General features: G+C 35.9%; 12 protein-coding genes and 1 pseudogene across 19 annotated transcripts in view; 9 read left to right on the top strand and 4 right to left on the bottom strand.

Moving 5' to 3' along the window:
• LOC111198755 (probable serine/threonine protein kinase IREH1) overlaps positions 1–3,730 on the bottom strand; it is a 6,498-nt gene extending 2,768 nt beyond the window's left edge. For both annotated transcript variants that reach the window (XM_048773853.1, XM_022687942.2), the window contains exons 1-6: positions 2,804–3,730; positions 2,456–2,499; positions 2,178–2,360; positions 747–2,099; positions 496–668; positions 108–351 (exon numbers count right to left, since the gene is read on the bottom strand). In XM_048773853.1, coding sequence (XP_048629810.1) covers positions 108–351; positions 496–668; positions 747–2,099; positions 2,178–2,360; positions 2,456–2,499; positions 2,804–3,509 — 2,703 coding nt within the window. In that variant the 5' untranslated portion in view covers positions 3,510–3,730. The remainder of the gene's footprint in view (positions 1–107; positions 352–495; positions 669–746; positions 2,100–2,177; positions 2,361–2,455; positions 2,500–2,803) is intronic.
• A 2,526-nt stretch (positions 3,731–6,256) lies between these two features.
• On the top strand, positions 6,257–7,375 carry LOC111199052. Its single transcript, XM_022688503.1, has one exon. The coding sequence runs from the start codon at positions 6,257–6,259 to the stop codon at positions 7,373–7,375; it is 1,119 nt and encodes a 372-aa protein (XP_022544224.1).
• A 9,332-nt stretch (positions 7,376–16,707) lies between these two features.
• LOC111215687 (protein TIFY 6B-like) lies at positions 16,708–19,777 on the top strand. Its single transcript, XM_022719625.2, has 7 exons — positions 16,708–16,975; positions 18,006–18,208; positions 18,412–18,623; positions 18,709–18,799; positions 18,885–19,140; positions 19,221–19,281; positions 19,361–19,777. Exons 1-7 carry the CDS (start codon positions 16,891–16,893, stop codon positions 19,461–19,463), a joined length of 1,011 nt encoding a protein of 336 aa, XP_022575346.1. The 5' UTR covers positions 16,708–16,890; the 3' UTR covers positions 19,464–19,777.
• Positions 19,778–20,333: 556 nt separating this feature from the next.
• On the top strand, positions 20,334–23,200 carry LOC111215685 (TPR repeat-containing thioredoxin TDX-like). The gene is made up of 10 exons (XM_022719623.2): positions 20,334–20,574; positions 20,668–20,701; positions 20,787–20,921; positions 21,000–21,087; positions 21,156–21,236; positions 21,316–21,380; positions 21,519–21,659; positions 21,779–21,892; positions 22,084–22,114; positions 22,652–23,200. The coding sequence occupies exons 1-10, from the start codon at positions 20,462–20,464 to the stop codon at positions 22,984–22,986; spliced, it is 1,137 nt and encodes a 378-aa protein (XP_022575344.1). The 5' UTR covers positions 20,334–20,461; the 3' UTR covers positions 22,987–23,200.
• A 194-nt stretch (positions 23,201–23,394) lies between these two features.
• LOC106394692 lies at positions 23,395–28,756 on the top strand. 2 transcript variants are annotated; one of them, XM_048773847.1, is made up of 2 exons: positions 23,395–23,798; positions 23,887–28,756. In XM_048773847.1, exon 2 carries the CDS (start codon positions 27,303–27,305, stop codon positions 28,581–28,583), a length of 1,281 nt encoding a protein of 426 aa, XP_048629804.1. In that variant the 5' UTR covers positions 23,395–23,798; positions 23,887–27,302; the 3' UTR covers positions 28,584–28,756. The 2 variants fall into 2 exon arrangements, with proteins under 2 accessions (XP_048629804.1, XP_048629805.1); XM_048773848.1 differs by having other exon boundaries at positions 23,887–24,138.
• An 8,016-nt stretch (positions 28,757–36,772) lies between these two features.
• Positions 36,773–39,399, top strand: LOC106390574 (surfeit locus protein 1). The gene is given in 7 exon segments (XM_048773851.1): positions 36,773–37,112; positions 37,177–37,277; positions 37,795–38,033; positions 38,428–38,572; positions 38,574–38,603; positions 38,754–39,037; positions 39,142–39,399. Coding segments are annotated over 7 exon segments (1,050 nt in total). The 5' UTR covers positions 36,773–36,931; the 3' UTR covers positions 39,212–39,399.
• A 2,378-nt stretch (positions 39,400–41,777) lies between these two features.
• LOC111197757 lies at positions 41,778–47,441 on the top strand. Of its 4 annotated transcripts, none has more exons than XM_022687939.2 (11): positions 41,778–42,487; positions 42,785–43,042; positions 43,253–43,495; positions 43,604–43,753; positions 44,075–45,297; positions 45,582–45,655; positions 45,757–45,838; positions 45,916–46,038; positions 46,130–46,236; positions 46,779–46,936; positions 47,024–47,441. In XM_022687939.2, exons 1-11 carry the CDS (start codon positions 42,047–42,049, stop codon positions 47,231–47,233), a joined length of 3,069 nt encoding a protein of 1,022 aa, XP_022543660.1. In that variant the 5' UTR covers positions 41,778–42,046; the 3' UTR covers positions 47,234–47,441. The 4 variants fall into 4 exon arrangements, with proteins under 4 accessions (XP_022543660.1, XP_022543662.1, XP_022543661.2 ...); XM_022687941.2 differs by having other exon boundaries at positions 42,249–42,487; positions 42,768–43,042; XM_022687940.2 differs by lacking the exon at positions 41,778–42,487 and adding an exon at positions 42,671–42,688.
• Positions 47,408–48,631, bottom strand: LOC111215683. Of its 2 annotated transcripts, none has more exons than XM_022719620.2 (5): positions 48,424–48,631; positions 48,181–48,323; positions 47,994–48,083; positions 47,748–47,906; positions 47,408–47,661 (listed from the first exon to the last, which is right to left on the bottom strand). In XM_022719620.2, the coding sequence occupies exons 1-5, from the start codon at positions 48,518–48,520 to the stop codon at positions 47,584–47,586; spliced, it is 567 nt and encodes a 188-aa protein (XP_022575341.1). In that variant the 5' UTR covers positions 48,521–48,631; the 3' UTR covers positions 47,408–47,583. The 2 variants fall into 2 exon arrangements, with proteins under 2 accessions (XP_022575341.1, XP_022575340.1); XM_022719619.2 differs by having other exon boundaries at positions 48,181–48,332; positions 48,424–48,591.
• A 390-nt stretch (positions 48,632–49,021) lies between these two features.
• On the bottom strand, positions 49,022–51,136 carry LOC111215682 (B3 domain-containing protein At5g25470-like). Of its 2 annotated transcripts, none has more exons than XM_022719617.2 (6): positions 50,821–51,136; positions 50,416–50,722; positions 50,188–50,300; positions 49,821–50,079; positions 49,603–49,733; positions 49,022–49,485 (listed from the first exon to the last, which is right to left on the bottom strand). In XM_022719617.2, exons 1-6 carry the CDS (start codon positions 50,929–50,931, stop codon positions 49,234–49,236), a joined length of 1,173 nt encoding a protein of 390 aa, XP_022575338.1. In that variant the 5' UTR covers positions 50,932–51,136; the 3' UTR covers positions 49,022–49,233. The 2 variants fall into 2 exon arrangements, with proteins under 2 accessions (XP_022575338.1, XP_022575339.1); XM_022719618.2 differs by having other exon boundaries at positions 49,603–49,727; positions 50,821–51,064.
• A 1,188-nt stretch (positions 51,137–52,324) lies between these two features.
• LOC111215681 (galactose mutarotase-like) lies at positions 52,325–54,368 on the bottom strand. The gene is made up of 5 exons (XM_022719616.2): positions 54,123–54,368; positions 53,964–54,013; positions 53,437–53,563; positions 53,227–53,334; positions 52,325–53,147 (listed from the first exon to the last, which is right to left on the bottom strand). The coding sequence occupies exons 1-5, from the start codon at positions 54,244–54,246 to the stop codon at positions 52,525–52,527; spliced, it is 1,032 nt and encodes a 343-aa protein (XP_022575337.1). The 5' UTR covers positions 54,247–54,368; the 3' UTR covers positions 52,325–52,524.
• An 89-nt stretch (positions 54,369–54,457) lies between these two features.
• Positions 54,458–58,685, top strand: LOC106390141 (outer envelope protein 64, chloroplastic-like). Its single transcript, XM_048773845.1, has 13 exons — positions 54,458–54,761; positions 55,290–55,442; positions 55,607–55,731; positions 56,287–56,412; positions 56,595–56,777; positions 56,859–57,003; positions 57,087–57,255; positions 57,352–57,486; positions 57,600–57,800; positions 57,890–58,017; positions 58,105–58,156; positions 58,243–58,312; positions 58,395–58,685. The coding sequence occupies exons 1-13, from the start codon at positions 54,559–54,561 to the stop codon at positions 58,475–58,477; spliced, it is 1,773 nt and encodes a 590-aa protein (XP_048629802.1). The 5' UTR covers positions 54,458–54,558; the 3' UTR covers positions 58,478–58,685.
• Positions 58,686–58,779: 94 nt separating this feature from the next.
• Positions 58,780–59,655, top strand: LOC106390140 (protein C2-DOMAIN ABA-RELATED 4-like). The gene is made up of 3 exons (XM_048773846.1): positions 58,780–59,091; positions 59,167–59,262; positions 59,338–59,655. The coding sequence occupies exons 1-3, from the start codon at positions 58,960–58,962 to the stop codon at positions 59,626–59,628; spliced, it is 519 nt and encodes a 172-aa protein (XP_048629803.1). The 5' UTR covers positions 58,780–58,959; the 3' UTR covers positions 59,629–59,655.
• Positions 59,656–61,927: 2,272 nt separating this feature from the next.
• Positions 61,928–65,310, top strand: LOC106390139 (annotated as a pseudogene).
• Positions 65,311–67,561: the final 2,251 nt, after the last annotated feature.

The following is a 67,561-nucleotide window of genomic DNA, read 5'->3' as shown; positions in this document are numbered from 1 at the left end:
TAGAGAAAATCCAACTAGAGATTTTGTCATCCACGTCATCCTAACTACAATATTTTTTCACAAAAGAAAAGAGAACTAAGAGAGAGCAAACGCAAAATATATTTTACCTTGATTGCAAATAGATCTCCCGTTGTTCTCTTTTTAGCCAAAAAAACTCTCCCAAAAGCTCCCCGACTTATTGGTTTTATGATCTCAAAATCATCTATGGATGTGCGGTCGCGCGGGTGTACTGGACTGGTCCTCAAGCCTCGAACAACATCATCTTCTAAAGGAGCATCTTCATCAATTACAGTGCTTGATAAGTCAACCTTTTCATCATCCAGAAGCTCACAGATCTGCAGATATTTCTCCCTACATAATGAAGAAATCTATACTTTCAACACCTAATATTTCTGGAAATCACAAAACATCTACAAATTACACATGAACGCAAAAAGAAGAGAGAGGGAGGGACTTAAAAGATATCTCATGCCAAAAATAACACAAGAAACTCACCGGATTAACTTTTCTATGCGAGTCCCAAAAGTTTCTACTGTAAGTGCATCAAACTTACTGCGGTCTATGACAACCCTCAGATCTCCAAGACAAGAAAGTAAAAATGGAATTGATTGTTCATCACCCGGGATGGCATCTGCTGCACATTTTGCAATGTCAGCAAGTTCGCTCATCTGCATCAAGAGTTTCTATCAGAGAAATATTTAATAAGGAAAGACAATTTATGAAGATGGAGCATAACCATCACAAACCTGTGGATATTCATCATGATCATGGAAAGTACCCTTGCCTCCTAGAATCATTTCAATTGGATCAGGTCTAGGGGTTGGAATTGGGGATCTAGGAGTCATGCTACTGGCAGATGAGGTTGTCATGCCTTGATCAGACTTGGAACCAAAACGGGTTTTACATGACATTAAGGGTAAACCTCTCAGATCATCCATAAAAACTGAATTATCAGTCTCTGGGAGACAGTCAAGCATGTCTTCTGACCCTCTCCGCGACCAATCACTCAACCTTGGCGAGAGAACATCACACTCTTGAGTCAAATTTGAATTGGATACTTTCATACCATCTGGGCTTTCTCCAGCTGCTAAGCTATCCTTATGCCTGAAGGTCTCTGCTATCTTGTCTAGAGTTCCAGCAACTGCCATAAGCCGCTCATCAACACTCAGTCCTTTCTGGTCATATTTATCAGCTAATGTACAAATTCTAGAGTGATCTTCGACATGGGTAGTGGGAACCTCCTCCTCACAGATACGGCACATTATTGAACTTTCTTCCGAAACAAGTGGCTGTTCCCCCCAGTAACCCCAAGATACATTGTGCCGATGCTTGGGGGAATGTTCATGAGAATCTTTTGCGGGAGGGCCGCTGAGAGTAGAGATAGCCGCATGTCGATTTCTAACCAGATTTGGAGGTTCAACTTTGTTATGATTCTGCTCTTCTAATGCTGGCGCTTCTTTCACAGTTTTCAGTACTGGAGTTGGAAGTTTCTTCCACGAAGACATTCTATCAATGTTTGCAGGAGATTCAGATTCTTTAAGAACATCATTTTCAGGAGGAGAGAGGGGAGGAACTGAGCGTACAACAACGTCCTCCTTCCACTGCAAACCACGCTGTTCCTGACTATAAGCTTTCTTGGTGGATGGTGGCATCTTCAAGACCTTTGCAGCACTTGAACTCCTTCCCGCTCCGCTGGGAGGTATTTTTTCTATAGAATGCAAAACTCTTGACTGACGTAGTTGTACAACTTGTTCCTCTTCTCCCCAACTTTCCTTATGAAACTGTAGCAATCTCGTACATCTGGTAAGTATAAAAAGCATCCGAGTATGAAGCTGTTTGAGAACGCCCTGAGGAAGCTCTTGACGTCTATCATCTAAATCTTGAACTATGCCTTCACACTGAAGCCAGAAATCTCCAGGAGTAGTCATAGCACAACTGCGAGCCAAAATCAGCAAGTCTTCAAATGTTTCCTCCCACTCAGGATGGCTTTCTGCATTTTTCTCAAGAATTCCCACCAGGTCCGCAGCAAATACCTTAAGGTCAGAGTTTACTTCTTCCTTTGCTTTATCAAATTTGGCCCGAATGAGAACCAATATTTCCTGGAAAAGACAGACTATTAGATTCTGCATACGGAGAAAACTCACACGGATTAATAGAGATCGGAGACTCTAGAATACCTCCACATTGTTCGACCTACGAGGCTTCCACAATGGGAAGGGACGTACACCCTTAGAGTTCAGCTCATGAGAAAAGCTTTTGATGTCACCAGGAAACCTTTTCCGAGGAGCACTGGTCATACGAAGTAAGGCTTGATAACGTGGTGATTCTGACTCTTTTGGATTTTCCCATTCATACGTATTCTAAAAAAAAATAAACATCAAGGCAAAAAGATCACTTAAGCGTAATACACAGCACAAACTACACTAAAATATCCATATGATGGAGAATGGGGTACCTCTGGGGTGCAGAAGTCTGAACTTTTAATAGGGCCAGAGCGGCCTGCGAAATACAACCATAAGAAAACTTAGTATAAGAACTGAAGAACCAACAGAAGACATACAATATCGAGATACTATTCAGAGCAAGATGTGCCAGAGGTGGTGACTGGTGATAAGCTCCAGTTATTAACACACACGGATGCTCATCCTTAAAACTAACATTCTCATAGCATAAGACTCTATCACATTACCATACCATCATACAGAAAATTCTCAAGACGTTTCTATGTTTTTAATCGAATTTAAATTGAACACCGTTTCTCCCACCAACAATTTCAAGATGTTATATGCATCAAAGGACATACCAGCTCCCGATGAGGATGCTGCATTCTGCAAACGAGATCCTGAAGGCGGCAACGTAGGGCTGAGGCTCTTCGGTGGTCCTCCAGTATCAGGAGACATACTACTATCACGATCACTCGCTTGAGCGCGACTCATGTTCTCTTCAAACCTCAGCATTACACTCCCAGCTTCCTTCTTCTTATCCCCACTACCAAATCCAGACGAACCCGAACCTAAACCCGAACCTGAACCAGAGCCAGTATCAGTAGCCATCTTCGAGAGCTTACTCGTACACAGCAGAGGCGGAGTCTTCTCATCACTCCGAAAATTGAAAACACTCTCCCGTGGCAAAGGCCCCGATCTCGTCTTGATCCGGTTCAACCCCAGAGACGACGCCATGATCGGAGAAACAAACGCCGGTCCTCCTCCGTTCTTCTTCGCCTCGGAGCTAGGAGATAAGTTCGATTTCCCGATAGAGTGAGGAGACGGAACTTCTTTTCCCTTATTCTTCTTCAAACCGTCTTTAATCGACGACGCCTGCTTACAACCGAAGCCGCCGAGGGAGCTCGGGCTATGGATCGGGGATTCATCCTTGGAAGCGGATTTGGACTTCTTCTTGTCCGATGGATTAGGAGAGTTGGAGCCGACGGATCTGGGGCTGTTGGAGCTATCCGGGCTCGAGGATCCGGATTTTTTTGAGGAGAAGAAGAGTTTGTTCTTGAACACCATTCTCGATTCAAAATACCTAATCAGGATACTAGGATCCAAGTCAAAAGTTAGTGGTCATTTACACACTCGTGACTTCGAAAGAGAACTGTCTCTGTATATTATGATTCGATTCTGTGGAGATCTCAGAGGTTCAGAGGTGCGGAAGCGACGAGGAAGAAGAAGCAGAAGAAGGAAGGCGTGACTGTAGTGGTAACCGTAGATTTAGAGTCCCCCCTAAATGTTTTTTTTTGTATAATGACTAACACAGAAAAATAGGTCAACAAATGTCAAATTCTGACTTATCATTTGACTTTTGATTAAGATTTTAAACTGATAAAACTAAATTTTCATCTGAAAAATCATTTTCCAACAGCACAAACCACCTTTTTCATTTTTTTCAAATTCGAAAAATGAAAGACAAAAGAACAAATTCGAAAAATGAAAGACAAAGGAACTAAGTAAATAAAAAGTAAAACAAATCATCATGTTAATGTGATAGAATAAATTCCTCATGAAGAAAAGATTGATGACAACTCATTCCGGAAAAGTGTTGTTAAAGGATGAGGTCATGGGTTCAAGACTCACCAAAAACCTAATTATGAAGTCAGAGAGAACTCATAATGAAACTGAAGCAACCTCGTACATTTAGTAAGTATGAAAAGCATCCGAGTGTGAAGCTGTTTGAGAATGCCAAGAGGAAGCTCTTGACGTCTATCATCCAAATCTCGAACTATCCCTTCACAACGAAGCCAAAAATCTCCAGGAGTAGTCATAGCACAATTTCGAGCCAAAATTAACAAGTCTTCAAGTGATTCCTCCCACTCAAAATGGCTTTCTGCATTTTTCTCAAGAACTTCCACCAAGTCCGCAGCAAATACCTTAAGGTCAGAGTTTACATCTTCCTTTGCTTTATCAAATTTTGCACGAATCAGAACCAATATTTCCTAGAAACGACAGACTATTAGATCCTGCATACAGCAAAACTCACAGAAGATTAATAAAAATAAGATATTCTAGAATACCTCCACATTGTTCGAAATATGAGGCTTCCATAATGGAAAGGGCTGTACACCTTTTGAGTTCAGCTCATGAGAAAAACTTTTTATGTCACTAGGAAACCCCTTCCGAGGGCCAAATCGTCCGGAGCGGCCTGCGAAGTAAAATTTGAGAAATATGAAGTGAAGAATCAACATGCGACAAACATACCGTTTAATTCATAACAAGATGGTAAAAGGTGGTGATAATGCTCATCCTTAAAACAAGCATTTATATTATATCCTACAAGCGAACATGCTCATAACAGGAACGAGACGAGCATAAGTCTCCATCACAATATTACATAAAAGCTCTCAAAGAAAAAAAAAGCTCTCAAAGCGTTTTTATGTCTTAGATGAATTAAATATAACGGATTGAGAATTTGAGACAATAACATCGTATCTGACACTAACCAAATCAATATATTATTTGTTTCTGATGAGAACATACCGACAAAACCACCAGCGGGGATCGGGTCAGGGACAAGGGTTTCATCCTTGGGAGCAGCTTCAGGCATATTTGTGTCTGATTGTATCGGAGATTTGGAGCCAACAGAAATGGGACTATTGAAACTATTGTGGCTCGAAGATCCGGATGAGAAGAAGAGTTTGTTCTTGATTACCATTTTACAATTCTGCTAGTTCAGACCAATTTACGACACTACATTCTAACTGAAAATATATTATTAATGCCTAAAACAGAAAAAAATCAACCAAATATAGTTAAGACAGAATTTGGTTGTTTGACAAAAAAAAAGACGCAGATTTCGGATTTGGCACAAGTTTTTTAATATTTTAATATAATTAATGAAAAATTCTCCTAGATGATGATGGGTTTAGATTTTGACTTTGATTAATTAATACTAGTATAAAACTTTTTTTTTAACAATCTAACTATATTAAAAGGACAATAAGGAGCCTCCTTAGGTGTGCCACGTAGTATCGGAAATTCAGACCAATCGGAAGACTTCTTTTTGCCATGTCATTCAGACCAGTTATTAATATGGGCTTGTGTATTTTTGTTAACGTCTAGAAATTTGTTATCCAGGGAGGCCCACTAAGTTGATATGTTATTGATATAGATGGTTTACTGCACTGTTTCTTAAGTTGGTAAATAAACCAAATTATTGTCCCATCGAAATCCAAGTCAAATTAAGGTTAACGAGATTTTGTTGAGAAAACGTATCACCACCTTCCTTTGCGACTGCGACCATAGGTTTTCCTCCTTGGTCTTCATTTGTTTGCCGGCTTACTGGTAACGCTTGAGCTTATTAGAGAACCCGGTTAACTTAGATTAGATTCTGGTTAAGTTTAATCATCGGTTTAGCTTCCCTTTACTAAACCGTATACAATGTATGTATAAATACAGCTCATGTACGTACATTGATAGATTGAGAAAGTATTTTTTACACTAATAACGACTTTCTTGTTATGGTATCAGAGCACATACTGAGCTTCCGCCATTGATTCTCGACCTTCGTCTTCTTCAAATCGATTCAAGGATGAGCGTTTCTGTTCGTGAGCTCACGATCGATCTCTGCCTTCGTCTCCTTCTCGATTTGATAGAACTGGTATCGCGAATCGCCTTCGTCTTCTTGATTTTGTTGCTCGATTGAATCGTTCTGTGCTGGTGATTGATATCTTGAGCTGTTACTTGCTGATTCTTTGCCGTTTTGCGTTCTCATTGATCTTGATTGATTGTTTTGCCGTTTGCTTTCAACATCACTTGATTCAATGAGTTCCACGGGTCAGCAACAGTCCGTTCCAGATCCAGCTCGTTCGATTACTGATTTGTACGAGAATCCGTACTATCTCCACTCATCGGATCATGCTGGTTTGATACTTGTTTCCGATCGTTTGTCTTGCGGTTCGGAATTTCACTCGTGGCGTCGTTCGATGAGGATGGCTTTGAATGTTCGCAATAAGCTTGGGTTTATTGATGGTACGATTCCGAAACCCTCTCCCAATCATCGTGATTCTGGATCTTGGTCAAGATGCAATGATATGGTGGCGACTTGGCTTATGAATTCTGTTTCCAAGAAGATTGGTCAAAGCTTATTGTTCATGTCTACTGCTGAATCCATATGGAAGAACTTGTTGACTCGCTTTAAGCAGGATGATGCTCCTCGATTATATGAGATAGAACAGCGTCTGAGCACTATTCAACAAGGTTCGATGGATATCAGTACGTATTATACAGAACTTGTTACTCTGTGGGAAGAATATAAGAACTATGTGGAGATTCCGGTTTGTACTTGCGGCCGTTGTGAGTGTAATGCTGCTTTGCTATGGGAGAAGATGCAACAGAAGAGTCGTGTTATGAAATTTATGATGGGTTTGAATGAAGCGTATGAGTCTACACGTCATCATATTCTCATGTTGAGGCCCATTCCAGATATTGAGGATGTGTTTAACATGGTGGCACAGGATGAACGACAGAAGTCAATTAAACCATCTACACGAGTAGATAATGTTGCTTTTCAGAACACTGGTCCAATTGAGTCTGCAGTCAACGTTCAGGATCCTAGCTACTACACTGGTCCATTTGATAATGCAGCTTATGCTGCAGCATATCAAGGCAATCGCTTTTCTCAGAAGCCTGTCTGTACCCATTGCAAACGTCACGGCCACACTGTTCAGAAGTGTTATAAACTTCATGGTTATCCTCCCGGGCATAAACTACATCAGATGACTTCGTCGTCTTCACGTGGTCCACAACAACAGTCTACTCCTAAGCCTCAGTTTCCTCCACAGAGCCAGTTCCAACAGAATCAATCGACTAATGTGGCTAATGCTGTTGCTGCTCCTAATCCTTCTTTGGATCTAAATCAGTTTACTACGGATCAGGTTTAGAGCTTGCTAGCACAACTGATGGCTCAAATAAGAGTTGGTGATAAGCAGTCTTCTCAACAACCAACTGGTACTATTACTGAACACGGTTTCATGGCGTCTACCTCTACTGCTGGTAAGGTTTCGATTGTGTTTCCTTCAACCAACCTTCGTTTTGAGAATCACATTTTAACATTCCAACATCATTGCCTTTCGACTTTATATTCCATTTTACCATATGGTTGTTGGATTGTCGACAGTGGTGCCACTAGTCATGTATGTTCTGACTTGAGTTTGTTTAGTGAAGTGTGTCCTGTTTCAGGTGTAACAGTCTCTTTACCTAACGGCACTAGTGTTCCAATCAGTCACACGGGGACAGTGCATATTTCGGATACACTTACACTTCATAATGTTTTGCATGTTCAGAGTTTTAAGTTCAATTTGATGAGTGTCAGCTCTTTGCTTCAAAACCGTGATTTGTCTACTCATGTTTACTATGACTCTTGTTTCATACAGGACCATATTCGGGACTTGACGATTGGTAAAGGGTCACTTTTGCATGGTCTTTACATTTTGGAGCCTCAGTTACATGCTAAAACAAATTCTTTCTGTGGATCTTTGGTTGATGGAACTCTGTGGCATCAACGTCTAGGACACCCTTCATTAACAAAACTGCATCACATTCCTGGTATCCCTTTATCGTCTAAAGTCAACACAACACCTTGTACTATCTGTCCTTTAGCTAAACAACGTAGTTTACCGTTTGTATCTGGTCCAAAGTTGTCTGTAAACCCATTTGATCTTATACATATAGACATATGGGGTCCTTTTTCGGTTGAATCTATAGAAGGTTTCAAATATTTTCTTACAATAGTTGATGATTGTACTCGTGTTACTTGGTTGTATATGTTGAGGAATAAAAGTGATGTTAAAACAGTTTTCCCAACTTTTTTAACTCATGTAGAGACTCAATTCAAGACTATTGTTAAGAAAGTTAGAAGTGATAACGCACCTGAGTTGGCTTTCAAAGACCTCTTTCTTTCTAAGGGTATTATTCATCAATTCTCATGTGCTTATACACCACAACAGAACTCTATCGTTGAACGAAAACATCAACATTTGTTAAATGTTGCTCGTGCATTACTCTTTCAGTCTAACGTTCCTCTTGCATATTGGTCTGAATGTGTTCTTACTGCTGTCTTTTTGATCAATAGAACACCATCCTTGTTGCTTGATAAACTGTCTCCTTACGAAATACTTTTTAAGAAAGCTCCGGATTTTACTTTTTTACGATCGTTTGGTTGTCTTTGCTATGTTTCGACTTATCTTAAAGATCGTAACAAGTTTACTCCCCGTGCAAATCCATGTGTGTTCATTGGTTATGCAACTGGTTATAAAGGGTATAAGGTTCTTGATTTGCAAACCAATATTGTGAGTGTTTCTAGAAATGTCGTTTTCCATGAAACAACTTTTCCTTTTACAAATGTGAAATCATCTGAATTGCCTCTTGATTTGTTTGGTCCTACTATCTTACCTATGCCTATACCTGTTGCATTGGATGTTAGTTCTTCATCTGACTTTGTGCTGCATGACACACTGTCCTCGCATAATACATCGTCTTCTAGTGCCCCTTTAGCACAAGAGACTGTTGCAGCTGATGCAGTGCCGACTTCATTGATCAATACTCGGCCAAGACGTCATACTAAAACACCAGGTTGGCTTTCTGAATATCATTGCAACCTTCTTTTTAATCCTACTCCACTTAATCCTCATATTTCAGAAACCTTTGATACTGCCATTCCCTTTCCTTTGTCCTCTGTTCTCACTTATTCCAAACTTAATCCTCAATATAAAAATTTTACCCTTTCCTGCACAATCGAGACTGAGCCTCATACATTTAAAGAGGCTGTGCGACATGTGGTTTGGAATAATGCCATGGGTGTTGAGATTACTGCTTTGGAAACTAAGGAGACATGGATCATCGTGACGTTACCACCAGGGAAGCATGTCATTGGCTGTAAGTGGGTATTCACCATCAAATATAATCCTGATGGCACCATCTTGAAGTATAAAGCTCGCTTGGTTGTCAAAGGTTATACGCAGCAAGAGAGAATTGACTACATTGATACATTCTCTCCGGTGGCTAAACTTGCAAGTGTTAAGTTGATTTTGAGTTTGGTAGCTTGCTTTGGTTGGAAGTTAACGCAAATGGATGTTACCAACGCGTTCTTACATGGTGATCTTGACGAGGAGATCTACATGAGTTTACCACTTGGCTATACACCTTCAAATGGAGTTCCTCTACCTCCAAACCCGGTATGCAAATTGCGTAAGTCTTTGTATGGCCTAAAACAGGCATCGAGACAGTGGTATCATTGTTTTTCGAAGGTGGTTTTAGCTGCTGGATTTACTCAGTCTCCAGTGGATAACACTCTTTTTGTTCGGAAGACTTCGACCTCGTTCACAGCATTGTTGGTATATGTTGATGATATATTGATTGCATCCAACAATGATGAGGCTCTGAATGAACTGAAGACAGCGTTACATTTGGCTTTTGAGATCAAGGATATGGGCGCTCCTCGATTCTTTTTGGGTTTGGAGATTGCACGCAATTCATCTGGTATCTCTCTGTGTCAGAGGAAGTATGCATTGGACATTCTTTCTTCTACTGGAATGCTAGCGTGTAAGCCCGTCTCTGTTCCAATGGATCCTTCCGTGCATCTTCGTAAGGATACTGGTACTCTTCTTCCTTCTGCAAAGCCGTATCGTGAGTTGATTGGACGACTTTTATATCTCACAATCACAAGACCTGATATCACCTTTGCTGTGAACTATTTGAGTCAGTTCCTCTCTTGTCCCACAGACGTTCACTTACAGGCTGCACATCGGGTCTTGCGATATCTAAAGTCCAATCCAGGCCAGGGTTTATTTTACTCTGTTGATTCTGATATCTGCTTAAATGCTTTTGCGAATGCTGACTGGGCTACTTGTCCAGACTCACGACGATCAATATCTGGTTTCTGTGTGTATCTTGGCAAATCATTGATCAACTGGAAGTCCAAGAAACAACAAACCGTGAGTAGAAGCAGCACTGAAGCAGAGTACAGGAGCATGGCACTTGCCACTTGTGAGTTGATATGGCTTCATCAGCTCCTGAAAGATTTAAAGATCACGGTCACTACCTCTGCGAAGTTGTTCTGCGATAACAAGTCCGCTATTCACATTGCTCACAATCCGGTGTTTCACGAACGCACGAAACATGTCGAGATAGATTGTCATACTATCCGTGATCAGATCAAGAATGGCTTCATGCGGCTCTTTCATGTCTCCACCAACAATCAGCATGCTGATATCTTGACAAAGGCGCTACACCCGGGTCCATTTCATTCACTACTTCGACGTTTCTCCATTTCAAACCTCTTCTCTCCTTCTTCGCCTTCGGTTTGAGGGGGGTGTATTAGAGAACCCGGTTAACTTAGATTAGATTCTGGTTAAGTTTAATCATCGGTTTAGCTTCCCTTTACTAAACCGTATACAATGTATGTATAAATACAGCTCATGTACGTACATTGATAGATTGAGAAAGTATTTTTTACACTAATAACGACTTTCTTGTTAGAGCTTTTATCCGATTGATTCTGTAACTCATGATAGTTATTGCATTTAAACACATCTACCCACTACTTTGTCTTCAATTCTTCATCTTCTTAATCAACTGATCTTAGTCCTATATAAATAGAGTCATCACGAGTTTCTCTCACAACCTCCTCTTCCTGTTCTAATTGTAACTTTTCATCTCACAAAAATACAAGGTTCTAAAAATGGTGTCGCCAGACTGTTGTCACTCTTGCTCTGTATTTCTGGAAGGCAATAAATATCAAAAAAGAAGGGAAACTTATGGGTATCGACATGGTCTTGGTGGATGAAAAGGTACTTGATAATCCATTAATTTTGTAGAAGCTTATAGGTTGTGAAAAAAATAGTTTTCTTATGTTTTTCCAAAACTGAAAAATGTTTTAATGTTTACATTATGCTGGACCGCAGGCAACTCTGATTCAGGCTTCAATCAGAATTGAGTGCACCGACTCGACACGTTCCGGCACCACAATTTACTAGGCTCTTTATGAGCTACATGGATTCGATGTTACTAGGAGTAACCACAATTTCAAGCTTGCAGAGACACCTGTTTCCATCCGATTCAACGACAAAACCAAATCACTGAGATTGCAGCAACACTCAACCCTTTCCCTTACGAGATCATCCGGTTGACCAGCTGCTCTCGCTTGCCATCACCAACACCGAGTTACCAGGTTTGTCTCCTACCCATTTTCCAACGCTGTCCTCTTGGTATTGCTGTAAAAATCTTTGTTCCCCCTGTCCTATGCAGATGTGGTTGGTGAAGTCAGGAGAAACAGCAGTAGAAAACAAAGAGACTAAGAAGAGGCAGAAAAGATGGAGAAGAAACTCTGCAGCAAGGAGGGAGAAGATGGGGATGACTGAGGAATTGATAGTAACCGCTTCTATATTATTAACACAAACACAAAATTTTGTAAGCTCGATTTGCCACTCACTTTACTATGAAGGCTTTCTGATTCTCTCCAATTAAACTAATTGATGATCGCTAGCACGCTATGATGGATCATCCCATGATTCTCTGGTTTCTTCTTTCACCGCTTTGGCTGCATGCTTTAACAAAATCTGTTTTAACTTTCGTTAATCTTTTTTGTAATGCACGACTGTAATGATTATTAATTGGGCTTCTCTGGATTTAACTAAGAAAACACTGACATGAGCTGGACTGTACTGCTTTTTTTTAATAGAATGACATATTTTTTAAAAAAAAACACAAACATTTTCTATTTAAACCATTGACGAGCATGATATTTTGCTTTATTAATAAGCGAAGTGAGGAAGTGAGGGTAGCTCTTGGAGAAAATGTTTGTATTTTTGTTTTTCTTGAGTAAGAATTTGTGTAATAGTCTGATATGACATATTTAAAAAAAAAACACAAACACAAAGACCCACGTTTTTTTTATCAACGTTAGAACAATTAAGTTATAAGACTTACAAATAGAAAACAACTTTGGATACTTAACACTGGTGTCCTGCAGAATTAATATTGTTATCGTTTTGAACAGCAACGAGAAGTGGAATTGAAAAATAAAGTTTAACACCAAATTTTGTGCCATGGTTGAAAATGCCCTTAGGCCATCTCCAACAAGACATCAAAATACCAAATTTGGTGTAATTTCATCTCCAACAACACACTAAAATTGACATCATTCCACCAAATTTAGTATAATGTGAATAGTGTTACACCAAATCACACCAAATCTTTAAAATACATATTTTAATATGTTTCATTTAAAAATATAGTTTAATTACTATCAAATTTATAATTAAATATAAATATATTGTATTATTTGTATTTTTTCACATTTGGTGTAATAATATTCATCACATAAAATCTCTAAAATACATTTTAATATGTTTCATTTAATAATAGATCCATTACTATCAAATTTGTAATTAAACATAAATAATATTATTATTTGTATTTTTAGTTTATTTCACATAATTAAAATTAAATTTTTATTTTTTAATTTTATCTTCAAAATAAATCATTAAATAACTATTATTATTTATCACTTACAAATAGTAAAATATAAATCTAATCTAGATGTAACAAAATAATTATTTATCAATTACAAATATTAGAAATATAAAAATTTTAAAACTGAAAACATCAAATAATATATAGTATTACTTTTGGTGTAAGATTTGATGTCATTGTTGGAGATGATAAAAAAAACATCAAGTAATTTTAACACCAAATTTAGTGTTATTGTTGGAGATGCCCTTAGTAATGTTGTGTTTTCTTTCTTTTTGTTTTGGATTATGATACTTCTTATTTTTGTCTGATATACCTGCAAAATAGGTTTGTTTAGTTACAAAGAGAATTTGATTGAAAATTTATATTACTGGAGACAACATTAAGCAATATAAATTAAGTTTTTACATTTTAACATTTTGACAAAAAAAATTAAGTTTTTAACATTTTCAATAACCTTTCACACTAAATTATATGTTTAAAGATATGGTCTCTTTTTAACTATAAAGTAATATAGTAACACTGCTTTCACAATTATCACACTGAGAGATACCTTTAGAAACTACACATTTTTAAAACTTAATTTTGGTAAACTAATACAGTATTGGCTGAAGGTATAAGTCTCAATGTTTAAGTCTTCAAGAACGATGGCAAAGACACGAATGTGAAACAGATTAAGTTTGTATAATTTGTGTTTGATGGTCATCTAGCCAAAAATAAAATTTTAAAGATCAACAGAATAACAATAAGTCATGGTTAAACTTAGAGGAAATTAGATAAAGGTACAATATTATTTATATTTCATATTAATTCAACATAACTAAATGGATAATTTCATATAATTAACAATATATTTATTGTGGAAACAACGTCTAAAATAATATTTTTTTTAACATTCTAAATGAAATGAGCAAATGATAAAAAAATCAATATAACAAAATAAAAAAATATGTTAAGATTATATTTTTATTACAATAATTCATGATCAGGGACGGTCCATACCCAGTAGAGGCTCAATTACAATTTACAAAATGTGCTCCATTTAATTGAATATTTTAAAAACAAATTTTAAACCAAAAAAAGAAAACAAAATTTTTGAGCCCTAAGCAGTCGCCTACTCTGCTTGTGCCATGGACCGGATTTATTCATGTTATATTATATATTATCAAATTTTGTTTTACTCAATTCAATATTGCGCTCAAACATGTTCAAAATGGTGTAGTCTTAAACCGACATTCAAAAATACTTTAAATTCATGATTTAAATTTATAAAAGTGTTACTAAAAAACTTTTTTTCTCATACACTTATTTTATAATACAATTTTGATTCTTTATTCAAGACAGTATACAAACAACACAATAATTCCAAACTATCTACTAATCAATAGACACAATTTTTCAAAACATGTTAAAAAAAAGGCTCTAGTACTGGTATAAAACTAAAATTTCATTACCATCTACACATCATTTTCCAACACAACTCAATTTATCAACCGCTGAAAATTTAATTAAGCGCTCCATATTTGATCAAGTCCATTGGGCTTATATTATATTTTGATGGTTAGGGTCTCTTTGTTCATCTAACAAACATTGCTTTTTTTTAAAGGCTTCTAGCTCCATGGAATACTACGGCAAGGGGATTGAATACGATCGAGGCCGAAAAAGGCTCGGTAAGCAACCGTTTTTATAGAGGATTATGGGTACTTCTCAACGATTTGAGGCTGTGTGCTGCCAAACCTTAGTCCTTTAATTATGTGGCATTTTATTTGACTCCTTGGCCTTTAACATTGCCATAGTTGTTCCCATGGAGGTGTAGGAGAAGGTGCGAGATTGCATGCAGGGCCGGCTTAACAATATACATGGCCCTTGGGCAAAAAAAAAATTTAAGCCCCTAAAATTAATTTTTTTTGGTAGTTTTTTCCCTATAATTAATTTATTTCTATTTTCTTATCAAAATATTATTAAAAATATAAAACAACTTATCTAAATTTATTAATTTGTGTGTATTTTTTAAATATAAAAATTTAAACTAATATTTTTTTATTATTGTGTAAATATGAAACCAAAAGTGCAAAAGAAGGTCCTTGATATCAAAAAAGAAAAAAATCTGGGCCCTTTATGTTACTAATTTTTTTCTGAATTTAGACGGGCCCTGGGCGGTTGCACTGTATGCCCTGCCACCTGAGCCGGCACTGATTGCATGCATAAATATATTCCACCGTGATTGCATTGGTAGTAAATATGGCTTGAACACGTTTTTTTTAATTGCAAATAGCAACAAGTATATTTAATTTCGATTATTGTTATATAGAACTAATGGATTTATGTTTGAAATAGTTAGCAATATCTGAGTTTACTAAAATAAGAAACTTGCCAAGCTAGAAACCTAATGAAAGTTACCATCTCTCCGAGTTAAGAACGATCATATTCAACGACCAAACCAGCAGCACTAACATAATTAAAGAAATATTCATTCTATCGGATGCATGTTCCATGTATTCAGTATCTCCCTATCGTTGGATGTTCAATGTGGAGCATAGCGTGAAAGATACGCTTATGGCATCTTTTGATATTATCTTCTCTCCGTAGGTTCACTTTTGATCTGATCCTATTATCTATATGGAATGTTGTGTTTTACAAAACTGCATCGTAGTACTTTCATATCAAATGAATATTTTATTTTGATATCAATATTGAGAAAATACATAATTAAAGGCTGGAGAAAATAACGTGTGCTACATTTCCCCAGAACGATGTTATCGTGAGCGAGATGGGCGAGTTGTTGTGTACTTGACCTGCTTTCCAACTTTCCATTTTTATAAAGCTTCTTACTGTATAAAACATTTCAAAACGTTACAATCTTACTAAATTAACAAGAATGTGACGCAGGAAATGGCGTAATTTCATCACCAGGACCACATGCATCTATAAACTACTCAGCAGCACGATGTCAACGAATCGTTTTAGTATTAAATTTACATTAAAAACATTTTCTTTTGGTTCCAATATTTACATTAATACAAGTATAGTTTAAGCAAAGTATATACTATTATTTAATCGCAAAATATACAGTATATAACATTGTATATCATTGAAGTACACTGACAAGATTAATGATTTTAAAAGTGATATAATAATTGAATTGTGACATAATCACATGGGGTATTAAACTATTCGTACTAACTATACAATATAAAATACAGCCGATATATAGTTTTTTTTTTTTGCAAAATAAAATTTAACATGCAAATGTTTTATCTTGGTCAAGAGAGAACGTGCACGAAAGTGCTAATATTAATTAGACATTTTTATTAAACAAAAGGGTTAGGAAATCCTTAAAACAACGAGTTTACAACTTACGTGCTTCATACGCGCGTGAGCCCAGAGTTTCGCTTGTTTTAAATAAAAATAATAATTAAAACTGCCGCTTCGCATCTCGTGAATCATTCACGTTAAAAAATTGACTGGCAGCTAGTGACGCGCGTAAATAAAATAATGCACGTGCCCAACCACGTGTCGGACCGCCAAAAGAAACCCACACGCATAAATCGCACTGCACGATGATGCACGTGCTTTTTGACCGCCTATATCCGGTGACGTAACCGGACAAACCTGCAGCTGCCTTTTCCACCAATAGCGAAGGAGAAAAAGGAATCTTTTACCTTTATTTTGTTTTACTTTAATTAATTAAAAGAAAAAGGTTCAAAATATAATTAAATAGTGCTGTTCACATGTCTCTCATGCGCGATGGTTAAAAAGAGAAAACGCGGTCTGTGTTGTTAACACGTTTTTTCATTTTTTTCCAACTTACAAAGAGAAACTCCTCTCTTTTGCTCCATCTTCCAGCGACGCTTTGATCGTTTTTTTCAGGTAGATATTTGTTTGATTCCGGCGTTTTTCAATCGCTTGTGGTTTGTGATCGATTAACATGGAGAGAGATTTTCTCGGGCTCGGTTCGAAAAATTCGCCGATCACTGTGAAGGAGGAAACAAGCGAAAGCTCCAGGGATTCAGGTTAATATTTTTTTCCCTTGATTGATTTTCAATCGTATCGATTTTATTGTGATTCCTTGATCAGTTATGTCGTTAGGAGCTAGTACTAGGTTGATATTATTTATTTTCTTGCAAAACCTGGTTTTGTGGTTTGGTCGGGAACTGGATTGTCAGTTTGTCTCTTGGAGGGAGAACATTTTCATTCGCTTTCTCGAGAAATCGAACCGTGGAGCTTTTTTTTTTTGTTTTTCAGGACATTAGTAGTATTTTTTTACAGAACCGGTTTAACCACATGTTCTTAGAACCAGAACTAATCTCTAGCTTGATTTTTTTTTTTTTTGAAGAGACTAATAATTGAGATAAAAGGTGTAATTAATTAATTAGTTTCTTTTTTAAAAACGAATACGTAAAATGTTGGAAAAGAGTAGTTGAAAGGAGGGGTACACAAATAATATTAAAATAGAAACGTAGAAGATTAATTATACAAAGAAAGTTCGAGTTGGATTTATTTTATATAGTTGATTAAATATTGATTAGTGTGTTGATTAAGTGAAAAGTTAAAATACTAATTGAAGGTACAATGAGAATGAATATTTTTCTCACCACGAGGAATAAAAATTGTGTCCACTTTGTTTTTTTATAAGACAAAAACGTGCTATTCCATAAAAGTAGTGCATCAACATGTGCTGTGGAGTTAAAGTTGAATCTCTCTTTAATTATCAATTAAAAATAATCATTTAAATACACTAGTTTTTGTACTATGACTTTGAATAATTTTTTTTTAATTAGACATGGTTTCTAAGGTGGTTTTGTTGCCTCGTTGAATTTGTAAACAGTATCAGTTTTTTAATTATAACTAATTATAATTACAATTTTTTAATTTTAATTATATTGTAAACAGTATCAGATAATTATAGTATCATATTCTTTTACTTGGTCTTTACTTTTGGATTTGGTGTTGAATTAATCGTGTGTTGGTTATGTAAGATCTGTAGACATTTATAGTTTACAGTTACCGCTCCATGTCTGACTTTAAAGATTACTTTTGCAGCTCCGAATAGAGGAATGAATTGGTCATTCTCAAAGAAAGGCTCTGCTGCTTCTTCTCAGTTTCTATCGTTCAGGCCATCTCAAGATGACAGACATAGAAAGCCTGGAAACTACCATCTGCCTCACTCTGGTTCCTTCATGCCATCATCAGTAGCAGCAGATGTGTATGATTCTAACCGGAACACTCCTTACAGTTCTGTACAGGTACTTTTCATCAAGACTCATGTTAACCCAATTATCAGGTTGATTGTGCATAATGGACCCATGTAGTTTCTGTTGTGGTTCCACATTGATGAACACTTTTGTTTGTAGTTTATGACAACTAGTTTCTAAATCTAGTCTTGGTTTTATAGTTATCCATTTGTGGTTTAAACTAAGCTTCTCATTTATGACTTGTTGCTTTTCAGGGAGCCAGGATGTTCCCTAACTCCCATCAACAGCAAGAATCTATCACAGTGTCCATGGCCAGGCCGGGTCTCCAGTCCCATTATGCACCAGGAGGAAAAAGCTTCATGAGCAATGGCGTAAACTCGCAACCTTTTGTAGGAGTTCCTATCATGGCACCTCCAATCTCAGTCCTTCCTGCTCCAGGTTCCATTGTAGGGACAACTGATATTAGGTACACTCACTGCTTCTATCTGTTTCTTTTTTTAGTCATAATATCATGTATTGTAGTGCTGACTCAAAACTTCTTCTTTTGCCAGATCTTCTTCCAAGCCATTAGGATCACCAGCTCAGTTGACCGTCTTTTATGCCGGTTCAGTTTGTGTTTATGATGACATATCTCCTGATAAGGTATCTTAGATCACTTTCTCCCATTTATGCGTCTCTTATCTGTTATGATACTCATTTGCTTAATAATATCATTCCTTCATCACAGGCCAAGGCGATAATGTTGCTAGCTGGAAACGGTTCCTCTATGCCTCAAGCCTTCTCACCACCTCAAACTCATCAACAGGTGGCCCATCATGCTCGTGCATCTGTTGATTCTTCAGCTATGCCTCCTAGCTTCATGCCTACAGTCTCTTATCTTAGCCCTGAAGCTGGAAGTAGCACAAATGTACTCGGAGCAAGAGGCTTTGCATCAACATACCATAACAACCAAACTAACGCATCTACTGTAAAGCCTCAAACAGGTAAAATCAAGTCTTACACCTGATGCTAAACTCGCCTACTTTATGGATGTAGCTTCAATGTTGTTCTGTTTTGTATGCAGTGGCTTTACCTCAGGCTCGCAAAGCATCTCTGGCTAGGTTTTTAGAGAAACGCAAAGAAAGGTACACACAACCGTTCTTTACCGAATAAAACTGATTAACTGTTTCTTGAAATAACTCTCTTCACTGTTGGTTGTTGCAGGGTCACAAGTGTATCGCCATATTGCTTGGACAAGAAGTCACCAACAGACTGTCGTACGCCAATATCTGAATGCATAAGTTCGTCATTCAGCTCTGCAACCTAAATCTCATTTGCAGTAATACATACTGCTTCAGACCACTCCAGGACCATGTTTTTATTTCGATGGTGAATTTTTCAGTTCTTTTTTTTTTTTGTTCTGTTACAGAATTTTCCTTTTGCGCTGGCTACACTTGAGCTTCTTCTTAGCTTATATACTATAGTGTAACTCTTTCTTCTCTCGCTACATTGAGTTTCTTTGTAGCTAGCTTATACTGTAGTATAGTGTATACTTCAGTTATGTCATTTTGGTCGAATGGAACTATGAGAGCAAATTGAATTTGTACTTTTGAATTTTGTAGAAAATGTTTGTTTCTTCTCTTTAGATCAGAGATGCTAGTGTTGAATGCTCGCTCATACCAGGTTGTTCATATCAATCGATGTAATTGACCATGTATACTGCATACCTTCCTTTGATGCATTTTCATGAGATGATGAGGAGATTTTAGAAAGAAACATAGTGGTCGCCAAGAAGCTAAGTCAAAAAGTACACGATTTCATTCGAAACATATTTTTTTTTGGATCAAACTCAAAAAAAAAAAACATTTTATATTTACTTATTAATACATGCATTACTAATTAAAATATAATAATGATAAATTATTATTTATGTTTTCATTTGAATTTTTTAGGTATTATAATTTTACGTGAAAAATCATAATATAGATTTATAAAAAAAACTCTATCGAACTGATATTTAATTTGAAACTAAAAAATGTATAAATTTATAGAGGTACAAGATTTATAAAAGTGATTGGATTAGTAGAGAAATCAGATTTTTGGTGTGTTGGTTAAATCAAGGAGAATACAAAACCGGTTCGACCGGGACACACCCGACCGGTTCTACCGACACGATACTCTCGAGGCACATCGAATCACTCTGTCCAACTCCACCTGCTAATCGCCACCGTACGATCGATCATAAGAAGCAGCTAAACTAATCATTCTCATAATCATAATCACTGCCGCTGCTCCAAGCTCTTCGTTCCGTTAAGGAGACGAACAATGATGGATGCGAATCAAGTAGCAGAGCTCCGAAGATTCATCGAGCAGCTGAAACTGAATCCTTCTCTCCTCCACGATCCTTCTCTGACTTTCTTCAAAGATTATCTCCGAAGGTCTTTCCTTGACTTCAAAGATTCACTTTTTCGTTACTCCATGTGCTGATGTGACTTTTTCTAATCGATGTTTTTGTTGTCTCTCTCGTACAGTTTAGGAGCTCAAGTCCCTAAGATAGTGAAGACTGTAAGTTGTCTTTGTTGATTGATCAAAGTCCTCTTCTTGGCTTAACTATATATATATGTAAGTTCGTTTGTCTGAATGAATGTAGGAAAGAGATTATGAGGATACGGCTGAGACTAAACCCAGTTTCTCTCCTAGCTATGATGATGATGAAGTTACCGAGTCTGATGTTGATTTGGATGATTCTGATGTTGTTGAGCCAGACAATGAGCCTCCTCAACCGGTAAGCGGTGAAAGATTTGAGCTTTTGTTTTGTCTCTAATGCAAATCTTCCATGGTTGTTTGATTTTTGTTTCTTTAGATGGGAGATTCTACAGCTGAAGTGACGGATGAAGATAGGGATGCTGCTCAGTTAGAGAAGAGCAAAGCTATGGAGGCAATCTCTCAAGGTACTTTCACTCTTAACCTTTTTTTTTTTAGCTCATGGGCTTTCGTTAATGCTTTGATTGGTATCCAGGAAAGTTCGACGAAGGTATTGATTATCTAACAAAGGCCATCATGTTAAACCCCTCTTCAGCTATTCTCTACGCCACTAGAGGTGAGTGACTTTATTTTACTCTCTTTCCGACCAAAGGTGGGTGATATTCTGAATGTTTGTAGTTGTTGTTGTTCCGCAGCTACTGTGTTTCTAGCAGTCAAGAAGCCAAATGCTGCAGTCCGGGATGCGGACATGGCTTTACAGGTGAGCATTTACTTGAGTCGCATTAAACTTTGTTTAGTTTGTGCAGAAGATGAATTCGAAAAGCAAGTTTATGTCTTAATAGTTTTTTTTTATAGTTTTCTCCTATAACTAGCTGAAGCAGTTTAATTTGGTGTTTAGTTCAACCCTGATTCAGCTAAGGGGTACAAAGCAAGAGGTATGGCTAGGGCCATGTTAGGCCAATGGGAAGAAGCTGCGGCTGATCTTCATGTAGCGTCAAAATTAGATTACGATGAGGAGATTGGGTCGGCACTTAAGAAGGTAACTGTGGAAAGGAAACCTCTCTTACCTTTGTTGATATCACTGTACAAGCACAGCCTCATAGCCTCATAATGAAGTTTAGTAAAGCTTAAGGTTTTGTTAATGTATATACTTCACAGGTTGAGCCCAATGCAAAGAGAATCGAAGAACACCGCAGGAAATATCAACGTCTGAGGAAAGAAAAGGAGCTTCAAAGGGCTGAACGTGAGAGAAGAGAACAGCAAGAAGCCCAGGTCAGACCTACCCATAACCAAAACCATGATTAGTGATTCGTATATAATGCCAAAAAACACATCGGCTTTGTTATCTTCTCCTTGCGAGAGTAACAATATAACGTCTTTTTGACATTATCCACTTCATGTCATATCAAACATCTCATGCTCATTGATTTACTTCTACTTATTCTTGAATCCTATAAATGCAGGAGCGAGAAGCTTTGTCTGCACTTAAAGACGGTAAACATTCTATCCATCTCTTTCAGAGGTTCTCTACTTCATTATCTTACTGCAAATGAACTACTTATGTGTCGGAACATTTATCTGTAAGTCTTGTCCTAGTTAACTGTCTGCACTCAGTAAGATCAAAGCGCAATAAGTTCTAATTAGTCACTAATTCCAGATGATTAGGCCACTAACCAGCTTGCTTAAGATTGCTTAATGCTTACCCCGTTCCTCCAGTTTAATTAGCATTGGTTCCCTGATTAATCATATAAATCCAGACCAGAACCATAACATCCCAAGAAAAGAAAAATTTAGGGGAATAATTATTGGAAATCCTGGTGTATTTACACCTCAGTAGCGTTGTGTTTCTATTGGATACTGCTAGTTCCTCACGATTTTATATGCTGATCACAAGTATGAGACTCAGTGAGAAAAGCAATTTGCATTTATCTTGAATTTTCGTTATCCTTACAGACTTTGATTTGTAGCTGATGTAAAGCCAAAACATAATTTTATAAAAGCCAAATTTTTGTTTCTCATTTAATGATACAGGACAAGTGATTAGCATCCACTCTACGAGCGAGCTAGAAGGAAAGACAAAGGCTGCAAAGAAGGCATCGCGTCTGCTAATCATGTACTTCACAGCAACATGGTGTGGACCATGCCGTTACATGTCGCCTGTGTACACAAACCTGGCCACGCAACACCCGAAAGTCGTCTTCTTGAAAGTTGACATAGACGAGGCCAATGACGTGGCTGCTGCTTGGAACATAAGCAGCGTCCCGACCTTTTGCTTCATCAGAGATGGCAAACAGGTAGACAAAGTTGTGGGAGCTGATAAAGGTTCGCTTGAGAAGAAGATTGCACAGCACTCTTCTTCTAACTAATGGTATGGCTCGTTTCAGTCTTCTCCCATTGCTGAAGAGCTGATGGTGAATCTTTGCAACAAAACTGTTGTACCATAATTTTTAAGTATTTGTAACCATGTTTACATGTGTTTTCTTTTCCTTGGTGTTTCATTGGCATTGTGATGGTTCAGGGTTATGTTATGTGTCTCAAAATTAAAATGTCATATTTGAATAAAGAGCCGTGTTTCCTGTCTTCAGCGAAAGCTGATGAAGTGAAGAGTAAGGGGTGACTGGTGAGAAACTTAGGATGATGAACAATTTTTACTAATCAAATTTCAAACTCAGTAAAACTCTTGGTGAGATTGGTTCAGTCTCGGTTTAGCAAAAAAGTTCTACTAATTTCTGATAGATTTGGGTTTTAGTTATATAAATGGGCTCAGCTTTAGGCCCAACACAAGAACCTTTAGCCTGTTATCTTCCGGATTTCAAGAACGAGAAGGTCAAATCCGATGGATGGGAATATGAGGCGGTTACCACCGTGGATGATCGCCGGCGCGTCATCCGGTGTAACAGCTACAAGCAATAGAACAGACGAGGGTGAAGTAAAACAGGAAGCAGAAGCTCCCAAGACCAAGAAGAAGCGTAAAACTCGAAGAGAGAGAGATGACTCAGAGGAACCCAAAAAGGTGGAGATCAGGAGAAGAGGAAGAGTAGGTAGGAAAATCAAAGAAGAAGAGGCTAAGCCTAGTATTCGCGATGATGTTAAGAGTCCCGAGATTATTCAATCCGTGACTAGTCCAGAAGATGAGGAGGATCTCACGGTTGATGATTTGTTAAGCTTTGCTCAAGAGGTATGCCATAGTATATTACCAAGCCGGTTTTGCTATTAGTGAATTTGGTGTTTAATGTCCATTTATTTACTTCTGATTGAGTTCACAGTACGTCAAAGGTGAGGAAGAGGACCAGGCATTGTCAACATCTGAATCAATGGTGGTTGATGTCAATGATGAATCAAACATGAAAGCTCCAACATCAGATGACATGATCAGTTTGCTATTGGGTCCTTTTTTCAATACTCGAAAATAATTAGAACTTGGATTGAATTAGAGAATTGTGTACATGTTTATTATTTTTGAGATTTTGGTTTGATTTTCCGGTATATATGATAAAGGTTCAATTTGTTTTCTTGTTTATGATTCTTTATGACACAAAGAGAAAGAGATTGGTGAGGAAGATAATCAATAATAATGTAAGAGCAACTGAGTTCATAAGCCGATGGAAAACAGCAAACGAAAGCATTAGTGCTCGTATCTATTTTGGCAACTAAAAGGACCGAAAGCACCACTTTCTCAAGCGCATCAGTGACGTGCTGCCTTTTTTTTTTGTAAACTCAAAAACACAGAAACACAACTTGACTTCATAGACCCAAACAGGCATACAGAGAGAGTTTAAGATTGGTGGAGACGATTGCACTATCAACTGGAACCTATCTACTATGTAATGAGAACGTAAGTGGAGACGTGGTATATGTATAGTTAGTGACGGCCACTTCTTGAAAACCCTAATTAATATGCCCTATAGTCTAGTGGGCCCCTAGTCTTTTAGTTGCTCAGAAAAAGTCTAATGGGCCTTTTTATTTGTATTGGGGTTTTCAATTTTTATTGTGTTGGATTAGTAAGAATAAATGGATCAGCTAAGACTCCTTTGCTTTGTTCTTCATTAGGCTTTTCAACTTTTATTTTTTTTTGGTAGGAAGGCTTTTCAACTTTTATTGAGGGTTGGGTTAGTAAGAATAAATGGATTAAGCACGACTCCTTTGCTTTGTTCTTCATGAGTAGTGTACTGTCTAGTAGATAGTTGTGGTCAATTTCTAAGCATCTAATAATTATTAGTAGGTGTGGTTAACTCAATGTATCTACTCGTTCGCTCTTTTCCCTTTCAATTCGAAGCAACACGCTTAGCTTTCACATTTAGGATATGATTCAAGTCCGAGCATGTTTCAAGGAATCTTAAGGCTAAAAGATTTGTTCAAGAAACCGAATAACAAAGATTTTCCACCGAAATTAGTCACAGGTGAGTTGATTCTGTTAAAACTTGCATACTCATACAAACAACCTCTGTGTAATTTTATATTCTGCTGTGTCTTTTTATATGATACCAAAAATTTACTTATTTTGCATTCGTGAAATAAAATTAAGTATTTTACATAATCATATTCATATGAGAGTCACAGATCCCTTTCTTATTAAAGGAGTAGCATTGGTAAAAATAATCATTTGCTTCATGTATTTATTACATGAGTGTCATTTCCTATGTGTCATCACCTAATGCAGTCTCAATTACTTTTTTAAAAAACCCTTTATGAACTAGAATAATTACATACAAATACCACTGGTCATTTGTTTATACTATATGATTTCGATTTATCATCTTGATTACATTTCGCGAATTATCATCTTGATTACATTTCGATTTTTTTTTTAAAAAACGGGGCTCTAAATAAGGCAGTATATTAACTCGACCTAAGAGAGGCTTTATGGTATGTTCGAAGATTTAGAAGTTTTTCTTTTAAATAAGGCAATAAAATATGTGCCTCATCTAAAGTCATGTACGCTTTAGTACAATTTTTGATTCTTTAAACGTGGTACAACAAAGTTCTTTACGGTTTGTATTGGTTATTTTTACCTGTACGAAAGTTCATATCATAACCTGTACGAGTGTTCATATCTAATTTTGGAATAAGCAAACCATGTTTATCGTAAAACTAATATCAAATCGTTTATCATAATGTTCATATCATAACCTATACGAATGATCACATAAAATCGTGGTATGATATTTTCAAATGTCAAGGAAACACAATTGAATTATGTATGTATTTAAGGCAACAAAATGATAAAGGAAACAAATCGTGGTATGATATTTTCGTGGTATCATACCTATATTTAATGCGTCAAAATATTAAGGAATCACAATTGAATTGTTAACGTATTAAAGGAAACAAAATTCAAAGACTTGAAAAACTTACCTTAATCGATAGGAGAATATTTCTAAAATATTTTTTGCGTGACCATCACTGATTTTCTTTACCTATTTCACGTCCAGGCATCACGCAATTTATAAATCAGGCAACTGGTATATACAGTATTAATTTCCCATCATTAATATCCGTTTCTTCGATTGAATTTGGCGTGGATATGAAAGACCTAGGCTCCGTGTTGATATAAATAATATTTTTTAAATTCTCTAGATGATCTATTTGCTAGTGCTCATAATAAGATTGCAAACGAAGACTTCTGAAGGTATTATTGACAGAAGTTATTTTGTCGCTATTTTTAATTTTCTTTTGTTTTTTTTATACATTGTTCCTTTTATATTTTATTAGACTATTGCTTACTCCCTCCGTTCGTTTATACATGACGCTATCCGAGTTTCACACAGATTAAGACAAATATTGTATTGTCTATTTTGTCCTTTGTCGTTGCTTTCTTACTCATTATTACAATTATTATTCAGTCAAACTTCACCGATCCTAATTTCTATTAGTCTTAGCTATTAAATATATTGACAAATTATCATAAGAAATGTATAAATGCACCATTAATTTTAAGTCAAGTTTCTGTGTTCTTGTGATATACGTACAAACAAATTTTTAGTGTTAAAATCATTCTAAAAATTTTCATCATGGAGCCAAAACAAAAATTTTTAAACTAAAATTGGAGCCAAACTTAAAATAAATCATGATTATATATTGACTGAGCACAGTCAAGCGGATCACAATTTCCCTGATGAATTATAATTTTGATCTAAATCTTCCATTTACAAGTAATGAAAGTGAGTTTTTGTTTGATCTAAATAAAACTCCTACTGATGAAGAAATAGTTGTATTCAATAATGAAGATGATGTTGCTAATGCGATCGATGAAATTGTCTCCAACGATTGTTTTAGCAAAACAGATTCAGGTAAATTTTTCCATTCTACGGAGTAATTCTTTTTTCTCAACATTTTGCTGTTCTAATAACGATCAATAGTGTTAAATAAAATTTGACTTTTAGTTATATTTGTGATTTCTGTACACAATTTTGCATAGACTAGTCAACAAAGGCTGCTATTTTTGTTTGTTTGTGATGTGTATGTTCAATTTGATTTAAAATTACTCCAGACATTTATTTCTACTTGTCTCTATAGTTTTCTTAATACGGAGTATATGAATGAAAGTTGTGTATGTTTATATGAACAAATATACATGTGTCGTTCTTTTAGGTCAGTCTTGCAAATATTTTTTGGCTAACCATTTCTATTTTTATATTAATATGTAGAGATTGATGATCAAACAGAGCTTCCAAACGGAAAAATGTTGAATATCTCCAACCCCGAAAGATGGGCAATATATAATGCTTTGTTGGAGAGAAGTCAAAATGGAGAACTAGAGAAAAATACTACACGGGAAGTTTCTGATTTGTTTATGGTACCTATCCGAACGGTGCAAAGGATATGGAAACAGACTAAAGACACTTCAAATGATGAAGAAGTCAATGTATCACACAAAAAAAACGGACGCTGTGGTCGTAAGAAAATCCAACTTGATTTGAATCAAGTTATGGAAATTCCGTTGCGCAAGAGAACGTCACTACGGTCGCTTTCAATGGGTTTGGGCATTGCTACTTCGACATTACATAAACGTGTCAAGGAAGGTACGATTCGACGTCATACTAATGCTATCAAACCAAGTATAACGGATGAGAATATAAGAGCTAGATTGAAGTTCTGTTTGTCTATGTTGGAAAAGGACTCTCTGGTTCATGAACCAAAATTCATTGATATGTACAGTATTGTACATATCGACGAAAAATGGTTTTACATGACAAAGCAAACAGAGAAGTATTATTTACTTCCAGAGGAAGAGGTGCCTCATAGAACTTGTCAAAGTAAGAACTTCATTACGAAAGTTATGTTTTTAGCAGCGATGGCTCGGCCAAGATTTGATGATGAAGGGAATGAGACATTTTCTGGAAAAATAGGAGTATTTCCTTTTGTCACCCTCCAACCAGCTCAAAGACGAAGTAAGAACAGAGATGCTGGAACTTTGGAGCTAAAAGCATTAACCTCCGTCAAAAGAAAAGATATAAAAGCGTATTTGATTGAAAAGATTATTCCGGTAATCCATGAACGATGGCCAATTGAAGATCGGGGGAAGACTATATTCATTCAACAAGACAACGCACGGACACACGTTGAATGCGATGACAAAGAGTTTCAAGAAGCTGCGTCTAAAAACGGTTTTGATATACGTCTAATGTGCCAGCCTCCAAAATCACCCGATCTAATTTTAGATCTTGGTTTTTTCAGTGCGATCCAATCACTACAATACCAAGCATGTCCGACTACTGTAGAAGATCTTGTGCATGCCGTGGAAGATTCTTATGAAGAATACTCTTCCGAGAAGGTAAATTATATTTTTTTGACTCTTCAGACTTGCATGAAAGAGATCATGAAAGTTGGAGGGAAAAATAACTATCAAATTCCACATATGAAAAAAGCTGCGCTCGATAGAGAAGGTCGCCTTCCTCTTCAAATAAGCTGTGATGTTTCACTAGTCCAAAGTGTAATGGATACACTAGCTTCATCTTCATGAGTTAGTTATTTAAAATTGTTGAACTATCGTTGGAGTCTTTTTGTTTGTTCAGATTTCTTGTAGTTTTATTATTTATTAATGTTTTCAAATGAATAAATTTTTGTTATTTTTTTTATTAACATAAAATTGTTTTGTGAATAATAACAACGACAAGACCAAAAAGTAGAGCAAAATGATTAACAGAAAATGTAGAATTGTGAAATTATATTTCACATCTTATATATTAAAACAGAAGTCACAACCTTGATTCATGTGTGATTTTTTTTAAAAATGGACCTAATGGACCTATTCATAGAAATTCATATTACATTTTAGTTCAGACTAATAATAAATAAAATTTTTAAAATATTTTAATCATAATATCTTTTGATATCTTTTCATTTTAAATATAAATATATTTATTTTAAAATTCTAACAAATCTGTTTAAAAAGATTTTTACAAGATCTTCATTTTCAAAATTATATTTAAATATTTTTGCTAATTTCGAAATTAGTTTAAAATATTATTATACATTAATATATTCAGTTATATAAAATTAATAATAAAAAATGTATAATATTTTATTTATTATATAATCATAATCAATCATATTAAAATAAAATTATTATATTGAGCTAAATATAATAAAATTGTATTAAATTTATATATTTATATATTTTATTTTCGTAATTATAAAATATTTATGTTCAAAAATAAAATCTAATATGTTGGTAAGATGGGTTAACATTATCAAACTATATAATACATGTATAAAAATTAACATGTATTTCTTTAAAGTTAATAATATAAAATCTTTGTAACTACTTTAATCATAATATATTTTCATTTTAAATATAATATATATTTATATATTATATTTTAAAAATTCTAATAAATCTGTGTAAAAATGTTTAAAAAATAACTTAATGTATTTTAAGTTATCGTTTAAAAATGAAAATAAATAAATTATATTCTATTTTATCTACTTTATAGTCATGATCATGTTAAAATATAATTATTATACTAAAATAAATATGATAAAATTATATTCAATTGATAAATTTTATTTTCATAAATATAAACTATTTATTTAAAATATAATATGATGATAGACCAGCTTAAAATTAACAAACTATATAAAACATGTCTGAAAATTAACATATCTTAGACTTTTATATATACAATAATAAATTATCTAAAATGAATAAGCATAAAAATATTGGTAAAAAAAAATCCAGTTTTGAAAGACGGATCAGAATTTAGCATAAATTAAATACAAAATAATTTTAAATATATTTTCTCATTAATATATTAATTTTCTTAATAACTAAATGCAAATACAATAAGATAATATATAATAAGAAGTGGTATACATACGATTTAAACAATTAATTAATTATAACATGTAAATTATAAAATTATTGTATTTGAAATAGTTATATAAATATTTAAGTATATGATTAACATTAAAAATATATACCACTTATGTTCTAGAACAATAATTTATATATAGAAAAGTGAAAACAAACACCTGTGCGGTTGCACGGATCAAAATCTAGTCTATACTATTAAAAGGGAAGGAGTCCCAAAAAATCTACTTATAAAAGGTTGTTGGACCTATTTACTAGACTTCACTATTTTTTTGGTCTCACCTTATATTTCTCTAACTATACAATAATCAATTACCTTATATTTCGCTAACTATAAGATAATCAATCCTCTTATGTATTACTCAATTTACTATGATATACGAAAGATTTATACATCAATATTATTAATTCAGAATCATTACTATATTTTGCCTCTATTTTTTCTTGGAATATTACTTTCGTGCCACTATACCTATTTAAAAAAAACAGATTATTTTATAACTGATTTAATAATCATACAATCCACGATCATTTTTCTTTAACAACAACAGTTACTATAAAAACATTTAGATTTATTGGTAACTAAAATCTGAACAATACCATATTTTTAATTCATATTAAATGTTTTATGACCCAAACTAACATAAAAACATGATGCAAGTACGGTTAACAGAAAGTTAAAAACATGATACCATTCGACGGTCAAAACATATTAACTTCCAATTACGATACTAACTTCACAATACAACAAAAAGCTTAATTATATTTCAAAATTATAGATTTTTCCTTAAAAACCTTTCTAGGTTATTTTTGTGATGAAAATCTTTTACAACTGGGTTTATTAGGAGAAAGAGTTTTGTATAAATATTTTCTCAGGAAATTATAGCATTTTAGAATGTTTTTATGTTTAAATAAAATATTTTATTTATTTTTAACATTTATAGTTAACAAAACTATACTCAACTTAATAATAATTTTATTTCTAAAACTCGAAAATTTAATCTTAAAATAGTCATTATAAAACCTATAAACTAGAATGTATAACATAAAAACAATGTAGTTTATTCAATTTTATATCTTAGTAAAATTTATATGAGAAATTTAATCAAATTTTGAAAAATATTATCATGTTATTTTAGTTTTTTACCATGTCATCTGCTATAGATCACGAGTTAATAGGAGTTTTAGATTTTAAAGGATTTTAAATAATGGATTTTTTATTAAATTGAAACTAGATTATATACGGTGACTGCATTTACTGGTTTGACTGTAGATACCAGTTATTGGTGTTTTGGTTCCTTTGAAAAATTAGACTGAATAATGAGGACTTATTAAGATATTTTTTAAAATATTTGAAAAAATGTTTGAGTAATTTGTTTTTATTGAATAATTCAGCTTATAAATAGTATATTTAAGATATTTGGTTATTTAGAAATTACATATAAGTAATATTTGTAGGTATATAATTTGTATTTTAAAAATTCAGGTATCTATTTATCTTGGTTCTAGAGATATATGATATGTTCGGTTATTTATAAATTTTGGTTCAGGTTTGGTTTCATTTTTTCAATTTGGTATGGGTTGATTATTCGGTTCCGAATAATATGTCCAAACTTATAAACTATCTTATATAAAAGTTTATATTAAAAATTATAAAATTCAAAAAATAAATCCGCGCTTTCTAAGCGCGGATCAAAATCTAGTATTTATTCTTACGGAATTACTGAAACAATAGAATAAAATCTAGATTTAAAAAAAATGTGGGAGATAAATCTTCAACATTTCTAGTATGACTTCTTCAGTTGCTATGTCAGGGTGAAGCTCCCCTTCATCATAGAAGAACAACTTATTCAAATCGAAGTCGCGTTTGACACGGTAGAAAATCTTGTAAACCGGCAGATCATCTTTATCTTTAGTCTCCTCTTTCTCTTTAGTATCTTTTTTTCTCGTTGATCTCTTCAGTTTTCATTTTTTTTAGTATAAACTTAGTGGAGAGAATAAAACTACCAGATGGATTATATAGTGGAGAGATAAAGTTTTATGATTAACTAGAGACTTTTCCGGGCTACGCCCGGGTTTATTTTATAAATTATTACAGTAAAATTTCTATAAATTAATATTGCTGGGATTTTGAAATTTTATTAATTTATAAAGATAACAATTTACAAAAAATTTCTTATTCAACATTTTTTCTATTTTTAAATATTTTTATTTATAAAATAAAAATATATTTGACTTTACCATATGTACATTATTTAAATTTTAGAAATTAAAATTTCATATTATTTTATTATTTTATTTGGTGTATATTTTTTTATATTTCATAGAATTGTTACATCGTTTTAGATATAATTTTACTAAATATTATCAAACTATTGTAGTTGCTTTTATATATTAAGTTATTTCTATTGGTATATTTAACTTATATATATTGGAAACAATGACAAATAAAAAGTATTAAAATGAAGTTTAAATTATTAGAATGTAAACGTAAAAAATAATAAAAACACACATACTTATTCAAAATATTTTTACATCAGAAAAAATCTGGTTTAATACATTGATAAAAGGTAGACAGTTAATTGCTTATTGTATATTTTCTGAAAAGTTGAGAAAAATAGAATGGTTTTCATGAAGTTTATATGTCCTGAATACCAGATATGTCTACCAAATGTTATTTTTCTATATGTTGTTCTCAGTTAAATACTATTTTTATGAGGTTCTTTTTCAGGATTTAGGAGTTCTAATGAGTTCGTTTTCAGCATTGATGTTTAACAATTCTTTTTTTTTCACCAGCAGTTGGGTTTAGTAGAGATATGTGTTGATGGTTATGTGTCTGTTCTCTGGTTGGGTTTAGTGTTTCTTCGAGCTAGTTATGATGCCATGAGCAAGAAACCATCCATGGAGTCTATCTGAAACCAATAAAAAGAAATGAATAAAGAAAATGTGGTATTATATAAATTGTTAGATTGAGTTTGGCAGACATAGAAACAGAGAAAAAGTGAACCTATTAGAGTTAATGGCAGCCAAAGAGGTACTCTTGTCGATCATAGCTGATAAATACAAATATCAAACAAATTCATATCTGAATTTTACACTGAACTTTCAGAAAGAATAACCATGTTATTTATTTGGTTGAGCATTGGAGACATGTCTCCGCCACATGAAGCATAATGGAGAATTGTACTCTTAGCACCTTCAATACAAAACGAAAGAGACAAAGGGAAACAATAAGCTAGAGTTTAGCCTCTCCCTTCAAAATCTCAGCATCAATCGAGTAATATGATAATAACCTATAAGATCTGTTGTGGTTCCATCTTCCACAGTAAACTGGGCAACATAAGTTCCCAAATTCATGAGTAACTGCAACGTCTCTTTGTGTGTTGTTCCTCCATCTGATGTTCTAAATATCACTTTGTGGTTAAAAGACATCTTCAGCTAATCATGAGAACTCTTCAGCCATAAGCTTTAACTCTTTCTAAACACTTTCAAAACCTTTTGATCAAATCCAGCAACTAAGGATTTGTTATCCGTCAACGGGCTCCAGCAATTGAGACACTGGTATACACTCGGAAAGCAATATCCTGCTACATCAAGGATGGCTATTTGAGCCGTGAGATGCAGAGCAGTACCTTTGTATAGGTAATCTGATCTGTGAATCTATCAACCCAGAAAATCAAACACAATCACTGTGTCAATCTGTCAGAATAAGAGTTTATCAAATGCTTACATTATCTGGAGAGACTTTACTTTAAGTAAAATAAGTTTAACTCAAAGTAAGTTATGTATTTCCAACGGGGTAAAAAAACGAAAAGATTATGTTCAGATATGCAGAAGGAAATCCTAGAGAAGTACATAAACTTAAGCGACATAGATAATGGCAGAACTAAAACAACATGGAGCTGAGATTTGACAGGTATTAGCTACTAAATCTTGGATGCTTGGCTTCCTGCTCCACTTCACTGTCATTAGCTGGAACACTTCCACCAGAAGAAGACCCAATGTAAAAGGTTTCACCAAAGGCAGAGTTACATGTTACAATTGGCCCGGGAAGTTGCTCACCTTTAATGTCTGCGGTGACTGATCTGCACAGGTGGTTCTTACATCTGGCAAGACTGGAGGACATACAACCTTTGAAACAGTTATGGTATTTTTCAGTGAAGCTGCGGTCAGAAACCTTCACTTTGACATTGTGGGTTTGGCAATTGTATCCAACAGCCACTGTGGAGTTGCCATCTCATGATGAGGATCCATGGTTATAAAAGGCATGCAGTTAAAAAGGTTGCCTGCATTTGGTTAAGAGCAAGCACTAATTATAGTAAATTTTGATGGTTATTTGTGTTGTAACAGTTTTCAAACTACCTGAATAGGTTCCTGTCTGAGGAAGGCATAGATCTCACCTATAGTAAGGGTTTCAACCTTGGTGACCTCTAATGCAATAAACATGGAAGCAACATATGGGTCCTCACTTCTCAGCCAACCTGGAACATGAACTCTGAATCAGATAAGAGTTTTGAAGTGTAAAATTCATTGCCACAGAAACACATACCAAGAGAGGTAATCAATTGTTGGAGGCACATCCTTGTCAATGAAAACTCTTGATGAAGACATGGGGCTCGGTGCAACATTGCCACTCTATTTGGAGGGATGGTTAACACATAGACATTAGCAACGTCTGTTGGTGTTCCAAGCATATTTTCTAAAGAATTATCTGTGATACTTTTTGAATCAAAATGAACCTATTAATTCTAGAACTCAGTATATCATAAGCAGGTGAAATCAGCAAAGACTACAACACGTTAATTATGTGAAATTTTAATATCAAAATATTAAGTGTAACATAATTGAGAAACGGAAGGATTTACCCAGCAATAATTTTCTTTGGATAATTACTGCAGATGTGAAGGATAAACACATGATATAATAATTGATCGAAAAACCAAGAGGTAGTAAAACTCAGAATTTACTGGAAAATACTCATTTAGGGAAAATTGCACCTGGACCATTAATCATGCTAAATGAATTGTTCAACTAAATAAACTCACATATGTAATTAAAGAAATTGCTAAATATTAAACAAAAATAAACTGAAAAGAAAAAAAGAAAAAACCAGACAACAACAAAAAGAAGCAAAATAATTCAAATCAAATCCCAACATCAACGTGTGATTGATATTGTCACGGGATGCTATTAAAAGCCAGAACCATATGCAAGGAACTCTTTATAGAAACATAACTAATAATTTCATATATAGGTACAGGTGTAAAGAAGCTAGTACCCAAAATTACACGGCATTTGAAGACCTTAGAAAACGTATTAACATGAAACAACATAGTGATCAGTCTCTCACCTGAGATTGCTCAGCATTAAAAGATAGAATTTCTACAATGAGTTCAATTAAAACATAGTTATTATGCAGAAATAGATTTGTATAGCATGTTTTTTTCCTGACTCAATAAAAAACCCAGTCCAATACCAATCATTCTATTGACTAAAAGATATGCATACACCAAGATTAGTACGCACATGTTCCTAAAAGTAGCCAGGAGTACCCACAACAGATTAAGCAAGCTCAAAGTAACCATCAATACTCAAAATCATTTATTTCAAAGGCTGCAGAAGAAGAAAAACATGTGAAGCCCATATATTATGAAAGGATCACTAAACAGATTGTACGATGCAATACCTCTTTCTCGCTTCCAGTTTCCAAACATGCAAGATCATTTTGCCTCAATCGAATTCACTCCTCATGACGGATCACAAAAGGATTTGCCATGTTCAAGCTATTTACGGTGACACTCAGATGAGGAAGATCAATTGTAGTGTTTTGTCAGTGGAGTTTCTCTGGATACTTCATAGGAAGGCCGCAGTCAATAGAGCTGTCGGAGACGGGAAACTTTACGGAGACGAAGTTAGACTTCATGGTCAATCTAACAGATTTCATGGCCATGATTTTATCTTCTTTTGTGGAGGTAGTGGGTTTTGGTTTCACCAAAAATTGGACGAAGAGACTTAAATAAGAGGAGAAACAAAGGAAGATGGAACGAAACCATAAATAATAGAATAAAGAACATCATTGATTCTGCAGAGAATCAAAACGATGATGATTGACGACGAAGTGGAAAAGTCAAGCTTGCGACCTAGTTGAACGGGCCCATTTTGAAATCTTTAGCATCTACACGAATGGCCCGTTAAAGTGAAAGATAATTTGACATGGCAAAAGGAATAGTTCTGATTGGTCTATTTAATTAAGTGACGTGGACACCCTATATGTTGAGCATATTTGGCTTTTAGTATTGTAAGATTTGTGTGTTTACTCAGTTGACTGGAAATGTGCACTTCTTGTAAAAGGTGTCGATTACGAGTTAATTTCAATGAAACTTGAACTTGTTGACTAAAAAATTATGTGAAATGCGTAAGGGTAGAAGAAGTCTTTTTATTGATATATTATGCATTGGTTTCAGGAAACGTCAAATATTTTGGTACAACAAAAAAGTCTAAAACGTCATGTATAAACGAACGGAGGGAGTATGTTTCATTTAATATTATATTTATAATTTACCCGCATGCAAACAAATATACAATTTAATTTTAATGGCCATCGCATATAAATTTATATTGATATACTAAAATTTCTAGCTATAATCCGTACTTTCTTACATATATTTTTTTTACTATACCTTTAATTTTTATTATGTCTACATATTAAAAGTTATAATACTTTAATAATCTCTTCGATCCGTGCAGGGTGCGGATTATCACCTAGTTATTATTAAGAGAAAACTGCACATGAAATCTAAAGCTAAACATGTTATTTTATGAAGCACAAAATGTAGCGAGCACCGGAACTTAGGTGCACCCGTGTGCAGAGGATCAAAGCTCTGCAAATCTCTGGAGCCATTTCATTTCCGCTGTAGCAGACAAGTCGTCGTGGAGGCAAAAACCCCTTTTACTTCACTTCTCCCCGGCGATCAAAAATCTTGACGAAGAAGAAGAAGATGGCGACATCTTTGTCTAAACTCCTAACCAGATCGAAACCTCACAGCCACATGTTCTCTGCCACAACCACTATCTCTACCTCCAATTCCATCCAGAGACAGTTCTCCGCCGTCGCCGACTCTTCTTTCTCTACCTCCGCCGCGATTGGAAGCCAAACGAGTCCCCCAGCTCCAACGCAAGGTATGTCTTCCAATGCTTGAGCTTGGAATCTAGAGATATTAAGAACCGTTTATTCTAGTTTCAGACAACAAACGAGGGTCGAAGTGGACACAACTGCTGTTGTTCTTGCCTGGAGCGATTACCTTCGGTCTCGGTTCATGGCAAATCGTCAGAAGGGAGGAAAAGGTCGGTGACTCTTCTTCTTCTTCACCTCTTTCGAATCAGTAAAGAGTTCACCTTTATATATATATTAGTGCTTTCCATTGAAGAGCTTCAGACTAATACTTGTGATTTTGTGATGGGAAAGTAGTGAGATCTTTGTGATCATGTGCACTCTCTCTCTCTCTCTTGTGGAAATTCTGATTATACACACATTGATCTCCTTATAAGCAATAAAGTTTTTTGCTTTGGTTTACAACAAAACCTCAGATTCCAGCGAGAGTTTGTGTGTTACGTTGATGTTTGGCTCTTAGTAAGTCTTTCATGTAAGTGTCTAAGTGATCTAATGGCACTCTTATAGACTCTGAATGCTTGAGCCTTAATAATACATTCTCATTGTTAGCTAGTAGCTACCGTTCCCATGTCTTTGTTTCTTTCCTTTTTATCTTCTAAATGGTTTGCTGAAGCTAGCACATTTTGCGATTCTTTGGTGCTTTTAGCTAAAGTAGAATCTAAAGCTTGACTCGCTCCTTTTTTAACGCAGATCAAAACACTGGAGTACCAACAACAGCGGTTGAAAATGGAACCAATGAAGCTAAACGCGGACCATCCTCCTGACAAGAATCTGGATGCCTTGGAGTTTAGACGGGTTAGTTGCAAGGGCGTGTTTGACGAGCAAAAGTCTATCTTTTTGGGTCCGCGGTCTAGGTCCATATCTGGAGTGACTGAAAATGGATACTATGTCATCACACCTCTATTGCCAATCCCTGGTGACCTGGATAGGTGAGGGTAATGATCCTTTCTCCTCTCCTTTACTTCTTTTTGTAACCCCTTTGCCTATACCATTGAACATATCAGACTTTTTTTGTCAACCCTATCCAAGTAATAGGTTTTTATCTTTCTGTATTCTCTGTTAATTGTAAAATTATCGAAGTATTGTGCGTTTCAATATATTGTAGGCCATTGGTTATCTAGTCTACTCTCTAACTATTGACAGTAGTTGTCTTATTATACTAGGAGAGCACTAATTTGGAGATTCTGATTGGCTATGAATTAATTAGACATATTTCTGTTTTGCTGAACTGTCACTTAAGCTTTGATTGCTAGTTTTAGTTCTAGCTGTCAACTTTTTTTTGGCCTTCCTGAAGTTGGATTGTTATTCTCTCTTGTCAACTAGCATGCAGTCGCCTATTCTTGTGAATCGTGGATGGGTTCCTCGAAGTTGGAGAGACAAGGCACAAGAATCCACCGAGTCAGACTCCGTTAAAAATGAGTCAACTGTAGCTAAACCACTCCCCAGTGAGCAAAATTCATGGTGGAAATTTTTGGTCTAAGACGCCAGTGATTCCCAAGGTTAGTCTTGTTATCATACCCTCTTGTTCACAAACTTGCTTTCATTCGTATATTGAGTTTAGCTATCACCAAAGATTCACTCTTTTCATTTTGCTTCTTTTATCAAATCTCTTACATACGTTATGACCTGTGAAAATTGAAATCTTGCAGGAGCATGTGTCCGCGGTTAAGCCTGTAGAAGTTGTTGGTGTGATCAGGGGAGGGGAGAACCCGAGCATATTCGTTCCAGCCAATGATCCAAGCACAGGGCAGTGGTTCTACGTAGACGTTCCTGCAATGGCTCGTGCCATAGGTCTTCCTGAGGACACAATTTACGTAGAGGACGTTCATGAGGAGATAGATCGGAGTAGACCGTATCCTGTCCCGAAAGACATCAATACCTTGATCCGTAGTAAAGTCATGCCGCAGGACCATCTCAACTACTGTATAACATGGTAACTACAATACAGATACAAGAGCTGTTCTTGGTATTGTTAGTCTTTAATTGGTGTTATGGATTAATGAGAAAGAGATTGTGCTTGTGTGTAATGATGAACAGGTACTCTCTCTCGGCGGCTGTGACTTTCATGGCTTACAAGAGGCTCAAGCCAAAGGCTACCCGCAGATAAGCTTTTCTTTGATCAAATCAGGCCTCATTCTTTTTGTCACACCGAAATAAAAAAGTTATGATATTGTGATAGGTTTTCGTAGTTTTTCTTCTTCTGTGATGCGAAGAAAGGTCGAACTAGAAGCCATCAGCAAAACTTTATGTTAAATCTTTGTATTACTAATTAAAAAAAAACACCATTTGCTTGAAGTTAAAATTGCGGTTTATTAGTGTTTATTTGATTATATATATACTACTTTAGTTTGTCTTGGAAGACTAATGAACTCTTATTGTGTATGTTAATTTCTTTGAGTGTGACTGGATGTACCTTTTAGAGTAAATCTTTACTCTGCTATTAATTTTTACTCTGAAATCAATTTATTTTTGCCAATCAAGTGAAAAAAGTTTTCTGCCTATTTATTCTGAAATTGGAGGAAAATTAATGAAAGTAGTATAACTTTTCCCTCCACTTAAAAAAATTACTCCAATTTTTTAAAATTAATTCTCTCTTTTCACCTCATATTTTCACCATTTTACTCTGAGTAACCAGCGGCACTCTTTTCTTTGGGTTTTAATTGTACTAAAATTTGAATATTCCACTGTCGATGCGATCTTGCTGCAATGTCGTTGACTCTTTCATTGTACTTTTCTAATCTACTAGAGATTTTTTTCCGCGCGAAGCGCGGATTGTGTTTTATAAATTTATTTTATTTATAATATTATTTGTCGGTTTTGTTTCTTTTACATTAATTTTTTGTTTTTCCAATGTTAGTTTTTCTTAATTTAAATTTAGATGTTTATAGTTTTTCTTTTTTCTGGTTGTAGATGGAGAATTATATTTTTTATTGATAGTTTTTGAATGTGACATAAACTTTTTGAAATTTTAAAATAATGTTATATATAGTACAATTAACACATTAAAGAAGAGAAACATATTTAAGCACATTTTATACAGGTTTTATATACATAATTTTAAACATTATATATGTATATATTATAAGTTTGAAACATGTAAATGCTTTCTAAAGTTAAATACTTGTTCTGAGTTTACATAACTTATCGAAAGTTTTATCTTTTTTATTTAAATCACAGAAAAAAATCAAAAAGTCAGTATAGATGGGTTTTCTTGGGCTTTTAAATCAACACTGAAAATTTACATGAATCATATAACAACAGTTTTATAAACAACTCGATAAAATTTGACCGAGCCAAAAATTTTCACACAATATGTTCTTTCTTCTTCAAATTGCGAAGAGCCTATAAGCACAAGAAAAAAATCATAATTTTTGTTTTCACTTATATAACATTTTTTTTTCCTTTACACACGGAATTTATTACACTGCTATAAGCAATTGAGAACTCTATTCATATAAGATTCACATCTATGCATTTTGACAAAGAAGAATTTTAGCCATCTTTAGTTTCAGAATGAATCAACTTCAGTCATATACACTATATTTTCTCTATGATTCAAATCTTACAATTTTAATATATGTGCAGATTTCCATGTGAAAAAACACGCACGCCATCTATCGTTCAACCTATTACTTTTTCCAAAGTAAACACTATAATCCTCGTTTGGTTAGCTCCACAAACTAATCTCTTTGGATCAGTGTAACCTTTCAGAAAATGATAATCTTAACATCTTACAAAAAAAAACAACAAATATTGACTTATTTATATGAATATATATTATTTTAAATCATTATAGTGGACGAAGAAAGCACCATAATTTGTACAACAAATTTTCTTAGATTCACTTCATCATATTCACCATTTTACCATTTTAATTACATAATTTTATATGAGCTTCTTCACCTTTCCCGGTTATTTTCTCTTTATTTATAACTACAATATAAAGTTATAAACTATATATATATTATAAATTAATAATTTATTTACTCTTAAAGTAACGATTAAAAATAGAACATAATTCAATATAGATATATGATTCTATTAATAAATTAGCAGTTACAAATTTGAAATTTTTAGAAATATCAAAAGTTTTATATTAGTTAATTATCTTCTAAATGATATTTATTTTTAATTCTTTTTGGATGAGAATATTTTGGCTGAGGTGGATAGCCTCAAAAGCCTTGAATTTAGTCCCTTTTATATAGTAGGATTGTTATTTTTTTGGTTTAATGATAGTTCATCAATGTTTAAAGACGTTTACTTTTGTTTTCTTCGAAAACAATCAAACCAGTGGAAATGTTACAAAGCCAATCAAGAAACCTTTTTTTTTTGTAACATCCAATCAAGAAACCTATAGGAAGGCTTTCATTCTATATTTTACGGGGTGAACCAGATCTCATTATTTAGGAAACAAATATTTAACCGATTATGCATCGTGGATACTATTGAGATCTGAGAGCCTTGTTTATTCAAAAGATAAGAAAATAATAATAATAAATAAATATAGGAAAAAAACTAAACGTACGAAATTTGAATTTTTTTCCGTAACATGAAATTTGAATTTAAATAGAATATTATAGCTGGATGAGGTGGGAATATTTTACATTAATCAATGATTAGTAGCTAAGTAATTGTCTAAAGGCAAATTGCATTAGAAATGATTTGATTAAGGTATAGTTGCCAGGTGTTAATCTCAGTCTTGCCCCCAGGTTGTTGTTTAGATTCACAGAGAAAGAGGAGAATCATCATCCTAGCTGTTTCCTATTTGCCCATTTCTCTCCAATCATCATCAAGCATCAATCAGCCATGGCATTTTCTCTCTCATCTTTCTCTCTCTAGACCCCATCCCTTCCTCCACCTTCCCGCGACGGTTCGCGCCTTTTCGTCTCGTGTGATTCGGTTTTCGAACGAGTCAAATCCCTAAATCTCCTTCGAATCTCTCATGGCGATCGTGACGGGAGATCGATACCTGGAGAATCTCGAGAAGTTCCTCGAAGAAAACGCCGATTCGCTCATCGACGCCACCGATGTCCTCAAGCTCAACCCCGCGGGCCTTCACTACGTTCATCTCCGTCTCGAATCTCTCCGCGAGGTCGAGCGTATGCTCTCCGGAGCTCCCGTTGACTATCTCCGCGCCTACGTCTCCGACATCGGCGATTACCGCGCCTTAGAGCAGCTCCGACGTATTCTCCGCCTCCTCCCTTCTCTCAAAGTCGTCTCGTCGCTTCCTTCGCCGGCTCGTGATCCCACGCCGCTCTCTCTTCTTCCCTTTGCGAGGCTTAAGGTTTTGGAGCTGCGCGGGTGTGATTTGTCCACTTCGTCTGCTAAGGGATTGCTCGAACTTAGGCACACCTTGGAGAAGTTGATCTGCCACAATTCCACTGTGAGCTCTCCTCTCCTCTCCTCTTTTCGTTTTTGTTTGTTTCCTTGGTTTAGTGCATTCTGCTATGGCATTGAGTGGGGATTATTAGTTTCTGTGTTGCTTTAGATTGTAGGGAGATTGAACTGTTAGTGTATTTGGATTTTGGAATAAGCTATGAACGATGTGAGGTTTGTCATTTCTTCAGGACGTTTCAAGAAGAAGGTTGATGTATGAGTTTATTCATGGGTTGTTGCTTGTCTTTGAATATTTTTTGGAAGTGTTCCTGACTAATCTTTACCAGGTTTCTACCAACTGTAGGATGCGTTGCGGCATGTGTTTGCTAGTAGAATCGCCGAGATAAAGGATTCACCACAGTGGAATAAGTTGGCTTTCGTTTCATGCGCTTGTAACCGTCTCTTGCTCATGGATGAGTCGTTGCAACTTCTCCCAGCTGTTGAGTCGCTTGATCTGAGTCGGAACAAGTTTGCGAAGGTGGATAATCTTCGGAGGTGTTCCAAGTTGAAACACCTTGATCTAGGTTTCAATCAACTTAGAAAAATTTCTCACTTGAGCGAGGTGGGTTACTTCAGGTTTCTTTCTGCATGTCCTTTTTTTTATAGATCTCTTTTGATATGAAGTTACTTAACTTTTGCGTTTGTTGGTTACTATATATGGCTTAGTTTGAACTCACATAGATATAAGAACTCTTTGATGTGTTTGCTAAAGATTTTATTTAGATTTTAGTACCCTAGGGGACCCATGCACCTTTATCCTTGGACCATGCAGGTATCATGTCACCTTGTTAAACTTGTTTTGAGGAACAACGCTCTAACTACATTGCGTGGGATTGAGAATTTGAAGTCACTTGAAGGCCTTGATGTTTCCTTCAATATTATTTCAGACTTCTCAGAATTGGAATTCCTTGGGAGTCTTTCATTCTTGACAGACTTGTGGTTGGAAGGAAATCCGTTTTGCTGTGCTCGATGGTACAGGGCAAATGTCCTCAGCTACGTTGCTCGTCCAAATGATGTAAGTTTTGTTTCAGAGGCTACATAACCTTGTTAAAAAGACAGACTTTGCACCAATTCAGTTTCTGCTTGATTCATAATGATTCTTCCTCTCTGTGCTGCGTTTCAGTTAAAGCTAGATGGCAAACAAATTGGGAATAGAGAATTTTGGAAGAGGCAGGTTGTTGTTACCCGTAGGAAAACTCAGCCTGCTAGCTATGGGTTCTACTCTCCGGCTAGAGAGGAAGCTGATGATGAAGGAAGCTTCAATAGAAAAAAGGTTAACGACAGAGACTTCAATTACAGTTTATTTACATATATATAATGTGCTTGTGACTGTAGTGGCCCTTTTCTTCTGAGTGACACACTGACACTAAACCCTAAGCATGGAAAACATAAGAATATATCCAAACCTAGGCCTATCCAAACCAATTAAGGGGTGTAGTTATTGTAGTATGGAACGGTTTTTTGAAAAGCATCTTGAAGATATTCATCACTTGATAGGCAGCTTCTCTATGTTTTCTTTCAGAGTTTCAGTTTCTTGGTTTGTTTTGTGGTGTAATTATTAAAAGCTTATTGTTGTCCTTTTTCACTCTCACAGTCACAGGCGAAAATCTACCGGCTCGCGTCTATTGACACTGAGGAAGAGAGCACTTATGTGAATTCTGATCAAGAGTCTGCTTCATGTGAACTCGAGACTCAAAGCAAAGAGGAGAATATCAAGTCCGATCACGAAGATGATATATTTGGTCTAATAAGTAAAGTTGAAAAGTTGAAGAAAGAACGTTCGGTTCTTTGGCTGCGAGAGGTTAAGGAGTGGATGGATCATCCGTCAGAGGGTTTTGTGGATGTCAGAAAAGACGGCTGGAGTATTGATTCAGAGAAAAAGTTCTACACAAAGAATGGAAAAAACCCGAAGCATCACAAGGAAGCATTGAGATATCCACCAGGGCCTTTACCAGGTTTCCAAATTACAGATCTAAATCAGAAGGATCAAGCATATCTTCTTGATGGGAAGCCAGATGAAAAAGGAAACATGTCAACTTTGGATGCTACTCACGATATAACAGGATCATTTTCACCCTCAACATATATGCAATCACCCCCTCACTATCAAAAGGATGTCTTACACCGACGTCATAACCTGGTGGAAGAAATCTTGCAGCTATCAGCAGATTCTTACTCAGTAGCATCGTCTGATAGCTCGAGCAGCTGCAGTGAAAATGAAAATTATGACTCCGAGCAATCAAATCCTGAACAAGATATGTTGGTGGATCATCTTAATGAGAATAGCCCCGGCGAGGAGATTCTGGGATCTGAAAAAGGCACAAGCTTGCTTTATTCTCAACCAGAAAAAAGTAGCATAATAAAGACTTGGAGGATAGATGAATCGTTCAAAGCAAAGACCAATAATATTATTTCTGGACTACATAATAGTGAGCTTGCTTCCGGTGTTAATCATATTTATAATTGGTTTGACAAAAGGAAAAGCAAGAGGAAGCCTAAAAAGAGAGTTGTTTCTCTATTGGTGGATAATAGTGTCATAAGTAGCGGAGAAACATCTCATAGAAGTGATGCTGATATCAGTGATTCTGGTGAAGATGGGTGTGTTTCTGATCATTTGCAAGAAGGTTCATTGACTATGGGCTGTAATAGTAAGAGAACTACTAGATTTTGGGGTGCTGAAAAAATCCCTGAAGTAATGGGTGATTTAGTGGACGAGTATATTACAACAACGCTGTCAGATTCCAGCATTGATGAGACTTGTAGGATTTACGTATGTTGTGATTGCATACTACGGCAAGAATCCACCTACACGCAACAGTGAGTATTGTTCCCCTTATTATTGAAGTCTAGTTGAAAGAAAGTAATGTGAGTCCCTTCTATTTTATTCTAAGATATGAATTATGATACTTGATAGGGCATGCCGAGCAGTAAAAAAGGTCGCTGAGGTTGCGTAGTTATTTGTTTCTTTTGTAATGATAGGTTCTCCAGTATTCAATTTGAAAATAAAAGTTTGGTCGATGAAATTAGAGCGATATGTTTCTGGTTCCCTTGTTAGTCAGATTGTGTCTTCTTTTGCACCTGACGGCACTCTATAAATGCAGGGAAGTAGTATTGCTGCGGAGTAGCCAAGAGAAATTGTGTGTGCTGTTCGTGGATGTTTCTACTGATTCACAAGGTTAGACTGGTCTTCCCCGTCTCCTCTTTTATTCTTTGTGTGTTAATATGAAATGTTCTGTTGATGCTGACTCACTTTTTCTTGACCCCTGGTGTACGCAGACAGAAATTTAAGTTTATTGTGTTCGCATGCTATAAATGATATACAAGATGTCTCAGTTGGGCTAGGACTTCAAGTTGTGAGGTTAGTCTCTTATGGTTGCGTTTTTAAACTTGATTATGTCCCCATGGTCCCTAACCTCTCTCTTTCTTCTGGTTTAGGCTACGCTTTAAGGAGGGCGCGGAGTATATTTTCAAAACAGAGAGCATCGAGAAAACAACAGTTTTACTCAATATCACTAAAGTGTTGGATTCTCAAGCTACGGAATCTAAATGTTTGGGAAGGTGAGCTATATCATCATTTTTTTTCTTCAGCTCTTTTACTATTTGCTTCTGCCATTTTCTGATTTGACATGTATTGAAACTTAAATAACAGTTTGGAGAATATTCAAATGGAAATGTTTGAGAAAGAAATATGTGGTGGTTTAAAGTTGAGTATATTCCAGTACAGTGTTCTCCATTTTCAGAGAAGCACTCTTGGAGGTATGTTCTTTCCCGCGTATCATTGATTGAGAAAAAGTTCACTTTGAATGATTAACTCTTTTCCCCTGAAACCGTAAATGAAGTAAGACCTGATAGTTTGACCTAGCAATGAATTTGCCTAGATAATTGTTAGACTAGATCAACCGCTCATGATTTCATTTGTGGTGTGTAAGCTACTAAGCTCACATTTACAAAGTTGGAGCCCCTTAATGTTGGTTCCTTCTCTATACTATATGGTATTTTAAAATTTACTGAGCTAAGTATCCTGCCTCGATGCCGCAAATCTCAGGGTATTTTTCTCAATGGGATGTCGGTAGTCTAATGATTTTTGTTTCTAGGTTCAAAATCATTCAGTCTCGTATTCCACATAAATATGCAGATTAGATGCACATCATGAAGCAGTTTTGTTTTGTTAGTTGATCGAATTGAGAACGGTTTATTTATGCTAAGAAGTACTTAATAGCCTACAAGTAAATCCGATTCAAGCTGAGTCAACATTGACTGACCATTTAAGTGTTAATTTTCCCTATTGAACTGTGCAGAGGTGTCATGGCTTCCACGGTCACTATTTGTGGTAGATGGACATCTTTTCATATGCATTGAAGACTTCAGGCTGCTGAGTTCTCTGCCAAAGGATACTTCTTCGGCTCCATATTTCTCACTTGACTCGAGCTGCTCCATCTCCGACATTTTTGAGATGGTAACAAGTTTGTTTATTCTTGCTTTTTGCTCACACTGTCGTTTTTCCCCTTCTTTTTTGATGTATGAAAACTTGAGTATCATCCAGGCTATTGAATCCCGGGGAAGCTCATACTTGTCACTGAAGATCAAGCAGAAGAATTCCACATTTCAAGCCAGACCAAACAGAACAGCGACTTCAGCAACATGGAAGCTCAAATTATTCAGCATCGAGTGTGTACTCAAATTCGTGTCTCTAGTCAAAGGACTTCATCCGGATTCACCAGAATTCCCGTTGCTCGTAAGGCATTTGGGTTAGATATAAGTCGTTAAGTTACTTTTTAGAAAGTGAGAAAAAATGCCTCCTGCATACATAATGTTCATAACTTCATATTCATTTGATTCAGTTTGTTCCCATGTGTTTTGATTCATCTTGTATAAAGCCCTCGAGGGTATTGTGGCGTGCTCTGAGTGAGTCTGATTGACAGATTCCTTCAACCGTTTCAACATATTCTTTGATTTGTATTCTTTTGTGTATCATACAACAAACATTGAGGAACAAGAAAGTACATCAAAATGTTTTCTGGCAGGAATTACTTAAGAAAACATGTCCTGTGATTCTTTTACTAACTTTGCAGGTGACTGGAACAACAGAGGAGCCTAAGCCTACTAAACCTGTCGCTTCTCTTCATCAACTTGTTCCATCAATGCCTCTAACTCAGCCTCAGATAAGCTCTCCAACCGTTTCTGTAACCATTACAAAACCAACCACACATTAAGGTAAATCACATAAGGTCTGAAAGCTAAAGTCCTTGAAGAGAGAAATCACAAACCTGCATGACTTGAGACTCGTAGTCACGAAGTTGCTGAGCATAAGTCATCTCCTTGTTACCGACCCTAAAGATATAAGTCGATATCCAACCCAGTGTCAAGCCTAGCACCAGTATCAGCTGTACAGCGTTACCTGCTTGCAAAGGATCTACTCCCACATACTGTCCATTTCATGATAACAAAACGTACTTAGAGCCACACAAAAGAGAAAAGAATATTCATGATTTGCTTCTTGATTCTTGGATTACCTCAAGGCCACTCTCTAGCCCGATACCAAGTGCAGTAACTCCAACTCCTATCAACAGAACATCCTTCCTCGTGTATCCAAACGGCGTCTTCTGTAAACCAAGTTATTAAAACACAACAAGAGTTTGCTTTAGGACATGACACTATGAAGCAATGATAATTATGATGTAAAATTGAAGATGATGAGACCTTGGTCTTTGTGGCAGAATCTTCTTCAGTTTCAGTAGATGATTCTGAGCTCACTCTACATCTCATTCTTTGCCTACTCGCATTTATTTCCACTGATGATGACAATCCATTATACAAGACTCTCTTCGCCGCTCTAACTCCTCCTGCATCATCTCAACAAACATAGGAAGACTTATACCGTCGCTTCTGCTAAATCTTTAGTATATTTTGTGGAAAACGATTTGGGTTTGTGAAAACAAAAACCTGTGATTTGTCGACCAGTCGGACGAATCTGTACAGTTGCAGACAGAACCTCTTGGCTTCTGCATAGATTAGAAACTCCGTACGGTAGAGAAGCCATGTCTGCGTGTAACCCAGAAGCGGTGCTTACATGTAAAGAAATGAAACACGAAGAAGAGATGAGAGACAGAGAGAGATGGGTGGTTGATATTTTATGCGCGCGTTGAGTTTTTTTTTTTTTGGCTTATTGAATCTTCCCCATACGCGCGCACGTGCGGCGCGTGTTTCTAACCGCAATTACAAAAAAAAAAGTGCGTTTGTCCGAACTATGGAAAACTCTCAACACCAACCTAATCTATTACTGATCAGACCTTCTCAAACAGGTACGTTCTGGAGCATGTCGGTAAGCTGGTGCTTGAGTTAGTGGCTCCCTTCACCAAAGATCGCTTCGAATTTATACTTCGGTTAGTTTTACATTCGTTAATTGAGCATCTTTTTGAAAGTCACTGTATATCTTGATTGAAAAGAATCATCAGTTACATCCTTTCTTGGAGTTGATTGGTTGTATAAGATGAGTTCTCAGGTTCGTTCATTCCAAAGTATTTGTTATAGTATGTACAAATCCAAACAAAAGTATATTAGCAGGGTTTATACCAGTACATCTATGCAAGAATAAGAAATTTAGCATTGCAAGTCAGTTAAACCAACATAAAGATCAAGTTTATTGCTACAAATTTGTTGAATACCGAGGTCACATCTAGCATTAGAATAATAGGTTGGTAAGAACTATGTTTAGAAACCTGACTCATAAGAAGGAGACTAGAGTTGTCTTGCTTATTCATTCACGAAATGCACTCTAACAGCTGAAACCACACCTCTTGAGAGTTCAAATTCACAAACCACAGTGTCTCCTGGTTTGAGGTTGTACTTTTGACATACAGCTGCCCATCCCAGGAAACCATATAAACCGCTGTAACTCTTGGTGAAGCCCTCCATTTTGCTTCCATCGGGAAGAAGGAAGTCTATGGAGGAACTATGAGGACCAAACTCCAAGCCATACTTCTTAATCAACGGAGGACTCACATACTATTTGTACAAATATGAAGAGAAAACAAAAAGACCAAGTCTTAGCTTTAAATGAAACAAGTAAACAGAACAAACTAAAACGCTGTAAAGAAACTGAAGAATGCTACAAAATTTTACCAGAACACTGTTTGTTTTGGTGAGCGTCTTCTCAAAGTAAGGGTTGTTGGGATTAAAGAGGTATCTCTCAGGGCTTTCAACATGATCAAAACTCTCCCTCCCTCGACTAGTTTGTCTTCCACTTGCTGAAACTACGTTCACCAATACAAATACAGAAAAGGGTCAAAGCTTAGTTTCTTTGAGTTTTAAAAGACCATGAAGATGATTTTTTTTCTTACCAGAGTTAGAGGCAGTGACGAAATGCACTCTAACAGCAGTAACCACACGTCCAGAGAGTTCAAATTCACAAACCACAGTGTCTCCTTGTTTGAGGTTGTACTTTTGGCATACATTTGCCCAGCCAAGGAAAGCATGTAAACCGCTGTAAATCTTATTGAATCCCTCCAGTTTGTTTCCGTCAGGGAGAAGGAAGTGCATAGAGGAATTGCGGGGACCAAACTCCAACTCATACTTCTTAACCACCGGAGTACTCACATACTACTCGGTACAAGTATTAAAAAAGAAGACAAGTCTTAGCTTTATAACTAAAGACCAACCTAAAAAAAAGCAGTAAAGAAACAGAAGAACGCTAGAACTGAATTTTACCAGGGCAGTGTTAGTTTTCGTCAGCGTCTTCTCAAAGTAAGGGTTGTTGGGATTCAAGAGGTAACGCTCAGGGTTCTCGACATGAGCAAAACTCTGTCTCCCTCCTCCACTTGCTGAAAGTTGTTCAGTCCCCAATACAATTAAACAAAAAGAAAAGAGTCAATCTTTGGGATAGATAGTTTCTTTGAAGGGCATAAAGATGATTTCTTTCGATCTGAATACTCTTACCAGAGACAGTGGTTGGCTCCTGGTGAGGTGGTTCAACTTCAAGAGGTGCAGAGAGGATCTCTTTACCATCTTTCTTGAAGATCCGGACTTGGAAATACATAGTGCCTTGATGTGTGAAGTGCAGAGTATCATCTGAAGCTAAAAGGTTGTCATCAACAAACTCATTCCAATCTTCTTTGATCATAAACAGACAATTCTTGTCTCCCTGGAGCCAGAGCTGCCAAGAATTGTTCCAAGGAACAGTGAACACCACCCTGTGCTCAAAAGCCTCAGGGTTGCTTCTCAAAATCTCTTCAGGAATAATCCTCTTTTTAAAGAAACCCACAGAAACAGCAACACCAGAACTTTAAATATAATATAATAATCAGAGCAGCAGCTTCATCTAGGGGGAGGGAGAGAGTGTACCATGGATTTCGATTTCCAGTTTTGTCCTGGGGACAGGGACTTGGAGAAGCTACTCTTCTTGCTCTGAGTTTCGTGGATCTCCTCTCTCTCCGGTAACTTTTTTCTCTTCATAGCAAGAAGAATCGATTCTCAGGGATAGGGGAGGATTGGACTGGAGGGAGATGAGATCAATTGTGTATGTGATGACAGTAGTATAAAGTAAACCAATGCCACAGTAAAATACGTTCTTCAAGCTTTGGTGACGGAGGCTTTTCGCGTGCTGATAGTGAAAATACCAAAATACCCCTTACATCTCCCCAAGTCTAAAAAACTGAAAAGCTTGTTGTCGCTACTCGCTAGGGGTTGGATAAATAAAACTAACCCGAAACTTGAACCAAACCCGGCCCAGTAAAAATGAATCAGAATCGAATGGAATTCGACATGAACATCAGCTGAAACATGTTTTATGGTATTTTGGGTGAGTCCAAATAGATATCCGAAAAAATTCAAAAATTCAAAAATCTACAAAAATGCTCATACCAAACTCAAACTCGAATAAATACACAAAATGCTATAAAATCTCATTAAGTACTTAAAATAAGTATCAATTATATCAATAATTAATCCAAATACTTAGCTTAATATAGTACATGATGCTTTTCTTCTTTTGTATAGTCGAAGTTATTGGATTTAAGTGTATTCACTTCTTTTATATTGGATATGATGTGTTTGCATATAGTTTTTGAGCTTCTTCTCTAATTTCATTATTTTTGCTCCCTAATTTGAATTGTCAAAAATTACACTATAACAAAAAAGAGTCGTGACAAGAACATTACTTATTTTTCATTTCATTTTTTTATCTATTTTTGATCATTGTTTCACTGAATTTTTATTTAGTTTTCGGGTTTAACTAAGTACAAAACAATATTTTGGAACCGAAAACCTAATTAAGATTAGAAACCCAAAATTATATTGGGTTCAACCGATTTTTATAAAATATTACCAAACTTGAACTGGACCTGACTAAATCTAAACCGAATTCTAATTAGACTTTTATAATATCCGAGACGAAGCTGAAACTCGTAAACCCAAAAACTCAGAATCTGATTGAATCTGAACCGAAATCTAATTGGTCTCCCAAATGCCTAGAATTAGTTGTCAGATAGAACATATTAGGCATTGCATTTGGTTATGTCATTGGTTTCGAAAGATATTTTTTTCCGAATATTATAAAAACCGAGTCAATTCGAGTAGAATCCTCCTAAATTGATTATAATGCGTAAGAGCCAGAAAATAATTGGGTATCCTTGTAATCAAAAATTATTTAAAAATATTAGACATTTTATATCTAAATTATTTAAATTGATCCAAAAATAATCAAAAATACTAATTACATATTGTTTGAATCAGATAATTTTATCTGAAAATAATCTTGGTTACTGTTTAGTTGGGTATTTTATATCCAAAATATCTAATTTTATCCTATACACTCAAAATAACTTATTATATATCACAACTAACCAAATAAATCAATAAAATAATAAAATGATTATTAGCCAAACAAATCAATGTGGAAGATCAAGTTTGATTTTAGTAGCAAAAAAAAAAAAATCAAATTACAATCACTCTCTTTCCGGTTCCATTTACCACTGAACCGTCTCTTTATTCCAACATCTAACACGTAAAAGGCTAAAACACTTTCATCTAATGCCACCAGTGTCTCCCTCAAGCTGAAAACTCAAATAACATCGTGTGCTTGTACTTCTCACCAGCCTTGACCACAACACACGGGAAACTCTTCTGGTTAATCGCGTTAGGGAACCCCTGCGTCTCAAGGCACACACCTGCATGCTTCCCATAAACCGCATTCCCTTTCCCCACCACTCCATCCACATAGTTCCCCGTATAAAACTGCACACCCGGAGCATCGGTCCACAAGTCCATCACCCTTGAGCTCTCACCGTCTCTTAGCTTCGCCGCGTGTTTCAGCCCGTCCTTCACTTGATCAGCACAGTCCAACACGTAGTTGTGATCATATCCAATCCCCACCTCTCCTATACGCTCTCCTATCCGTTTCTCCTCGGTGAAATCGAATGGAGTTCCCTTAACCGGCAAGAGCTCACCTGTAGGGACAGAGTGTTGATCCACGGGAGTGATATGAGAACCCCAGATTTGGATCCTGTGGTCAAGAATGTTTCCTGAGTCGTGACCCGATAAGTTCCAGTATGTATGCTGAGCTAAGTTGATTGGAGTGTCTTTATTCTCAGGAACTGCCTCCATGTCAAGTCTCATGGTTGTTGCTGACGTGAGAGTGTATGTGGCCGTGACAGTAACCGCACCGGGATAACCTATTAAACGTTACAACACATATTATATATTTAGCTTATCCAATCTCATGTAGAATATATATATTTCTTTTCTAACAACCTTCTTCTCCATCGGCGCTGTGATATTTGAATGTGATGAAAGGTTTGTCACCGTCTTTCTTGTGTCCTGCGACTTCCCATGTCTTCTTATCGAAACCTTTGTTACCACCTGAAAGATAAGAGTAACATTTATGTTTTACACATCCGATTAATTAAGTTTACTGAAAAGGTGCAGAATCATATAGAGGAAAGAAGAATGGTTATATTTTACCGTGGAGGCTATTGGGACCATTGTTGATGGGCAAAGTGTAGTCGACTCCATTGAGACTAAACTTGCCTTCTTTGATCCGATTTGCTACACGACCAACTATGCACCCAAAGTATGGTGCAAGCCCGTTCTGTAACAATCATATAATTCAGATTCATAGATAAAATCACACAAACAAATTCAAAACCACTGTTACAGAATCCAGATTATTTTTATTGTAACTTCAGCTATCATAAAAAAAAAAAAAGAATTAATTACAACAAGAGCACCACAACAGGCATGATCATATATAATTCTTAACAATATGTTCAGACACTATGCATAAGAAGTATTTCAGACACACCTGTTGTTGTTGTTCATAAGTACTCTATTGACCAATTCAGACAACAGAAACCACATGGGTGAGAGTTTGAGAACAGATTGCTTATAGCCATGATCAGAACTCTTTTTTTTATTCTTCTAATCAGATCTAATGAAAACCGTGTGGTACATCAATGAAATAGTTAGGTGAATTTGAAGAGAAGTATTACCACATAAGGATCCACCGAGTCGAATCCAAGAACAACATCAGCCAGTTTCCCTTCGATTTTTAAAAATCAAACTCGATCATCAGATGAGTCATTGGGACTTGGAGAAAAAGGAATACATAAACAAAACAAAAAAATAGGAAGGGAGAAGGAGAAGGTAACCGTTCTTGTCGGGGACAGACAAGGAGGTGATGGTGGCGCCATAATTAGAGATCTTGACCTGCAAGGATCCATTGTTTAGCTCGAAGATCCCAGGAGAATTGATATTCTTGGTCTGATCTGCCATTATCAGGGTTAAGGATAAGGAGGAGGATAAAGCCAAAGTGAATTAGATTTTTTTTGATATGTAAAGAGAGAAACAGGGAGGAAGTGATCACTTCTGTTGAGCTTACGTCATCTCAATCTCAAACTCTCATCTTGTTTTTTCTTTTTTTTTCTCAAAATAAATTTATTTATATAATCAATTAAATAAATAATATATTTTTGGGGTAGAACGGGAATAAACCTCAAGAAACGCAAAAACACACAAAACAAAACTCTTTCTTCCTCCTTTTAGGGTCTCTCTCTTTCTCTCTTATCTTAAGCAAAGCAGTCATCGATGGCGTCTCACGCTTCGAATCTCTGGGTGCTTCTTGGTTTAGGCATCGCCGGGATCCTCCTGGCTGCTAAGAAGCTGAAGAAGACCATCCGTGAAGATTTCGGCGCCTTTATCGACAAGCTCTTGCTCCTCCCTCCGCCGCAGCCAGCTCCTCCCAAAGCCCCTCATCCTCTCACCGGTCTCTCCTTCGCCATCTCCGACGTGTAAGTCACTGTACACACCTGTTTCCCTTCCCTCTTCAGCTTCATATGTCTCTTGTGATATTTTGGGGATTTAGGTGAAGAATATTTGCTGAGTAGTAAGAAACTGTTTGCCAGAGATTGAAATCTGCTGTTGACTTCTACAGTACCTGTTAGTGAACTTCCGAGATTCATTTTGAGCAATTATACTGAGAATATGTTTGTTATAAGCTCAAATGTATTGTTCAAATGGATATCACCTGCGAATGAATATAGAGATATGAATCTTTGAATTGTTACTATCATCGTTAGACACTAGGGCTTGGATCTTTAAGTTGTAAGTTTGGATTCATCACCAAGCTTAGATGGTTCCAATTGCCGTAGAGAGTGTTTGACCTCTACTTACAGAACTATGGATATGTTGATTGATTAGTATATATCTATCTAATTTATGTTCATATATCTCATTCTCTTGTATGAACTCTTTTGACTTTCGCAAAAGGTTCAAAATGCTGAGCTTGCTCTTTCTTTTCGTTCTCATCTGTTTTCCAGATTCGATGTTACAGGCTACGTGACTGGCTTTGGTCATCCAGATTGGGTCAGGACGCATGAAGCTGCTTCTTCAACGTGTCCTGTGGTTTCAACTCTTGTTGAAGGCGGAGCTACTTGCGTTGGCAAAACTGTTGTCGATGAACTTGCCTTTAGGTTTGTCTCTCCTTCGATAATATATGTGAGATTGTTAACTTTGTTGGAATTCAGAAAAGGACATGTAGTTTGGGCTTCCAGTGTGAAACTTTTTTATTTTATTAGTGGAGAAAACAAGCGTTACGATTGTGGTTCAAGCATTTTGACCCCTTTGTTTTCTTCAGTATCAGTGGAGAAAACAAGCATTACGAGTCTTCCACAAATCCTGCTGCTCATGATCGTATTCCTGGTGGCGCTTCCAGTGGAGCTGCTGTTGCCGTTGCTACTAACGCTGTCGATTTTGCCTTAGGTGAGTTCTGTATATACTTTTTTTTCCTCTTTAGGACAATGTGGTGCGAGATAGACCTAAGTTTTGAGAACAAAACATGGTTGACAGTTATATTCCTCTAGGAAGGCCCTAAAAATATCCTAAACTTGTCTAGTATTTACATGACATTTTCATCAAAGCTGCCACCATTTGCGTTTCTAAACAAGATGATGTTATCACCATAAATAAGAACACTACTTCTGCATTCATTTTGCTTTCATCGTAAACGATATAGTGAAAGCTCAGAATCGGTTGTATGAATCACTGAACCATATCACACGCTTTCATAAACTTCGAATTATAGTAGAGACGGGGAGATTTCAAGAGAGAATCACATCCCCAATTTTTCTGTATAAGCATAATATAGTATAATCTAACAGCTCATTTTCAGCTTATTGGCCTCTAATATAATTTGCTTGATTTAGTATCTTATGTCTATACATTGGCCTCTCCCATCCATCTCTAGAATCTCAACCGTTTACTGGTTCTTGTTCAATTTTAAATAGAATATGGTTCTGATGACTTGCATCCTTTCAGGAATCGACACAGTTGGTGGGGTAAGAGTGCCTGCTGGATACTGTGGCGTTCTTGGATTCAAATCTTCCCAAGGGGCCATTTCAAACACAGGGATCATACCAGTATCTTCTAGTCTTGACTCTGTTGGTATGAATACTTATACATGTGTCAATTAGACCTTTGTGGTCTAATAATTTGGATCTTATATATAGTAGGTTTTGATTGTCATATACTTATATTGCAAGATGACTTCATTTATATGGAAATTTACATTAAGCACTATTATATGAGCGGTTAAGCTGATTCTGATCAATAGATATTTCCTTCAGGATGGTTTGCTCGTGATCCAAACACCCTACGTCGCGTTGGCCATGTACTCTTGCACCTTCCATTTGCCACACAACGGAATCCAAGGCAAATCATAGTAGCTGACGACTATTTTCAGCTGTTAAAGATCCCTGTGGACCGGATTACACAGGTGGTGACCAAATCAGCTGAAAAGCTCTTCGGAAGTATGCTTTTTGCTCTTCTTGAAGTACCTCCGTCGTCATATATCCTGATTATAATTGAGATATCCTTTGTTTTATTTTCAGAACAATCGCTGAAGCATCAGAGCCTGGAGAACTATATTGAATCTAAAGTTCCTAGCTTGAAAGAGTTCACTAGGACGAAAGCCATTGCTAACACGAAGGTCCCAACATCGAGGCTACTAGCAAATGTCATGCAGCTTCTTCAAAGGTGTGCCTGTCGTTTATTCACCATCAGAGGATGAGAGAATCTCGACTCTGAACTCTTAAAAACGATCTTGGCTTGTATTGTAGGCATGAGTTTCTTCAAAACCATGGGGATTGGATCAATACAGTGAAGCCAGCTATTGGTCCTGTGATTTCTTCACAAGTGTGTGACAACGCAGAACTAACCAATGAAGAAATTGAGAATCTGAATACAATTAGAAACCAGACACGAGTGGCTATTAATTCACTTCTCAAGGTATTCATGCTCTTTCCATGCTATCTCCACAACTTGAGCAACTTTCGTTAAGAGTGACTTGACTAAGCTTAAGTGTGTTTGTTTCCATGGTTCAAGGATGATGGCGTTCTGGTTATCCCAACAATGCCAACTCTTCCTCCAAAACTTGGTAGCAAAGAGATAATCTCCGAAGACTATCAAAACCGAGCTTCCAGTCTACTTAGCATTGCTAGCATATCGGGTTGTTGTCAGGTTAGATCTCACTCTCTTATTTGGTCCTTTCCAGTGAAAAAAACGATGGTAAATGGGCAAAACGCAGTTCACATATTATGTGTCTTTGAACATTTATTGGTCTGATAATACAGGTGACTGTGCCACTGGGACACCACGAGAAGTGCCCTGTTTCAGTTTCTTTCTTAGCAAGACATGGTGGTGACCGCTTTTTACTAGATACAGTGCAGACAATGTATGCGTCTTTGCAAGAGAACTCCAGTATTATTGCCGATCCTAAATCATCTAAAAAGACCATCAGCCTAGAAGAGTCAGCTGAAATTGCCAAAGAGAAGGTCTATTAATTATCCAAATGGCATTGTCATCCTTTGTCTAGTGTGGTTCTCATTTGTTATTTCTTTGTTCGTTGATTTTGTAAAACCAGGGTAACCAAGCTTTTAAAGAGAAACAGTGGCAGAAAGCTATAGGTCTATACTCAGAAGCTATTAAGCTGAGTGAAAACAATGCTACGTATTACAGTAACAGAGCTGCTGCATATCTTGAAATTGGAAGGTAAGTTAATTTCTCTGCTCTTAAAAACCATTCTAAGTCAGATATGTTTTTGTGTGACATTGGCTTGATAAAACCCTATACATACAGCTTTCTTCTGGCCGAAGAAGATTGTACCAAAGCTATCACTCTCGACAAGAAGGTAACTTTCTTTAAACACTGGAGCTAGCTTAGTAATAACACTCTTTGCCTTGAACCTCAACAGAATGTTTCCTTCTTTTTGTTCAGAATGTGAAAGCCTATTTAAGAAGAGGAACCGCAAGAGAAATGTTAGGCGAGTACAAGGAAGCCATGGACGGTAAGCTTTAAAGAACCAAGATCTAAACTATTTTCGTCTTAATAGGTAAAAAATATTAATTTTTTTTTGGTAAACTCTGCAGATTTCAGACACGCGCTGGTGTTGGAACCAAACAACAAGAGAGCTTCCCTATCAGCCGAGAGACTGCGAAAGGTATTCCAGTGAAAGCTTGTCCGTTACTCAAGCGTTCATTCCGCAAACGTATGTTCCTTTAAGATGTATCCAAGAGTAAAGGCCAATTTTGTTACAATCCTCGCATATTTAGGGACTCTATTTAGATACACTTTGCGAGAGTCTTCGCCGAAAATGGAATCAAAATATTACCGTTGTAACGGAGTTTTAGCGTTCACTAAAATTGGATTCCCAAAACTAACGTTCATCCTAAACAACGGATACCGAAACTCACGGTCGTCTTCAAATCAATGTGAAGTTAGGTCATCCCTTTAATATACATCGTCTGTATCCATTTCTTTCACTGCACGTTATCTCCTCCCCGCAAACGCTTCGCTCTAAGAGAAACACAGAGCTAAGAGGAGGAGAGAAAACAAATAAAAATAAAAATAAAACGAAACATTTGTGTTGCAGTGGAAGCTTTGATAAAAGATTCGTAGAGAGTGAGCAATATATAGAAAATTAATCAAAGGGAGATGACCACGACAGGCTCACTAATGAACAATCTTTTGGGACTCCTTAGAATCCGCATCAAACGAGGCGTCAACCTCGCCGTCCGTGACATCAATAGCAGCGACCCTTACGTCGTTGTCAAAATGGGCAAACAGGTCATCTGATATTACAGTATCACAAATATTCATACGTGCAAATATTTAACTTAATTGTTTTTTCTTTGGTTGCAGAAATTGAAGACTCGTGTTATCAACAAAGACGTAAATCCAGAATGGAATGAAGATCTGACTCTCTCCGTCACAGACCCCACTCTTACCGTCCTCTTGGTATGTTTTTTCATATAAATCATATTTTAAAATTTTATTATTATGGACCATATGTGTAATATGTTTTGTATATAGACGGTGTACGACCACGACATGTTTAGCAAGGACGACAAGATGGGTGATGCAGAGTTCGAGATAAAGCCGTATATTGAGGCTTTAAAAATGCACCTTGACGGTCTTCCTAGTGGAACCATTGTCACCACGGTTCAGCCCTGTCGTCGCAACTGTCTAGCTGAGGAGTCTAAAGTCACTTGGGTCGACGGTAAGCTCGTTCAGGATCTCGTTCTCAGATTACGTCACGTTGAATGTGGAGAGGTCGAGGCTCAGCTTCAGTGGATTGACCTCCCTGGCTCCAAGGGTCTATGAATTACTTTTTCTTTATTAATCATCTTTACTTTTGAGAATTAAAAGTCAAAATCAAAAGTAAGAACATACCCATCTTGAAGTAGAAAACGCATATTAATCCATGCATGAGAGTATGAGGATTAAGAGCGTTGAGTGATGTTTTGTTCCCAAATGGTGATCGAGTCCTATATATTGTCCATGTATATTTGGTTAGCTATGTGCCTCGAATAAATCCTTTGATTGACACGAACAACTGATTTTATTTATATGCTTTTATACAGTTACACATACACACATATTGGGATGCTTGTATGTTCATATATTTTCATTATTTAATATCAACCAAAAGAACAGATAATGATCCAAACTCAGCCATAAACGTTTTAAATAAAATTTAAAATCAGCATGGTACCATTCACATGGATACCGCAACGCCTTTTTCGACAACTGATATCAGAAGTTAATGTTTACGGTGCTGATTGCTGAAGCAGAACATATGTGATTAAATGTAGTGAACAAGATTCACCTCTAAAAAAATAACTCTGAATCTCATGAAGAAATTATACTATGAAATAATGGGGTCGAAGTGAAAAGAGACAACGGAGATATTAGGTGAAGAGAATCCAGGTGTACTATAATGAGTGATCCACCATCGCTGAAAACGACAAAACACGTGAACCCATTGTTGTCCTTTAATACAACGTGTCTTGATGATCACCATCAGTAGTGTGTCAAGTGACTGTGATGACACTGAAGCGTCTTTCTTGCTATTTACGAAAAAAGTAAAAGAGATTCGAGTATAGTATACTGTTTCTAATTTTTTATGTTTGATAGAGATCCCAAGGGACCCTAAATTACGGTTCCCTATGAACGATCTAGAGATTCCCTTCCACCAACTCTCCCAAATTACTCATTTAGTTTTACAAAACCTTTTTAGTATTGTTTAATTTCGTTTGACCTGAAACTCATTTCCAAGAAACTTCCATTCATACTCTTCAAAAAGAAAACTGTATATGTTCTGAATTCCGGTAACGTTTTTACTTTTTAGCCAATGCCTATCAACTGAGATTTCCTTTTTTCTGAAAAGATGTCACTAGAGCCTACAGGAGATAGACCACACTTGCATGCAAACACTAGATTTTTGTCCAAAATAATTACTGAGTCCCACCAATAATACACACATCCACCAAAGGGTAACATAGTCCACAATGTCTCTCATTTCTACACATGCTCGTCTCACTGCCATCCCTTTCGAAGCTGGTTTATATTTTTTTTCTCAAATCACCCATTTTAGTAAATTTTTTTTTTTTTTTGCTAAGAAAAAGGGTTAAACCCGGGTCTATTAAAGACACAGACCTAACTCCCGGGTGGGAGGTGCAATCCACGGATGGATCCTCTCCCGGGTATTCAAATGGGCCGTAAGCATGGGCCCATATCCGCGTGGCCACATGTGGAGCTAATAATTTTGCACTAGAGGAGAATCGATCCCTGGCCTAGACCAACAGGACAACTCTTCCTATAGTGGAAACCACTAGACCACCATTTTAGTAAATTTAAAAACGCCACTTTAATATATTTAAATATTAGGGGTTGGAAAGATGTCAATAAAAATATATTATAATTTTTATAAAAATTTAAAAAGTTACTAAAAATTTAAAATTATATACAAATTTTAAAAAATTCAAATATAATGTTGTTTATTGAACACAAAATTATTGACAAAATTAAGAAAAATGTAAGAATTTATATTTTTTCTTTTTATTTTTATTTCATTTTGATATAGTTGAAAAAATGAAAAGTAAAAATAACTGACACATTTTTTTAAGAGTTTCAAATCAACAAAATCATTAGTTTTAAGGTGACATGTGTCATGTTTTGGTCTACGGAAGGTTAAGGTAACATACTCAAATCGGAAAACATCATAAACAGAAAACACAAACCCAAAAAACCCGAAAAAGCCCAGATCGAAAACATCCTTCAGCAAATGACAGAGCGACAAGTACCCTAAAATGATAAAAAAAAATTCTACTTTATTGGTAAAGATATGATATTTAAATTCAAATATGTAAGAAGATTTGTTGTATAAATTAAAATATATAAAATATAACGTATTTATAAAGTAAAAAATATAAGCCGCAACATAAAGACTAGATCACATTACATTTACTTAAAATTTACAAGTAGATTTTGACCAAAAGAACTCTTTGGTTCAATTTGTAACCAACCGCGTGTGTTTCTTGTTTTTAACTTATTTACAGTCGTCAGTCAGTAAAGAGGGGGGAGCCAACCTCGAAAACGACGTCACCGTTTCCCTATAAAATCGGGCGCGCAGTTAGCTTCTCTCTCTCACCCACATTAAACCCTCAACACACATCTCTCTCAAAATACATTTTGTTCCCGAGTTGCGAATTGATGCAGCAGAGAGGCCGATCCGTCAACCGTAGATCAAGAAGCTTCTCCCGATCCAGACTCGCCGTCGAAGGCCACTGAAAACCATCTCTCTCTCGCAAACACATCTTTTCCCCTCTTTTTTTCCCCGACGAACACCTTTCCCACAATGGCAGCATCGTACGGTGAGGTTTCCTTCTCTAGATTAAAATCACGTTGTTGAAATGATTTATCGGCTTTTATGATTAAACCTTCGCAAATTTAAAATTGAAAAAAAAAAAACACTAGAGAGAATGTTGAAATCTGATTTTGGATTGTTTATTAATTAATGGAAATAATAATGTGGGAGCAGAAGCAGAGCGTGACGTCCAGAAGAGTTACTGGATTGAGCATTCAGCTGATCTCACTGTTGAAGCTATGATGCTCGACTCTCGTGCTGCTGATCTCGACAAGGAAGAACGCCCTGAGGTAAAGAGCATCTCCAATCCCACTCTATTTTTCACTTTAAAATAGAGTAGAGTTAGAGTAAAAAATGCTCCCATGGTATTCTATTGTTTTTTTTTTTGTTCATCACTCTATTTTCTACTCTAAAATAGTTTACGATTGGAGTAAACTCAAACTCTATTATAGAGTTACTTAAGCCATTGGAGATGGTCTAACTAACCTATATATTTTTGATTAAATATATTCATATTAGTGTGATTCAGTTTAATAGCTCTGGTTTGGATTGATGATACCACTTTGTTTATTGATTTGATTGGTTTAATGTTATTGCAGGTGCTCTCTTTGCTTCCACCCTATGAAGGCAAGTCGGTGCTGGAGCTTGGAGCTGGTATTGGTCGGTTCACTGGTGAATTGGCTCAGAAGGCTGGTGAACTCATTGCTCTTGACTTCATTGATAGCGTCATCAAGAAGGTTTTTTTTTTTTTTACTACTTTATTCACCTTCTTAGGTCTTGTTGTTATGCCTAATTGCTCATGGCCTTACAATGTTACTGCAGAATAAGAGTGTCAATGGGCATTACAAGAATGTGAAGTTCATGTGTGCTGATGTACATCCCCTGACCTGAACATCACTGATGGATCCATTGACTTGATTTTCTCCAACTGGCTTCTCATGTATCTCTCTGACAAAGAGGTATAAACATCATCTTTTTTATCAATGAGAAAGCAAGTAAGTTTTCTTTTTTTTAAATGGTTTTGTTTTGGTGCAGGTGGAGCTTTTGGTAGAAAGGATGGTTGGTTGGATCAAAGTTGGAGGATACATTTTCTTCCGAGAATCTTGCTTCCACCAATCTGGTGACAGCAAGCGCAAATCCAACCCCACTCACTACCGTGAACCCCGTTTCTATACCAAGGTTTTTACTTTTTACAGAACTGTAATTTCATTTGTTTAGCGGGTTAAAAATAGTTAGAATGCCTATGCTTAAGAATATGTTTGAGATTTATTAGAGTTTTCAGTGGTTTGAATTGAAGAATAAAGGGTATATAACCACTTGATTCACTGAAACGTAAATGTGTATATTGTGCCTTCGTGTATGGTGAATAAATGAAGTTCACTCACGTAGAGGTTATGCTGGTGAATAAATGCAGGTATTTCAAGAATGTGTGACACGAGATGCTGCTGGGAACTCATTTGAGCTCTCTATGATCGGGCAAAAGTGCATTGGAGCTTATGTGAAGAACAAGAAGAATCAGAACCAGGTAAAACTAAGACTCTGTCTATCAGGATTATCTATTTCCTTTTACTCCGACATCTTTAACCATTGATAACACTCTTTGTGATGTTCTATGCAGATTTGCTGGATTTGGCAGAAAGTCAGCTCAGAGAATGACAGAGGCTTCCAACGTTTCTTGGACAATGTTCAATACAAATCCAGTGGGATCCTACGCTATGAGCGTGTCTTTGGACAAGGCTTTGTGAGCACTGGTGGAATCGGTAAGATCCCAATTTGCTTTTGCTTTTGCTTGTGTTGTGGGTGTGGAGATGTTCTGTGTTTTATACGATCAGTACTCACATGTGTTTGTGTTATGTTTCTTGTGACAGAGACAACCAAAGAGTTTGTGGAGAAAATGGATCTGAAACCAGGACAGAAAGTGTTAGATGTTGGTTGTGGTATTGGTGGAGGTGACTTCTACATGGCTGAGAACTTCGATGTTCATGTCGTTGGTATCGATCTCTCAGTCAACATGATTTCGTTCGCACTGGAACGTGCTATTGGACTCAACTGCTCGGTTGAGTTTGAGGTCGCGGATTGCACCACAAAACATTACCCTGAGAATTCGTTCGATGTCATTTACAGCCGTGACACTATTCTGCACATCCAAGTACAAGAAACTTTACCTCTCTCAGTTGTTATCTCTTGGAAGTTTATCACTGTGAATGCTTAACTCGTTCTGTCAATCTTATTTAACAGGACAAACCAGCTTTGTTCAGGACTTTCTTCAAGTGGCTTAAACCGGGAGGCAAAGTGCTCATCAGCGACTACTGTAAGAGCTCGGAAACTCCATCTCCTGAGTTTTCTGAGTACATTAAACAGAGAGGATATGATCTCCATGATGTTCAAGCTTATGGGCAGGTTTGTTTTCTTTGTCAAAGATATTTCTTGTGTGTGTCAAAACAGTAACTCTTAACGCAACTATTCAATGTATAGATGCTAAAAGAGGCAGGCTTTAACGATGTGATCGCAGATGACCGTACTGATCAGGTAGATGAATATTAACATTTTGGAAACCGAGGATTATCAGTTCTTAACAGAGTTTGTTTTTTTGGGTGTTTTGGATAATACAGTTTATGCAAGTCCTGAGACGTGAACTAGAGAGGGTGGAGAAAGAAAGGAAGAGTTCATCTCCGACTTCTCCAAAGTCAGTATCTTTTTTGTTTCCAAAAAGTTTCATATATCATAAAACAACATTCGAAGCTGTATCTATTGATTTATCGTTTGGAGTATCTAACAAAGCTTATAAAATAAACACAGGAGGACTATGAGGACATAGTTGGAGGATGGAAGGCGAAGCTGGAGAGAAGTGCTTCGGGTGAGAGAAGAAGTGGGGACTTTCATCGCCAACAAGAATAATAACCTCTTTTACTTCAAAATGCTTTTTTGCTTCTTCAATAATAAAAACATCATTTCCGTTTGGCAATGATGTTATGTGGACTTTGTGTGTTGTTTGTTTCTTACCTTCTTTCACTGTTTTCGGTTTGATGTATAAACCGAGTTTCGTTTGGTTCAATCTTTGTTTCCTATCACAATTTGTTTCAAATTATAATAACTAGAGATTTCTGTCTTATAAATTTATTTTATTTATAATATTATTTGTCGGTTTTTTTTTTTTACATTAACTTCTTGTTTTTTCCAATGTTAGGTTTTTTTAATTTAAATTTATATGTTTATAATTTTTATTTTTCTTGTTGTAGATGAAGAATTATATTTTTTATTGATGATTTTTTGTATGTGACATAAACTTTTTGAAATTTTAAAATAATGTTATATATAGTACGATTAACACATTAAAGAAGAGAAATATATTCAGGCACATTTTACACAGGTTTTATATGCAAATTTTAAACATTATATAGTATATATTATAAGTTTGAAAAATGTAAATGCTTTCTAAAGCTAAATACTTGTTTGAGTTTACAAACTTATCGAAAGTTTTATCTCTTTTTAAATTCAAATCACAGAAAAAAATATATCAAAAAGTCAGTATAGATGGGTTTTTTGGGCTTTTAAATCAACACTGAAAAATTACATGAATCAGATAACAAAAGTTTTATAAACAACTGGATAAAATTTGACCGAGCCAAAGATTTTTACACAATATGTTCTTTCTTCTCCAAATTGCGAAGAGCCTATGGGCACAAGAAAAAAAATCATAATTTTTTTTCCACTTATCTAACATTTTTCTCCTTTACACACGAAGTTTATTACACTGCTATAAGCAATAGAGAACTCTATTCATATAGATTTATATCTATGCATTTTGACAAAGAAAAATTTTAGCCAACTTTAGTTTCGGAATGGCCTAACTTCAGTCATATACACTATATTTTCTCTATGATTCAAATCTTACAATTTTAAATATGTGCAGATTTTCATGTGAAAAAAACACACGCCATCTATCATTCAACCTATTAATTTTTCCAAAGTAAACACTATAATCCTCGTTTGGTTAGCTCTACAACTAATCTCTTTGGATCAGTTACTAAAAAATATGGATACTAATGACATAAAAGAATATAAACACTATCAACAACAAATATTGGCACACGACTATTTGGTTCAAGGAACATATTCCACGTAATGCGTTTATATCATGGCTGGCTTTGCGGAGAAGACTGCCAACAAAGATCGCTTGAGGCGTTGGGGGTTAAATATCTCAGGAACGTGCGTCCTTTGTAATCTGGATTAGAGACTCACATCATCTCTTCTTTGAGTGTTCTTTCTCTCGCTTGATATGGGAGCATTTTGCTGCTGAAGTTTGGATTTCTCCTCCGGCTGATCTACACTCTGTTGCAGCATGGATCAATCAACCTCCCGTCAACGCAGATGCGCATGCTACTCCAGTCATCAAGCTCTACTTTCAGTCAGCCATCTACCTGATCACAGCTGTTCTCATCACCTCATCAGTCATCATTGCCTCTCTCGACCGTATGATGTGTGACCGTCTTCTCTCTTACCTAGCAAATTCTTCTTTCTCCTCTTCTCTACTTCTTTTTATCTTTCTTGTATAAGACTTTCTTAAGGCTTTTTTTTACCTTGAGTTGTTATTGGTTGTTTTTGTTTCCTTTCTGTCAAAAGTTGTTTAAAAACAACATGTGTAAACTTTCAGAAATGATAATCTTAACATCTTATAAAAAAAAAGTAACAAATATTGACTTATTTACGTGAATATATATTTTATATTTAAATCATTATAGTGGACGAAGAAGAAAAACACTATATTGTACAACAAATTTTCTTAGATTCACCTCATCATACTCACCATTTTACCGTTAATTACATAATTTTACATGAGCTTCTTCACCCTCTCCGGTTATTTTCTCTTTATTTATATAACTACAATATAAAGTTATAAACTGTATATATTATAAATAATTATTTATTTATCCTTGAAGTCTAACGATTAAAAAATAATAACATAATTCAATAATATATATAGGATTTCTATTAATAAATTAGCAGTTACAAATTTGAAATTTCTAGAAATATCAAAAGTCGTATGTTAGTTAATTATCTTCTAAATGACATCTATTTCTAATTTTTTTTGGATAAGAATATTTTGGCTGAGGTGGATAGTTCCAAAGCTTTTAATTTAGTCTCTTTTATATAGTAGGATTCTTAGATTCACCTCATCATACGTACCTTTTACCATTTTAATTACATAATTTTACATGAGCTTATTCACGCCCTCTACGGTATATTTCTCTCTTTATTTTATAACTATAATATAAAATTAATAAGACTTTCTATATATTATTAAAGTAATAATTATTTTACCTTTGAAGTCCTAACGATTAAAAAATAGAACATAATTCAATATATATATATATAAGATATAATTCT

The sequence above is a fragment of the Brassica napus genome, unplaced genomic scaffold, assembly GCF_020379485.1.
Source record: "Brassica napus cultivar Da-Ae unplaced genomic scaffold, Da-Ae ScsIHWf_2680;HRSCAF=3438, whole genome shotgun sequence".
NCBI lineage: Eukaryota > Viridiplantae > Streptophyta > Magnoliopsida > Brassicales > Brassicaceae > Brassica > Brassica napus.
The sequence above is the reverse complement of the archived record's forward strand: the minus strand, read 5'-3'. Positions and strand labels throughout refer to the sequence as shown.

Coding starts and splice junctions, on each gene's coding strand:
- LOC111215682 (XM_022719617.2), bottom strand. CDS start 50,931: ATGAAGAGAAAAAAGTTACCGGAGAGAGAGGAGATCCACGAAACTCAG. Junction 49,734..49,820: donor CGTCACTGCCTCTAACTCTG/GTAAGAAAAAAA, acceptor TGGTGAACGTAG/TTTCAGCAAGTGGAAGACAA. Junction 49,486..49,602: donor CCAAAACAAACAGTGTTCTG/GTAAAATTTTGT, acceptor TTGTACAAATAG/TATGTGAGTCCTCCGTTGAT.
- LOC106390140 (XM_048773846.1), top strand. CDS start 58,960: ATGACCACGACAGGCTCACTAATGAACAATCTTTTGGGACTCCTTAGA. Junction 59,092..59,166: donor TTGTCAAAATGGGCAAACAG/GTCATCTGATAT, acceptor CTTTGGTTGCAG/AAATTGAAGACTCGTGTTAT. Junction 59,263..59,337: donor CCACTCTTACCGTCCTCTTG/GTATGTTTTTTC, acceptor TTTTGTATATAG/ACGGTGTACGACCACGACAT.
- LOC106394692 (XM_048773847.1), top strand. CDS start 27,303: ATGTTGAATATCTCCAACCCCGAAAGATGGGCAATATATAATGCTTTG.
- LOC111215685 (XM_022719623.2), top strand. CDS start 20,462: ATGATGGATGCGAATCAAGTAGCAGAGCTCCGAAGATTCATCGAGCAG. Junction 20,922..20,999: donor ACAATGAGCCTCCTCAACCG/GTAAGCGGTGAA, acceptor TTGTTTCTTTAG/ATGGGAGATTCTACAGCTGA. Junction 21,660..21,778: donor TTGGGTCGGCACTTAAGAAG/GTAACTGTGGAA, acceptor TATACTTCACAG/GTTGAGCCCAATGCAAAGAG.
- LOC106390141 (XM_048773845.1), top strand. CDS start 54,559: ATGGCGTCTCACGCTTCGAATCTCTGGGTGCTTCTTGGTTTAGGCATC. Junction 58,018..58,104: donor GCATATCTTGAAATTGGAAG/GTAAGTTAATTT, acceptor CTATACATACAG/CTTTCTTCTGGCCGAAGAAG. Junction 58,313..58,394: donor GTACAAGGAAGCCATGGACG/GTAAGCTTTAAA, acceptor TAAACTCTGCAG/ATTTCAGACACGCGCTGGTG.
- LOC111215683 (XM_022719619.2), bottom strand. CDS start 48,520: ATGGCTTCTCTACCGTACGGAGTTTCTAATCTATGCAGAAGCCAAGAG. Junction 48,084..48,180: donor ATTCTGCCACAAAGACCAAG/GTCTCATCATCT, acceptor CTTGGTTTACAG/AAGACGCCGTTTGGATACAC. Junction 47,662..47,747: donor ACGAGTCTCAAGTCATGCAG/GTTTGTGATTTC, acceptor TAATGGTTACAG/AAACGGTTGGAGAGCTTATC.
- LOC111199052 (XM_022688503.1), top strand. CDS start 6,257: ATGAGTTCCACGGGTCAGCAACAGTCCGTTCCAGATCCAGCTCGTTCG.
- LOC111215681 (XM_022719616.2), bottom strand. CDS start 54,246: ATGGCAGATCAGACCAAGAATATCAATTCTCCTGGGATCTTCGAGCTA. Junction 54,014..54,122: donor GTCTGTCCCCGACAAGAACG/GTTACCTTCTCC, acceptor TAAAAATCGAAG/GGAAACTGGCTGATGTTGTT. Junction 53,148..53,226: donor CAGCGCCGATGGAGAAGAAG/GTTGTTAGAAAA, acceptor AACGTTTAATAG/GTTATCCCGGTGCGGTTACT.
- LOC111197757 (XM_022687939.2), top strand. CDS start 42,047: ATGGCGATCGTGACGGGAGATCGATACCTGGAGAATCTCGAGAAGTTC. Junction 42,488..42,784: donor TGATCTGCCACAATTCCACT/GTGAGCTCTCCT, acceptor TACCAACTGTAG/GATGCGTTGCGGCATGTGTT. Junction 43,754..44,074: donor GAAGCTTCAATAGAAAAAAG/GTTAACGACAGA, acceptor TCACTCTCACAG/TCACAGGCGAAAATCTACCG.
- LOC111215687 (XM_022719625.2), top strand. CDS start 16,891: ATGGAGAGAGATTTTCTCGGGCTCGGTTCGAAAAATTCGCCGATCACT. Junction 18,209..18,411: donor CTCCTTACAGTTCTGTACAG/GTACTTTTCATC, acceptor GTTGCTTTTCAG/GGAGCCAGGATGTTCCCTAA. Junction 18,800..18,884: donor ATGACATATCTCCTGATAAG/GTATCTTAGATC, acceptor CCTTCATCACAG/GCCAAGGCGATAATGTTGCT.